Source organism: Schistocerca piceifrons, chromosome 7 (genome assembly GCF_021461385.2).
Source record: "Schistocerca piceifrons isolate TAMUIC-IGC-003096 chromosome 7, iqSchPice1.1, whole genome shotgun sequence".
In the NCBI taxonomy this organism is placed as follows: domain Eukaryota; kingdom Metazoa; phylum Arthropoda; class Insecta; order Orthoptera; family Acrididae; genus Schistocerca; species Schistocerca piceifrons.
This window is the reverse complement of record NC_060144.1, coordinates 514966865-515038953: the sequence shown is the minus strand read 5'-3', so window position 1 is coordinate 515038953 and position 72089 is coordinate 514966865.

Here is a 72089-nt window from a genome sequence, read left to right as displayed (position 1 = left end):
GTAAGCCTTATAGTCGTTCCATAATCGTGCAACTAACAAGCAAGAATGTACACACACAATAACACTGTGACGTCTGTTCACTATAACAATGCATTCGTCATTTCTGTTTAAATAAGTTCTCTTGGTTCTTGATTGGATATTTAACTTCAAACATTGTTGTATGTTAACAGTTTCTTAAGTCTGACAAAGCATACTAGAAATGTGAAGTGAAAAGTTTTATGGCAAAGACTAAGTTAAACAGCAGATTATCATTCAATAAACGGTTTTACATGTGAAATGTGGTGTAAACCTTTACTCTTCATAGTACACAGAGTTTGAACTTGAATGCAATTGTCAGGCGGTATACGTCGGTAAAGAATACTGGAATTTTTCTCAAGGTTAGCGTCTCTGTTATATTTCTCTGAGCCACCTGGCGCACGCGGCTGCCTGCTGTGCGAGTCATTGTCTGTTCCTTTGTTGGCACGCGTCGTTATTGGGATTAGGAGACCTAGCTTCTACATATTCACGTTGTCGAAAGTGCCCTGCTCTGTTTGAATCCCGCCAGTTCTGATAAAATTCAGGTCTGTCGTTATGTCGGTAGTTTAGATAGTTTCTTGTTTGTCGGTCATGTGGTGGAGAATTTCTCCCGGAATCGTAACTGCGCGCTTGACCGTTGCATCTAAAGTTATTCTGTCTCCCTTGATAATAATTGTTTTGGTTCCCATATTGTCCGTTTCCAAGGTAATCTCTGTCATATTCATTACTACGGAAACGCGATCTTTCTATGTAACTAATATTACTCTGCCAGTGGTTGTCATATGGGTGGCGTCTGTTTTGGTCACGATTTGCTTTGTAAGAATAGACTTTTGAAGCTGTTGCTGTGTTTGTCTCTGATTTTGTTCCAGTGTGTCTAACTTTTTAAGATTTTGTTCCACTGTGTCTAACTTTTGAAGATTTTGTTCCATTGTGTCTAACTTTTGAAGCTTTTGTCCCATTTGTTGCATTAATTGTAACAACAATGCACTGGTGTCTGAAACATGTTCCTCAGTGCTTTTCGGCAGTGAATTTGCACCGGCAACATTCACATTTTGACAAGCGGAAAATGTGTCTTGACTCATTTGAGAAAACGGTGAGAACCCAAAACCTGAGTCTGCAGTATTTGCAATATTGTGTTCTGTCATTCCCGATTCCTGAGACGAGCTGTTGCCGACCGATCGATCGATAACGCTTCCCTGTTCACTACCTGTTTCACTGTCTACACCATTATTTGACGCCCGCTCCATTTCCCTATGCACAGTTACCAAATTACTACTTTGAATGTCTGTTACTTCATTACACAGTGGTGCTGATAAACTACGTTCGTTGTCACTATTATTTCTCAGTTTACTTTGGAGCCTAGTGTTACGTTTTTCACACGCCATTATTGTCACAATATTTCACACGATAACACAGAAAAGCACAATTTGAAGAGCAAAATAAGATAACACATTAACATAGAAATGGAAATAATGTCTACTTAAATACTTGGTGCAAATCTACATGCATGTCACAACTGTTTTACTGTACAACAATGAAAGACTGCAACTACAAAGGAGATTCTCTCTACAATTACGTGCTAGCAATAAACAAAATCTACGCTAGTTACACAAACTACATGGAAAAAATCAGAAGATTCCAGTGAGGTATCCTCGGCTAAGGGTCGACATATGAAACGTCCCCTTTTGAACAATTATACATGACTGTGCTTAAACTGACATACAATATTTTTAGCGCAACGCAATCTGACTTTCAAAAATCCTTACAAAAGAATGGCCCTGACTAACATTAACCTATACGTTTCACAAATCACTTACCTCACAAAAATCTTGGTTACTCGAACTACTGCAATACAGCGAGCACCACTACTGCCAGCTAAATAAAAGATTCAAACTACGGAAGGCACTAACTACTGATAGGGATAGTTTGCAAATGAAAGATATTAATAGAGAACAAACAATGTATTTACCTTAATATCATCAAAAGTCATAATATATATAGGAGTTCATAACATCCATTCTTACAAATATCAAAACTCCGCCATTTCTCTCTCCACATCCACCACTGCTGGTGGCTCACCTCCAACTGCGCAACGCTACGCGCTGTTCACATCCAGCTGCCGCTGCCCAACACTACAATGGCAGACAACAATGCAAACCAGCCACAGACTGCACACAGCACAGCCAGTGATTCTCACACAGACCGCTACGTAACGTTGCCAATAAGAAAACATAAACAGCCTACTTACAAGTGTAGTGACAAAAACTACAATCTAACTTGTCTTACCATTGTTATAATAATGGCTTGACAGATAAAGAATGTCCAGAACTTTTATCAGCCTTCGTTTTGCTTCCTCACAAAAAGATCAATGGAAAAATTTAAAATGCAATCTGGAAAAAGTAAAGAAAAAAATTGGCCAACATGCCCCAGTCTCCCCTGCGTCATAAAAATACGGAAAATACAGTACAGGACATGAGCAGGCACTGTTGTGGTTGAAGACGCCTTCGCCGCGCGTCTTCTGGCTAGCGAGAGGTTTTGCAGCTGTCAGTTACAAGTGCGGAAGGAAGTGGCGCCGCATCGCTAGCTGGCTCTCTCTCTATGCTGCTCCGCCCATACCTGTTCCTGGCCGCCCACGGGGCTTTCCCTCTCTTATTATAGACTGGGAGCGGCTGTTCGCCCTGGCCGACGCTCTAGAATCGTGTACCTGTGTAAGCTGTTCTGCTTATAGGTATAAAGAGATCAACCAGTCATCGACTTGCTAACGAACTACGAGTTTTATTGGTTCGAACCATCATCATCACACTTTACACTATAAAGAAGCCTTTGTACTTCTGGTAGAGACGGCAAAGTAATTGGAAAATCAATTGGAGCGAATGGATAGTGTCTATAAATGAGTTTACAAGATGACTGTAGATGCCGGTAAAACAAGGGCAATGGAGTCTATTCAAATTCACTCAGGTGATGCTGAGAGAGTTATATTTGCATATGGAACGCATCAATTACTGACCAGTTTTGCTGTTGGCGAAGCAAAATAACAAATGCTGGCAGGAGAGAAGAGGATATAAAGTACTGAATGACAATAGCATACTCGGGTTTTTTGAAAGGAAGCGTTATCTTGAAATACAAATTTTAATATTGGAAAGCCTTTTGTCAAAGTATTCCTGTAATGTAGTCTTATATGAAAGTGAAACGTGGATGATAAAGAGTATTGAAAGTAAAAGTATATGTTTTTAAAAGTAGAACGTAAGGAGGCTGAAAGTAGAACTGCCAGATCAAGTAACTAACAGAGAGATAAAGGAAGGAATCGTGGAAAAAAGAACGTTATGTCACAAGTTGACTAAAACGAGGCAAAGGCTGACAGCAGACTTACTGAAGCACGAATAAGTAGTTTATGTGGTGATGGAAGGCAGGGCTCAGTAATTACGCCCATACGAAGAGACTTGCGCTAGATGAACTAGCGTACAGGGCTACACCAAAACAGTCTTCGGAGTGAAGACTACAATGACAATACGGCCTGTCGTACCTATCCTGACGATATTCGGTTAAGGTCAAGAATAATTAAGCACTGTGTCTCTCTTCAGCAACTGTTGCTAGAGTAAGTTCCTCTTCCGCGTTTCTCATTACAGCAGCATTTGTATATAATGAAAGAATAAGCAACAAGTTGCGTAAAAGACATTTAATTTCTTGGCCGGTTTCGTGCACTTAGTGCCCTTCTTCAGAGCGCGAAACCAGTAAAGTTATTAAAAGATATTAAATTTCATATACGCAACTGGTTGCTTATAATCCATTATATACGGCTACACTTGCTGAAGACGGACAAAATACTAATCTATATTTGTTCTCCAATTTGTCCAGGTTGTAGCAGCATTCAGCGCCAGCACCAAGTCTCGAATGCCTCTAGTCGCTTCTGATCCTTCTTCAGTGCCTACGTTTCTTACTCATGCGTCGCACACTACAAACAAAAGTTCTCATGATTACTTTCACCTTTAATGTGTTAATGACCTCTCATGCAAATCAGCTATTCAGATGGGAAAAACGTAATTTTACGTAAGATAAATTTAACACCTGTATCTTATTGGTTGGTTGGTTGGTTTGGGGGAGGGGACCAAACAACGAGCTCATCGGTCCCATCGGATTATGGAAGGATGGGGAAGGAAATCTACAGTGCCCTTTCAAAGGAACCATCCCGAGATTTGCCTGAAGCGATTTAGGGAAATCACGGAAAACCTAAATCAGAATGGCCGGACGCGGGTTTGAACCATCTTCCTCCCGAATGTGAATCCAGTGTGTTAACCATTCTGCCACCTCGCTCGGAGTATTTTTATGGTTAACGAAGTGACTAAAAGGTGATTACCATTATTACATGTGTTCAAAAATGGCTCAAATGGCTCTGAGCACTATGGGACATCTGAGGTCATCAGTCCCCTAGAACTTAGAACTACTTAACCTTAACTAACCTAAGGACATCACACACATCCATGCCCGAGGCAGGATTCGGACCTGCGACCGTTGCAGTCGCGCGGTTCCGGACTGAAGCACCTAGACCCACTCGGCCACCGCGGCCGGCTATTACATGTGTCCCTACTCTCTATTCGTCTACGGGAAACCAGATTAGCAATATGATTGATTGATTAATAATTAATTGAAATCGTAATGTTAAGTGCCAAATCCAGTACCAGAGTTACCCAAACTGTGTCCCGCAGAACACCGGTATTCCACGGGAAGTCAATAAGTGCCCCATGAAAAGCTATTCATAACATGGCTTTTTTGACTTTTTGGCGATATGAATTAATTTAAAAAAAATTGATTTCGAATTCTGTGTTAAGAGCTATGTTTTAAAACTGAAGTAATCGCTGAATAAAACCAGTTTTTCTCGTATTTCAAGATTTTATTCACCTTCAAAGCAAACAAGGTGTTCGCTCAAAGTACCATTAATCTCAAAGCGTTCCATCAGAGGAAAAGTTTGGGAACGCCTGCCCTTTATGACAAATAGCAGTGCCAACGAAAGTTGCTGCTTTCTCTTACTCGTTTAATTTTCTTTTTCTCTATTCTCTTCTCTGGTTAGGCCATAGGCTACGTAAACTCCCCAGAATTAGCCAGTATAATGTAATTCTTTCCTTGGACTCAACTTCTGACAGCTGCAGAGTGCCACAAAAATAAATAGTCCTTGAGTATTAAAGTCGATGTATTTTCAGTTAAACAACCAATGTCGTAGCTAATTAAATGATAAAATCATACAGGGCAACTTGATCCAACTACTGGACCAATCTACCCCCTAGGGTGGGATTGGTTGGTCCAGGTGGTGTTACTGTATTACATGCTTTTCTATAAATAGACGGTCTGTGAGACGTCATAATCCCTTAGTTGTAAAGGGTCTAAAAAATGTAAAAATGTGCGTCTGATGGCCGATAGGATCTCCACAGTTTAGAAATTGTTTTCAAATAAGTTCTTCCGCGTAATTTTTAACATGTGTTGGATATGCCTACGGCTTACAACTTATCTGTTGAATACTTTCATCATCTGGATTACTGTGAGGAAGTGATCTGACACACATGAGACATAGAGTATCTTCATCTTCATACTCTTCATCTTGAGGAAACTTCTTAGGAATATCTATTTCCTTACTGCGTTCTATTTGGGGAGTTTTATCAGGCGATTTAGCTTGACCGTGGACAATTTTTTAGAAAATAGGTTTTTGCAGAGGATATACCTTTAAAATGTTGTCTCTCCGTCTGTGGAGGTTTGTTGTTGGCATTGTAAGGCATCTTTCCCAGGAGTCAGTATTGTTAAAGTTCTTAATCTTTCGTTTTCTGTCTCTTTTGATTGGTAGCCGTTTCTCAAAGTCCGAGCTCCCTCAGGCGCTAGGTAGCACATTTGGCCAGCTGAAGTGACTGTGTTCTTGAACAGCTGAAGGGCCAGCCTAAGCAATGAAATGAAATGAGCGTTTGGCGTCATTGGCCGAGAGGCCCCTTGCGGGGCAGGTCCGGCCGCCTTGGTGCAGGTCTTATTACATTCGACGCCACACTGGGCGACCTGCGCGCCAGATGGGGATGCAGTGATGATGAACACAGCACAACACCCGGTCCCTGAGTGGAGAAAGTCCCCGACCCAGCCGGGAATCGAAACCGGGCTCATAGGACGGCAATCCGTCACGCTGACCACTCAGCTTATGGGGACGGACAGCCTAAGCAATAAAAACACAATCTATAGCTTCAGGATCAGGCCTATTTGTTATGTATGAAGGTATCGGAAAAACACAAAAATAAATAGAATATATGATTTAGACTTTTATTAACTGTTAAGTAAGAGTACTTCCTTGCTTAAAGATAGTGGGATAAATGGTCCCTGTGGGCCAACGTGCCGCTATTTAAGTGGCACATTGTCTCCCAACACCATATTGGAATTATTCTACTTCCTTCACGAAAACGTTTTCAACATTTATTGCTCTAAACAGTGTCAAAATAATCCTTAAACTATGGACTTTAATCGTTGTACTTACTTGTTTAGTAAGAGCATTGTCTTCGAGTGCACAACAAAATATTTTTAAGTAAGCAGAATTTACTTTCACTATCAAGAAACCATAAAATGCGTGCCCATCTTCGCTCATCAATTTAACTGCATTGACGGTTTGTGGAAAGACAACGGTATAATTGCCATCTACCTCCTTGGTCGGGGCGTATTCTGACTGCAGTTTAACGAAATAATACCAATTGGCCAACGTACTCCGGTCTTCGCTACTCTGTAATGTCCTTCACACCGTTGTAATTCAAAAAATGGTTCAAATGGCTCTGAGCACTATGGGACTTAACTTCTGAGGTCATCAGTCCCCTAGAACTTAGAACTAATTAAACCTAACTAATCTAAGGACACCACACACATCCATGCCCGAGGCAGGATTCGAACCACTATAATATCCGCACAGAAATTTGCAAAGTACACTGTAAAGGCACAGGTACTGCAATACAGTATAACCATAAGTCTGTTCCTGTGCGAAAATCATAGCAGTTGTGCGAGCACTGGACGTAGACTCACGGTGACTCATAGAAGTTTGGGTCAGTCCTGGCTATTCTCAACTCGAACAATCGTCTGGTCACCTCTAATATATGTTTTCTTTAGTAAGCAGAACCATCTCTGGAGTGGAGATGCTTTGCACTTAAGAAGATGGAGATGTCTATTATAAGGCAACGGCAACTAAAGTAAGGTTTTTGGAAGTGTAATTCTTGCAACGTTCCTGTGTTTTAGCGAAATAAACTACTTATAACAATTTTAATTACTTTTTCCAGAATTCATATCGCTGATTCGCTAAATTCATTCTAAATAGCCAAAATAATTCGTTCCAAGTTTCTCAAATGCATTTTAGTAAACATGAAGTTCGTTTTTCATATTGTGTTAATCTAAAAATTACATGTCTGAAGGAAGAAGCTTTTCTTTCATGCTAAGCCTTCTACGCATAACGTTGCATACCAAGAGAAAATGGGTTTTAATTACCACTGAGCCATATTTTTTCGTATTTCAGTCAATCTTTGCCCTAAATGTAAGAAAGATACATAATGCCAAATGACCTGAAGTCCTTAGCACACCTTGCCACACGCTTGTCAGCCGGTAAGTCTTTATTCTCTTTCAAAATATTTATGGGTGAGGAAACTGCTGGTCAAATTTACAAACATGTCGTAACATACTCGAGGATCCCGTATGAGTGTTTAGTAACTTATTACACAGTTTTCATTACGATGCACCTATCTGATACTACGTCAAAAAGACACGCAAACTTTCCCCATGTTGCACTTGGGCTCTTTCTCTTGAATAGTATATATTTCCAAATTCTTAATTTCTCCTGAGTTTCCTTTACGTTTGGTTTAATCATTCTGCTGCTTCCGCCATTAAGGTAGCTGAACTGCAGTGAAACTACCTACGCAGACGTGTACTTGGCTTTTCTGTAGTCAGTCGCTCTTGTTCGATAGCGCAGCCTGTTGTCATGTGTAGCAGGCGCAACGGGTCCTTGGAAGCTCGCCAGGCTTGAGGAAATCCAAGTTGGCTTGTTTTAGCCAATGTACTTCAGTACACACGTACTCTTGCGTCTCCGTGGCTGCAGGTTGAACTGCTTTAATGGTTGCGACGGAGATAGGGGCAGACAGACTGGAAGGAAAATGTGTACACCTTTCATTTTAATCTGTCAGGACATTTCACGAAAGCATAAAGTCTCATGAAGAGATAAAGATTCATTCTCGGTATAAACATGATCGGTGTGGCCGAGCGTTTCTTGGCGCTTCAGTCTGGAACCGCACGACCGCTACGGTCGCAGGTTCGAATCCTGCCTCGGGCATGGATGTGTGTGATGTCCTTAGGTTAGTTAGGTTTAAGCAGTTCTAAGTTCTAGGGGACTGAAGACCTCAGATGTTAAGTCCCATAGTGCTCAGAGCCATTTGAACCATTTTGAACCACAAACATGATGTTCCGCACTATGTTGATTCCCTCAGTACCGAATAAAATGTCTGAAGTGGCATAACTACAGTTTCTGGGGTTCCAGGCCCAGTATATTAATTGGGCCCTCTTCCATGCAAGTTCCCCTCTCACTAGAAAGTGAGACGCACCATTTCTCATACCGAGCACCGGCAACTCCTTCGCAACGTACAGTGAGCTTACGCCTAAGGCAGTCTCCTTCCACTTGCATCAAAGAATAAAATAAACTAGAAAAACTTGTCCATTTTCTTATTAATTCTCGAGTAAACGAAATATAATCCTAAAAAATATGTACCAGTGCTTGAAATAGCTCTTCCTCCCTACATCACTACCTATAACGATTATTGTACACTCCGTCCGAACAGGCATTGCAAGGCCCAACGGACCGACCGGCCGCCGTGTCATCCTCAGCCCACAGGCGTCGCTGGATGCGGATATGGAGGGGCACGTGGTCAGCACACCGCTCTCTCGGCCGTATGTCAGTTTACGAGACCGGAGCCGCTACTTCTCGATCAAGTAGCTCCTCAGTTTGCCTCACAAGGGCTGAGTGCACCTCGCTTGCCATTAGCGCTCGACAGAACCGATGGTCACCCATCCAAGTGCTAATCCAGCCCGACAGCGCTTAACTTCGGTGATCTGACGGGAACCAGTGTTAACACTGCCGCAAGGCTGTTGGCAATACTGTACACTACTCAGGGTAAATTATAATGAAATAGAAAGACAGGTTTCTTTTAGGAAACTTTGTACACTCAAAATGAAAACACTAAAACTAATTAAACTGTTAACATTACAACAAAAACGAGTCGTCATGTAGTCACTGCTTCAAGACTTAACTGCACCGTCACAACACGTATATTCGCTATTGAAATTCGTCATAAATAATCCATCACGATTTGAGGAGGACAGTGATGTCCGTACCTACAACACCAGAGGAAAAAATTATCTTTATTGCTCATTACTAATGTTGCCAGTGGCTCAAGAAGGAGCTTAAAATGGAACAATAAAAATTTTTGATCATTTACCCAGTAATGTAGAATGTCTGATAGGTAGCAAAGCAAGTTTTAAATTAAACATAAGATTATTTCTCCAATATCTTCCACTCTACAGACGAATTTTTATTTAAAATTTAGTAGTGTGTAACAAAAATCCTAGTTATTAAGTGTGGTTGTATCAGTAAGACTAAAAAATAATGGCCTCAGTAATGTTAACACTTATCATGTACACATATATTCTGTAATCTAAGTCGTTCGATATAATTTTGATAAAAGAATTCTAAAAGTAATCAGTAGAAGTGTAACTATCTAACAATTTGATATCTACAGCATATTAATGTTTTACCCAAATTATTTTTCTCCGTTTATGTGCCTCAAATACGGTCTATTGTTTTAAAAAATCAATCTTTTACATTCTTTCATTTTCTGTTGTTCTGTTGCCAATGTGCCAAATCGCCCACGAAGCGTTGTAGAAAAAAAGTAGTTTTGGTTATTGTTTTCATATCGAGAAATGCTCGCTTTTGCAACTGTCAAAAGTATAGTTCAAAATTTCGTAGTGGCTGTGTATACACGAGGGAAACTGATCCTAGTGGTCTACGTGATGTTATAGTAACAGCTCTGATTTATTGACAACTGACCCTAAATAATAAAAAATGTGAGGTAATCCACATGAGTGCGAAAAGGAATCCCTTAAACTTCAATAAATCAGTCAAATGTAAAGCTCGCAAATTCAACTAAAAACAAATGAATTAGTATTTTGTCCGTCTTCAGCAAGTGTAGCCGTATATAATGATTTATAAGCAACCAGTTGCGTATAAGAAATTTAATATCTTTTAATAACTTTACTGGTTTCGCGCTCTGAAGAAGGGCACTAAGTGCACGAAACCGGCCAAGAAATTAAATGTCTTATACGCAACTTGTTGCTTATTCTTTCATTATATACAAATGCTGCTGTAATGAGAAGCGCGGAAGAGGAACTTACTCTAGCAACAGTTGCTGAAGAGAGACACAGTGCTTAATTATTCTTGACCTTAACTGACTATCGTCAGGATAGGTACGACAGGCCGTATTGTCATTATAGTCTTCACTCCGAAGACTGTTTTGGTGTAGCCCTATACGCTAGTTCATCTAGTGCAAGTCTCTTCGTATGGGCGTAACTACTGAGCCCTGCCTTCCATCACCACATAAACTACTTATTCGTGCTTCAGTAAGTCTGCTGTCAGCCTTTGCCTCGTTTTAGTCAACTTGTGACATAACGTTCTTTTTTCCACGATTCCTTCCTTTATCTCTCTGTTAGTTACTTGATCTGGCAGTTCTACTTTCAGTCTCCTTACGTTCTACTTTTAAAAACTTCTACTTTTATTTTCGATACTCTTTATCATCCACGTTTCACTTTCATATAAGACTACATTACAGGAATACTTTGACAAAAGGCTTTCCAACATTTAAATTTGTATTTCAAGATAATGTTTCCTTTCAAAAAACCCGAGTATGCTATTGTCATTCAGTACTTTATATCCTCTTCTCTCCTGCCAGCATTAGTTATTTTGCTTCGCCAACAGCAAAACTGGTCAGTAATTGATGAATACTAATCTATATTTGTTCTCCAATTTGTCCAGGTTCTAGCAGCATTCAGCGCCAGCACCAAGTCTCGAATGCCTCTAGTCGCTTCTGATCCTTCTTCAGTGCCTACGTTTCTTACTCATGCGTCGCACACTACAAACAAAAGTTCTCATGATTACTTTCACCTTTAATGTGTTAATGATCTGTCATGCAAATCAGCTATTCAGATGGGAAAAACGTAATTTTACGTAAGATAAATTTAACACCTGTATCTTATTGGTTGGTTGGTTGGTTTGGGGGAGGGGACCAAACAACAAGCTCATCGGTCCCATCGGATTATGGAAGGATGGGGAAGGAAATCTACAGTGCCCTTTCAAAGGAACCATCCCGGGATTTGCCTGAAGCGATTTAAGGAAATCACGGAAAACCTAAATCAGAATGGCCGGACGCGGGTTTGAACCGTCTTCCTCCCGAATGTGAATCCAGTGTGTTAACCATTCTGCCACCTCACTCGGAGTATTTTTATGGTTAACGAAGTGACTAAAAGGTGATTACCATTATTACATGTGTTCAAAAATGGCTCAAATGGCTCTGAGCACTATGGGACTTAACATCTGAGGTCATCATTCCCCTAGAACTTAGAACTACTTAAACCTAACTAGCCAAATTTTGTACTATGCAAATATCTTCTCGGAAGCGTTTCGCAATTGGTTTTGACCTTCTGATGAATTTACAAGACGATAAACGACAGCGTCATCTGCGAACAACCTAACACGGCTGATCAGATTGTCTCTACATAGACTTATGTAGATAAGGAACAGCAGAGGGCCCTATAACACTTCATTGGGGAACGCCAGAAATCACTTCTGTTTTACTCGATGACTTTCCATCAGTTACTACGAACTGTGACCTCTCTGGCAGGAAATCACGAATCCAGTCGCATAACTAAGTCGATAGTCGACAAGCACGCAATTTGATTACAAGCCGCTTGTGATATAGTGTCATAAGCCTTCTGCAAATCTATAGATACAGAATCAATTTGAAATCCCTGCTCAATAGCACTCAACATTTCGTGTGAGTAAAGAGTTGTGTATTACAAGAACGATGTTTTTTGTATCCCTGTTGATTGTGTGTCAATAGTCCGTTCTCTTCGTGGTAATTCATAAGGTTGTAACACAATATGTGTTACAAAATCCTCCTACATATCGACATTAATGACATGAGCCTGTAATTTAGTGGGTTATTTGAATATTGGTGTGATCTGTGCAACTTTCCAGTCTTTCGATACGGATCTTTCGTCGAGCGAGTGGTTGTGAATGATTGTTAAGTATGGAGCTATTGCATCAGCATACTCTTAAAGTGACCTAATTGGTGTACAGTGTGGACCCAAATACTTGCTTTTATTAAGTGATTTAAGTTGCTATACCACTCCGAGGATATCTACTTCTAAGTTATTCATGTCGGCAGCAGTTCTTGATTATAATTCTGGAATATTTACTTCTTCTTTGGTGAAGGAATTTCGGAAGGGTATGCTTAGTAATTCTGCTTTAGCAACACTGTCGTCGGTAGAATTTCCATTGCTGCAAGCAAACATACAAAGTTTCATTGTGGAAACTATTATAAATATCTCGCATTGAAGTCCGCACTAAATTGTGTAAAAGATCACTATCTTGGGGATTTTGCGTTCATTTGAATTTGACATGCTTTTACCGTTGTTTCTGCAACAGTGTTATGACCCGTTTTGTGTACCAAGGGGAACCAGCACCTTCGTTTGTTAATTTATTTGGTATAAATCTCTCAATTGCTGTCGATACCATTCTTTGAATTTAATCCATATCTGGTCTACAACATCTGGTTTACACTTACATTGTTAACTTCAAATGAGTGGAGACTGTCTCTAAGGAAGGCGCCAAGAGAATTTTTATCTGCCTTTTCGATATATATATATATATATATATATATATATATATATATATATATATACTTTTTGGAGGGTTTGGAAGCTACGGTATTCAGTCTCGCTACGACAGCATTGTGTTCACTAATCTCTACCTCCGGATTCAAACGTGTATTTTCGCCGTAAGTAGACATATCTGGAATTAAAAAGAAAGTGAAACCGTTTTTTTTGAAGTTCTTTACACTATTATGTTTAAAGTAGCCTTTTAAAAAGATGTTATTGTCATAAGTTAGGATCCAAAACCTTTTTAGTAACGATTATCAAAAATTTCATCAATTACTCAAAGCTTTTCTTTAAAGAGGCTTTAATTTTCAAATGTAACTCACAAGAATAGTCTTGCTTTTTTCTTACGTATCTTTTAAGACAGGATACTAAATTTCAGCCCAATATCTTTAATAGCTTTTAGCCAATGTGTAGCAGAACAGTAAAATAGTCAACTTCCAGCAAATCCAATTCAAAATTAAAACTTGTTTCTCTACTTATCTTGCATAACTCTAATGCATCTCAGGTCCATATTCATATTGTTTTCGATGTTGTTCCACTTCCATTGTCTTTTTCATACTACTGCTTCTTATTCTTGCTTCTTTGGTGGCTTCCAACTCTAATTGCCTGCTGCGAAGAGCCTCCTACAGTCAATGGCTATTAAATTCTTTGCATGTAGTCCACCTGTCACTCCATCAATTCAACAATCTTAAACATTGACACTTCACCACCATTGAAACATAGCAGAGCATCCAGCACACCTACTTTCAAAGTGTTTAGTCCTATCGAACAGTTTTTGGTATCTGTTCCCTTACACAGGTGTTTGAGTCCAACCATATAATTACTTCTCTAAAGGTCTTCGGTTACTAAGACATTAGAGACTAAAAAGTCATAAAAACGAACAAATGCGAATAAAATTCTGTTTTTAAAAGAGCCATCTGCGTGACATGGGGTATCGTCATGCGTGCATACACTTTTAAATTCTTCTATTTTGGGGCTTTCTTAGGTACAATTTCTTAGACCAAACTTTTTCTTGTAAAGCAACGGAGAATTATTTAAGACAAAAATGAGGAAGTCGAATTTTTGACAGTTAACTCACGTACTAGTCCCCTTAGCTGTTAAGCTGTTCAGCTCTTGCAATCTTCGGAGTTGTACAGACCAGCGTGAATAGTCTTTTTGTTGCCACTTTCCCCAATGGTTTTAAAAATTCTGAAGGAATATTAATTATACTTTCTGCTTTATTTGAGCTCAAGTCTTCCAAAGCTCTTTTAAATTCTAAGCCCAGATTTTCTGTAACTACGATCTGGCAACGCTGGTCTCAGTACACTTCCGGCTCGAACGTCGCCCATCTCGCTTCTGACGCTTTCCGAGTGTCTCTGCTGATAAAAATGGAGCTCCGCGCTGTGTGGCATTATGGGAGGGGGGCAGTGATCAGTGGCGGATGGCGGAGGGAGCGGTGGGAAATGGAGGCCGTCACCCGCAGACCACCTCAGCTGCAGTTTATGAACGCCACCGCGCCCGCAACACGCTCGTGTAAATCTCGGCACAAAGCGCGGAAAGTGAAGTGTGCCGCGTTGTGAAGTCCGATGAGTGGTGGCGGGCGGTCAAATGGGCCTCTCTCCGTGCTGTCAGCTGTAGTTAGCCGCAGCAGCATTCTAGTCCAGCTCTTCCGGGAACAAATAAACAGCAAGGGGGCTACCGTGCTCGGAGACCCCACCCAAAGGACGTATCACCACAACAGTTGTAGAATCTTAGAACATATTCCGAGATCAAACATAATGAGGTATCATGAACAAAATGACCTGCTCCAAGCCAACGAGCATGCGTTCCGAAAATATCTATCGTGTGAAACTCAACTCGCACTTTCCTCTCATTACATTCTGAAAGCCTTGGATCAAGGTATAAGCAGTATTTATTGATTTCCGAAAAGCGTTTGACTCAGTAACACACCTATGCTTACTGTCAAAGATTCGATCACATGTGGTATCGAGTGAAATTTATGACTGGATTGAGGACTTTTTGGTATGAAAGACATAGCATGTTATCTTAGATGGAGAGTTATTGTCAGTTATAGAAGTAACTTCGGTTGTGCTCCAGGGAAGTATGCTGGGGTCCTTGCTGCTCATGTTGTATATTAATGACCTTGTAGACAATATTAATAGTATCCTCAGATTTTCTGCAGACTATGCAGTAATTTATAACGAAGTACAGTCAGCAGGAAGCTGGATAAATATTCAGCAGATCTTGATAAGATTTCAAAGTGATGTAAAGATTGGCAACTTGCTTCGAAAATGTAAATCTGAGCACTTTACAACACAAGAAACGTAGTGTCCTATAACTATAATATCAATGAGTCATAGCTGAAATCGGGCAACTCATACAAATACATGAATGTAACACTGTTGTACGGAAATGAAATGGAATAATCACTTAGACTCAGTTGTGGGTAAAGTGGGTAGTAGACTTTGGTTTATTCGTAGAACAATAGGGAAGTGTAATCTGTCTGCAAAGGAGATTGGTTACAAATTACTCGTGTGATCCCTTCTAGAATTTGCTCAAATGTGTGGGACCCATGCCAAATAGGGCTAACAGGGGATGCTGAATGCATATAGAAGAGGGCAGCACGAATGGTTACATGGTTGTTTGACCCATCAGAGAGTGTTACAGTGATGCTGAAGAAATTGAACTGACAGACTCTTGAAGATGTAAACTATAACGAGAAAGTCCACTAACAAAGATTGAATACCGGCTTTAAATGATCACTGTAGGAATATACTGCAACTCCCTACGGATCGCTCACATAAGGATCGTGAGAACAAGATTAGGATAATTACAGCATCCATAGAGGACACGCCCAGTTAGCCGAGGGTGCTAATGTGATGGTTCCTGGACTCGGGTAGGCGCGCCAGCTCCGGACCAAATCCGCCCGGCAAATTAACGACGAGGGCCAGTGTGCCGGTCAGTCTGGACGTGCCTTTTAGGAGGTTTTCCACATCCCATTAGGTGAATACTGGGCTGCGTCCCACGTCCCGCCTCAGTTACACGACATGGAGACATCTGAAAACGTTCGCACTATTTCGTGGCTTACGCTCCAATAGCAACAAGGCTGACCTCGCTTTGAAGTGGGACAAAGGCCCAAAGAAAATGTTGATGATGATGACAGCATGCACAGAAGCGTTCCAGCATCAGTCTTCCTGCGCTCCATATGTGAATGGAATGAGAAAAAACACTAGTAACTGATACAAGGAGACATACCTTGTTCCACGCACTTTACGACGGTTTGAAAGGGTACGGATGTAGAAGTAGGCGTGAACACAGCCGCACACCCGCACTGCATGAGACACTGTTGAGAAGTTCGAAATATAATCTAGAAGACTGGCGCAAAGTCTGGTAATCGGCAACCTGACACCACAAACTCTTTTCCTCTTGTTTGCCAAATATTGGCCATGGAAATGCCGTACAACAATGGGAGGGGAGTATCGTTCTACAATGGTAAAGGCAGAGCAGAAGTATGGTATCTTACTTTTATAGTGCCGGCCGCGGTGGTCTCGCGGTTCTAGGCGCTCAGTCCGGAACCGCGCGACTGCTGCGGTTGCAGGTTCGAATCCTGCCTCGGGCATGGATGTGTGTGATGTCCTTAGGTTAGTTAGGTTTAAGTAGCTCTAAGTTATAGGGGACTGATGACCTCAGATGTTAAGTCCCATAGTGCTCAGAGCCATTTGAACCATTATTGAGCTTAGAGCCATTTGAACCATTTTAACTGCTTGCATAAGAAACGGAGGCTGACGAAAGCGTTATTGACTCTCTCCATTTGCTTTCTCTTAAAAAATCATCTAATCATTCGTTTATCTACCGATTTCAGTCCCGTTCGGACGATTCCTTTGTGTTTCGTTGTCTTTTCTTTTGTCTTAGTTAGCTTTGGTGCAAAGATTGAAAGCTCTCATTAAATTTGGATAAAGCCATGGCAACGGTTACGAGATCACACATTACAAGATTAGTAACGAACACCTAGGGCACCTCACGTCTGTCTAAGGGTAATACTAACAATCAATATGAAATGGGATGAAATATTCCAGAAAATGGAAGTGTGAAAATGAAAACACGCTGACAAAAAGAAAGCAGCATCGAATGAGTGATATACAACTATTTTAGTAGCGGTAACACAGAGTCCATATGTTACTAAGAAGAAGTTTGAATATCCGAGTGGGATCAGCTAAAGGAGTGTTCCGAGGAAATTGGTCTCAACGCATTTCATTTTTACCTCGTTTTGCACCACCATCAGCTTCATCAGAAAACATCCGAAATCGGTTACGGTTCTCCGGATGGTGTCTACACCAAGTGCAAAGTGATAGGCTTTACTGAGCAAGATTTTATTCTCAGCTGAGGAATCCTTAGCAAACGATAGTCAAATAGTGGACATCTCTCTGATCAACGTATCCGTACACCAATGTGCAATGGGAAATTCACCACTAGATGAAACGAGAGACGGAGAGGCATAATGGGAGATGCGGAGTACTGTTTTGTCAGCAGAGAAGGAATAACAGCAGAAGGAGTAGGTCAGGAGATCTCAGCGACTTTGAACGTGGACTAGTCATTTGACATTACCAGAGTAACATATCCGTCAGACATATTTGAACTCTTTTAAAGTTACCCAAGTAAACTGTTAGTAATGTGATTGTAGAGTGGAGACGCGAAGGAAAAGCCATAGCTAAACCAAGACCAGGTGTACCTAATGTACTGGCGGATACGGACCGTCGAGCATTGCGGACGGTGGTTGTACAAAATCGCATTAAAGCAGCAGAAGGAATCACTCTCCGGTCCCACAGTGCTATTAGCAATCCAATTAGCAGAATTATTGTGTGGGGAGTAAAAAAAAAATGGTTTGGAACGGTCGAAGCCACAAAGTTGTGTAAGCAATGCTGAGCCATGCTTGATGAGATGTAAAGAGTGATACCCTTTGACAGTAGATGACTGTAAACAAACGAAGTGGAGTGATGAATCACGCTATACACTATGACAGTCCAATGGAAATGTCTGGACTAGGAAAATGCCTCCAGAAGGTTACCTACACTATATGATCAAAACTATCCGGACACTCCCAAAAACATACGTTTTCCCTATCAGGTGCATTGTGCTGCCACCTACGGCCAGGAACTCCATACCAGAGACCTCAGTAGTCAGTAGAAATCTTGAGAGAGAGGATTGGGGCGTTCCGCGGAGCTCACGGACTTCGAACGAGGTCAGGTGATCGGGTGTCACTTGTGTCATACGTCTGCACGCGAGATTTCCACGCTCCCGAACATCCCTAGGTCCACTGTTTCCCATGTGACGGTGAAGTGGAAACGTGAAGGGACACGTGCAGCACAAAAGCGTACACGCCCACCTCGTCTTTTGAGCGACAGAGGCCGCCCACAAAAATGGCTCTAAACACTATGGGACTTAACATCTGAGGTCATCAGTCCCCTAGACTTAGAACTACATAAACCTAAATAACCTAAGGACATCACACACACCCATGCCCGAGACAGGATTCGAACCTGCGATCGTAGCAGCAGCGCGGTTCCGGACTGAAGCGCCTAGAACTACTCGGCCACAGCGGACAGCTGCAAGCAGTTATTCGGCTTGGCATTTACAGAGTTGTTGAATGTCTCCCTGAAGGACATCGTACCAAATTCTGTCTAATTAACGCGGTAGATCGTCAAAATCCCGAGTCGGTTCTCCAAACATTCTCAGTTTGGCAGAGGTCCGGCGATCTTGTCGGCCAAGATAGTATCTGACAAGCACGAACACAATCGGTAGAACTCTTGTCATTTGGGCATAATCTTGCTGTAATTTTAGCCCAGGACCGCTTGCCATGAAGGCCAACAAAACTGGAAGTGGAATATGGTCGACGTACCACTGTACTGCAAGAGTGCCGCGGATGACAACCGAAGGGGTCCTGCTACCAAAACAAACGGGAACCTCAGATCATCATTCCTCGTTGTCAGGCCGTATGACGGGCGACAGTCGGGTTGGTATCCCACCGCAGTCCAGTACGTCTCTTCACTGGTCATTGGAGCTCAGTTCGAAGCGGGACTCATCACTGACGACAATTCTACTCCACTCAGTCAGATTTCACGTGGAAGACGAGTCTGGAGACCTGTCATTCGTGCCCAAGGCAGGATTCGAACCTGCGACCGTAGCGGTCGCGCGGTTCCAGACTGAAGCGCCTAGAACCGATCGGCCATCTCGGCTGGCGAGAAGCGACAGGACGATAGGACAAGACATGAGGGAATAACTTCCATGGTACTAGAGGGAGATGTAGTGGAAGACAGAGATTGGAATAGATCCAGCAAATAATTGAGGACGTAGTATGCATGTGCTACTCCGGAGTGAGGAAGTTGGCACAGGTGAGGAATCCGAGGCGGGCCGCATTAAACCTATGAGAAGCCTGATGATTCAAAAAGAAAAAAAGAAAGAAAGTTTTACACAGAGGTGAGAACATGCCTTGGGCTGCCGTCGCTACTTGACAGTCTCGTCAGGCTGTAACGCCGGAAATGCATATACTCCTATTTCCATCTATTGTACTATTATTTTTTTTCCTTGTTTTGTTACCTCGAGATATGACATTTCTGTCTCTTTATATATTGTAATTGTTTTACTGTTTGTATATATATATATTTATGCACTCATGTCGATGTATAATTGGTTTGTTTCGTAAATATTATTTGTATTTTTACGCTGGGTCTTGCCTAGGGAAAACTGCTATCGAACGATTACGTCGATAGGTCGTGTGACGAATCAAAGTGTGTAGGATCCTTGGTAGTGTTAACTCTGCCGCGTGGAGCGCGGGCAGAACAGTCGGAGTCTGGCGGGAGTAGCGAGTGGAGCAGGTGTGTTGTGTGACGCTCCCGCGAGTTGCCGCGCTTTCGGGGTTTGGCAGCATGTAATTGCGCTTGACTCGCGATGATAGTTTCTGACATGGTGTCGCGGACGGGAAACATTAGCTGGCGCACATCAAGAGCCCGTTTCGCCTGGTGACCGTGTCGAGAAGAAGGCGCGCCAACATCCAGCTTCTGCAACAGCGACGGCCGACAATGAGTGACTGTCGCCACCTCCTCGATCGACGGCTTCAAACCTTCAATCAACCAACAAGGAAGACTAAAAGCACGTAAAGTTTCAGAACTGTATGGCAGACCTCAGCTTTTCAAATTGTTCCATTTGCCTCGCAATATTACAGCAACTTAGCATGAACCTTTGTTGCTCATTGTCCCAATTGCATGGCCAAGCAGGGTCCCTTCCTTTTCCGAAATGAACCCGAGTGTCGTTGAAATTCAAACGCCAGCATTAAAATAATATAATTAGATTTCACTGCTTTAATTTCAAATTCAGCTGGCTACAATATTTAGATTGCACAAGCACGAATTAAGAGTGCGAGCTTTGTTACCGTATTTTAGCTTACCTGTGACTGCAGCTCAGCTTGGTACGTACTAAATTTTACTATTGTTAATTGTTCAGAATCATTTAATTCAAGTTCAAAGTTAAATCTCTTCTTTCTAAATTGCGTAGATTCAAGTAGCTTTTGAAATGATTGTTGAGGTAGTCCAAGACTAACCGTATTTTACTGGATTTCGATGTGCTTCAGAAAGAAAGTTCACTATTAACTTCAGTCACTAAATTAACTTTCGATTTTCCGGTTTTATTAATTCTTTTGCTAAATTAAGTCAGAGTGTAGCGAAATTTATTACTTCTGACAAACTTTCAGTTTTCACACTACACGTGTCAACCTTCATTTGCCACGCTTCTAGTGTTAATTATATGTGTAATAACCTTTCTTTTTCAGTTACTATAGTAATTGTCCTTAGGACTGGCGACCGTGATTTCCCCCAAATCTCAAATATCTAATTACCGCTAGTTAATTGTTAACGTAACGGCCGCACATTTACTTTCTTTATTAACTTTACCCCTTTTCAAAATCAATTTCCACCAGTTTCATTTGCATTTTTCCTTTCATTTAGATGTAACCCTTTCCTCCCTCTTTACCGATAGATTAACTTCGGTGACGATTGCTTTTCCCAAATTTCCATTAGGTACACGCGGTTTAACTTTTCACTGTCATTAAGGTCGATAAGTGAGGGGGGAGGTTACACGTGGCGACCTGGTGACAGGACAATCTTCAAATTTGAGGTTGTTCTGGACACGAATTTTGCATTGTGCAAATCTCGTAACAAAGTACTGGTTACGAAATGGTCGATACGTCAGCGAGAATATTCGTGTGAGGAATCCTAATTAGAGTTGAGATTTTGCATTTATATTGAAAATTATTAAAATGAGTGAAGGCAACAATTACCAAAATTTGGTAGACTTGGATACGGAACAATCGGTCGAACAGTGGGAAACGCGCACAGCGGTACCCATTGTTCCGGGGCAGGCGGCTAGCATGAAAGATGCGACCGCCGAAACGCAACAAAGAGCAGAAATGGAATTCCAGACTTTAGAAAATGTTTCGGAATCGGAAGTGAAAATCAAATCTGAATCCCTTGATGACGAATACGGGGGGACAATGAAAGAGGAAGCCGCTACGGAAGTAAAACCGGTGGTTTCCGGGAATTTAACTGATTTATTGAATGTTTTGATTAACGAAATTAAGAGTCAATCGGCAGAAATTAAAGATCAGGCTGCCAAGCAAGAAGCTCAGGCTGCCGAGCAAGCAGCTCAGGCTGCCAAGCAAGTAGCTCAGTCTGAAAAAATTGAACGAATGCTACACAATCAGAACAAAGCTATTAATGTTGTTAACAACAATGTTGAAGTTGTTAACACAAAAGTTGATAAAATCAAAGACGATATTGTCGTGATTAATACCGAAATCGGTAACCTTAAACAGGAAATGATAGGCGTTCAGGCGGAAATTGCGAGCATAAATACTCGTTTTGATTCCGAAATTAGCAGAATCGAGAAAAGTGTAGGAGACGCAGTTGCTCCGATCATCGAGAATAAGGTGACGGAACAAATTCAATTAGTGAGAAAAGAGGATCAACAGAAGGTGGAAACTTTAAAGGCTTTAGTATCCGAAGTAGATACCAAAGTGACGAAGCAGGCTAACACCTGCGAAGAGAAAAAGAGGGAAGTGGAAACGCTTGCGACAACCACTTGCCAAGTGATTACGAGGGTGTCGGAATTGGAAAGGAAACTTGACGAAAAACAGAGCTATGTGCCAATCTGTGTACATAGTTCGGAGTTGTTGACGAAAGAGGAGCGGTTCGACCCCTTGAAAAAAGGCGGTATACACCCGACGGATTTCATTAAAAATTGTGAAAGAGTTTTACCCAGATCATGGACAAATGAGAGAAAAATTAATGCGGTTATTGATGTGTTGGCTGGTGATGCCAAGCGTTGGGGCCTAATCCTCAACATTACGAACCTGACTTTTGACGAGTTTAAAAATTTGTTTCTGGCTGAATACTGGTCAGAGCAAAAACAGCAAAGTGTCTGGCGCGAATTTGTCGTATCGAGGCCTTTCGATGCGAATTCGCGCGGCTCGATGAAGGAGTTTTGTGAGGGCTGGATCCGCAAGTTGGAATATTTGCGTGATCGCCGCACGGAATCCGAAATAGTCTGGGAACTCTACAAAAAGCTTCCAGATGATACAAAACGCTACGTAGGAAGCAATTACAGGACAATAAATGATTTCCTGGAAAGAGTGGAGGACGAGGACAATTGGCGCAATAATCGCGACAGTGGTAGAGGCCGTGGTAACAACAACGGGTACCACAGCAACCGCACCAACGATAACCATGGGAATAATGCATACCGCAACCATGGCAGCAATAACAATAATGGTTCGGACCGTAATAACAATCGGTACAATGCAAATAATAACCGGAATGACGGAAACCAGTATCATACTAGCGTGATACGGGCTGCGCAGAATAGTGATAACGCCAGAGGGTGTGACCAGCCGCCTCAGCAGTATCCGGGGAGCGTATCTGCTGGGACGAGACAGGGAAACCATTAGCCGCGCCGGTGAGGGGCCGACCGGGCGTGGAGAAATTTTGGCGGCCCAATAACAGGAGAAAACCCAGGTGTCGTCGTTATGAAAATTCCGTATGGAATAATCAACGGCGGGAGAGTGTGCCAGTGTTAGGAGAAAGGAGTGCGCCCACAAGTAGTAGATCAGCTGTAGACACGGCAGTAGGTAGTACATTCACTGTCAGTGGGAACAATTTAAGTAGTGTTCCGGAAATCGATTATAAAGTGGCAGCTGTAATACCCACAGCGGAACTGGAGATTGAGTTTAAGAATGATTCGCAAGTGTTGAAAGAAGATCAGATGTCGGATAAAACGTCCGTCATCGAGCGAGGAGATGCAGAGAGGGATGAGGTCTGGTTAAGGCAGTTCGGTCGCTTATACGACGAACTAAGAGATTATAGGGGCCTGTACGGGAGAAGTGTTTATGGGGAGCGCGTGCAGTATTTGCCGCGTCTCGTCCCACAGGAAGATAGTATTTGTGAAGTGATTGAAAGTTCTGGCCCTAACCGGCAGACTTTACCAGAAATAGTTGATGTTAATGGGGAGCACGAGCAAAATTCGTCGTGTTTCGTCCCGCAGGAGTTAGATGTTGAAGGAGTAACGGAAAGTTCTGGCCCTAACCGGCAGACTTTACCGAAAGTTATAGTGGTAGAAGTAGCCGACCCATCCGACGCAAACCTCCAGTTTAAACATTGCGAGAGTATTAAGGGGAAAGATTACGAAAATTTTAGTGATAGCCGGACACAATTGGTAGAAAAGCACATAGATTTCAGCGTGTATGAGGTTAGAGCTGACGTTATGCGGTCAGACATTAGCAGTGTGGGTTGCGCAGATCCAGAGGAAGTAATTTCAGATGCGACTGGGCACATTCCTCCAGGTAGCTTGGCAGATGAGATCAATCTGATTAAAGAGGAATCAACGAAGGTGACAATTAGTGAATTGATAGCAAAGCAACACTCACTAGTTGACGAGTTACAGGAAAAGGTTTCGGTATTGGAGGCGAAGCTAGAGACTAAGCCTCAGGACAAACGTGTTGAAATTAAAACTGTATGTGAACAGAGGCTGAAAAAGCCGCCAGATAAGCCGGATTTAGGATCAAAGCCGGATGGTTTTTTCTGGAATGACCTGGATATAGACGAGGATTTACTGTGGGAAAATAAAGAAACAGTCGAGGACAAGTGTAGACAGATAGTAGTGTCTGTTAATATGCACGACCTACAACTAAACGTGTTGATTGACACCGGGGCAGAATTGAGTGCTGTATCTGGGAAAATATTTGAGTTACTGAAAGACAGACCTGGCATCGTAGTTATGCCAGTAACAGGAGTGAAAATTATCGGTGCTACTGGGAAGGCCAGTAAACCGGTCACAAAACAGATTTTTGTCAACTTCGAGATATGTGGGGCACGATTTGAACAAGAGTTTGTCGTCGTGCCAGACTTAACTACGGAAGTAATTATCGGGTTAGATTGGCTATTAAAGTACCGTGGAGTGATTAATTGCGAAAGCAAAACTTTGACATGTACGTCACAAGATAAAACAATAGTAGTTAGTTTTGACGAGGCAGGAGACGGTGTGCATAGGCAATACCAGCCTATACACATTGTTAACTGGCCGGATGGTATTGACGTAGGTATGAATCTGAACTACTGTAATGTGAAGAATCTCGGCATTGACAATAATGTAGAAAGTGAATTGGAAAGTATTGTAGACGGTGTGTCAAACGTAACACACGAACAAAGACGAGGCCGACTTTCCCGTACCTATTGCCATCACAACCATAGGGCATGGGGCAAATATGTAGCAGTATTTGAGAGAATTATGAACACCTTGAGACATGAATCTACGGGATTTTCTCCAGAGGAAATCCTGTTGGGTGACAGAAGTACAAGTTTAGTGGAAGAGATAATCAAATTCCCTCCACGGATTGACATTAGTATTGGTGTGAAAAAGGATCGTTTGCGAGAAGTAATGAAGCTAAAAGCCGATGCTCGCATACGTCGTCATGACACTAAAGCGCGTTTTGATTAATCAATTTAATTTTAATCAATTTAATTTTAATCAATTTAATCATGATCTAATCAACTGAAAAATCCAAGCTGCTAGTTTAAGTTTTCAGCTGAGTCACAGTAGATTAAGGAAGGTAAATATGATTTTGTAAATAGCTGTAAGATTTCATAAATATGTGATTTACTAGTCATTGCCGATGTACTTAGACGCTGTTTTAAGTTTCAGGCTAGTACATGCGTGTGATAATGGACAGTGTTGAGTTATCCACTGTGATAGTGTTTATGGACTCCTTGAGATTACTCGGGAGTGAGTTTTTCCGAAAGAATTCAGTGAAACGGACGTTCTGGAAACGCCGTCACAAGGGCGAGTGAGATCAAGCGTGCTGCACAGGCGGGCGCAACAATACTGGCGAGGCGGTGCCGCTGTCGGCTCTTGTGCCGCTGTCGGCATTCTTTGTACTCGCGAGTACGGAAGGCGGAATTGTTTTTCTTCCTGGACAGCTGATGTGAAAGAATTCTGCTGTCAATATTTATGTTTTGGTCGATCTGCTGTATATTATTTTCTTGTTTAGCGTTAAGTGCACACTCATGACGAGAATATTAATTATGAAAAGTTTATATAAAATACGTATTCTATGTAATTAATTATTAATTTGCGTATTTTGATATACCTGTTTTCTATGACCACGTAATCTGATTAATTTTGTAAATAGTATTCCATTTTTTTATACTGCTAGGAATTTAGATTTTTAGAATAGCTAAACCATTTTCTATGTTTTCTATGAATTTTAATATGTTGTCAACCTGTTTTATTTTGTGCAAGATGACAGAGTGGAATAAGATTAGGAGTGTCTCCACTCAATTATTATGGTCTAAAAATTGATTTATGATTAATTAGACGAATGCTAAATTTTGTTGATGTTTTGAGCATATGCATTTCCGCTGTTTCTTTTTTGGGACATTTTCTGAGTCTGTTTACGTTACACGAACATCCTCAGACAATGTGGGGCACGTGTAACGCCGGAAATGCATATACTCCTATTTCCATCTATTGTACTATTATTTTTTTTCCTTGTTTTGTTACCTCGAGATATGACATTTCTGTCTCTTTATATATTGTAATTGTTTTACTGTTTGTATATATATATTTATGCACTCATGTCGATGTATAATTGGTTTGTTTCGTAAATATTATTTGTATTTTTACGCTGGGTCTTGCCTAGGGAAAACTGCTATCGAACGATTACGTCGATAGGTCGTGTGACGAATCAAAGTGTGTAGGATCCTTGGTAGTGTTAACTCTGCCGCGTGGAGCGCGGGCAGAACAGTCGGAGTCTGGCGGGAGTAGCGAGTGGAGCAGGTGTGTTGTGTGACGCTCCCGCGAGTTGCCGCGCTTTCGGGGTTTGGCAGCATGTAATTGCGCTTGACTCGCGATGATAGTTTCTGACATGGTGTCGCGGACGGGAAACATTAGCTGGCGCACATCAAGAGCCCGTTTCGCCTGGTGACCGTGTCGAGAAGAAGGCGCGCCAACATCCAGCTTCTGCAACAGCGACGGCCGACAATGAGTGACTGTCGCCACCTCCTCGATCGACGGCTTCAAACCTTCAATCAACCAACAAGGAAGACTAAAAGCACGTAAAGTTTCAGAACTGTATGGCAGACCTCAGCTTTTCAAATTGTTCCATTTGCCTCGCAATATTACAGCAACTTAGCATGAACCTTTGTTGCTCATTGTCCCAATTGCATGGCCAAGCAGGGTCCCTTCCTTTTCCGAAATGAACCCGAGTGTCGTTGAAATTCAAACGCCAGCATTAAAATAATATAATTAGATTTCACTGCTTTAATTTCAAATTCAGCTGGCTACAATATTTAGATTGCACAAGCACGAATTAAGAGTGCGAGCTTTGTTACCGTATTTTAGCTTACCTGTGACTGCAGCTCAGCTTGGTACGTACTAAATTTTACTATTGTTAATTGTTCAGAATCATTTAATTCAAGTTCAAAGTTAAATCTCTTCTTTCTAAATTGCGTAGATTCAAGTAGCTTTTGAAATGATTGTTGAGGTAGTCCAAGACTAACCGTATTTTACTGGATTTCGATGTGCTTCAGAAAGAAAGTTCACTATTAACTTCAGTCACTAAATTAACTTTCGATTTTCCGGTTTTATTAATTCTTTTGCTAAATTAAGTCAGAGTGTAGCGAAATTTATTACTTCTGACAAACTTTCAGTTTTCACACTACACGTTTCAACCTTCAGTTGCCACGCTTCTAGTGTTAATTATATGTGTAATAACCTTTCTTTTTCAGTTACTATAGTAATTGTCCTTAGGACTGGCGACCGTGATTTCCCCCAAATCTCAAATATCTAATTACCGCTAGTTAATTGTTAACGTAACGGCCGCACATTTACTTTCTTTATTAACTTTACCCCTTTTCAAAATCAATTTCCACCAGTTTCATTTGCATTTTTCCTTTCATTTAGATGTAACCCTTTCCTCCCTCTTTACCGATAGATTAACTTCGGTGACGATTGCTTTTCCCAAATTTCCATTAGGTACACGCGGTTTAACTTTTCACTGTCATTAAGGTCGATAAGTGAGGGGGGAGGTTACAAGGCAGAAACACCCGATTGCTGCCTAGCGCATCGGCCCGACTTTCTACGTAGTAATCTTCGGTCGTCTTCCCTTGGATCCGTTCCTGAGTCGAGTGCTGAACAATTTCCTAGCAGCGCCTGCGAGTACCAAGTAATATCCGAGGAGTGAGGTGCAGACAGAAGTTGAAGCTGGAGTTGGTTACCGGGCAGCAGCCAGCTGTCGAGTGGCTCCTGGCGCCGAGGTCCCCAGCTTTCGATGTCATCGCCACGGTGGCCTTGACCGCCAGCGCCGGCCGGGATGCGCCGCTGAGGGCGCGGCTGAATGTCACGGGACGGACGAGCGGATTCTGCCCTCTCCTACTCTCCGCTCTGCGAGCCCGCCGCCTCAAGTCTCGCCGTGGAGTTGAAACTTCTTTTTCGGAAACCAAGAGCCAATTCTCGCTTAGCTGGGTGACTACGAAGCTTTCTTCTCTGGTCATGACTCTCGACGGGTCGTAACATGGCTGCAGACGTGCTCCAACATAGGGTACTCACTGTTTACTCAAATGAGATACCAAAAATTTACCGTAACCGTGGTTCAGTTTCTTCAAGTTTTTCAATTTGTCTGCAGAAAAAAAGATGGGGAATACCTTATAATATAGTGTCAGACCCCCTATTGCCGGGCGAAGTAAGGCAACTCGAAGTGGCATGGATTCACCAAGTTGTTGAAAATCCCCTGCAGAGTAATTGGGAAAGTGTTACCAGTGCAGGATGTTGTGCAGGAACAGTAGCATCTACCATTAATAATATGATAAGAAATTGATATTTTCAGGTTTACATTGGTGAAAATAGAAGCTCAATAATCGAACTAAATAAGGCCTGCCCCAGTTCTAGCACCCCTTTTGTTTAGCCTTTATATTTCTGAATTTCAGAAAATGGTTCAAATGGCTCTGAGCACTACGGGATTTAACATCTGAGGTCATTAGTCCCCTAGAACTTGAAACTACTTAAACCTAACTAACTTAAGGACATCACACACAGCCATGCCCGAGGCAGGATTCGAACCTGTGCGACCGTAGCAGTCGCGCGGTTCCAGACTGAAGCGCCTAGAACTGCTCGGCCACAAAGGCCGGCTTTCTGAATTTCCAAAAACATCTTAATGTAAATTCTGCTATGCAGACGATATCGCTCTAGCTTGTCAATCAAAAGAGCTTGGTCAGTCAGAGGAAGCACAGACAAAGGAATTAGCGGCCCTTATTTCAATAAATAGAGACTGAAACACAGTACCAGTAAGAGCGAAGTTTGTGCGTTTCACCTTAACAACAAACAAGCTAACTCTGTACTCAAGTTTCAATGTGATGAGAATATTCTCTGTCAAAGCAAGTACACCAAGTATCTTGAAGTCACGCTCGACTGCACTCTGTCTTATAAAAAACATCTGCAAAACACATCAGCCAAGATAAAAACTAGCAGCAACATCATTCAGAGGCTGTGTGGCACAACCCTGGAGGGGGGGAGGGTGGAGGGGGGGCTACATGGAGACTTTGCGTACATCCTCACTCTTGCACAAGTATTATACTTGTGTGTGATGTAATAGTTATCATATCAGCCATATCGATGTGCAGTATCAACAACATGTTGCACATGATTACTAGTGCAATCAAATGGTTCAAATGGCTCTAAGCACAATGGGATTTAACATCTGAGGTCGTCAGTCCCCTAGACTTAGAACTACTTGAACGTAACTAACCTTAAGAACATCACACACATCCTTGCCCGAGGCAGGATTCGAACCTGCGAGCGTAGCAGCAGCGCGGTTCCGGACTGAAGAGCCTAGGATCGCTCGGTCACAGCGGCCGGCTGCAATCAGAACAACTCCTGTCTACTGGCTTCCCCTGCTAAGCAATATCTATCCACCAAAGATTTGCAGAACTGAGACCCTGCTTACAGATGACCACAATAAGAATACGGAAGTACCCATTCATCACAACATACCTGTTTTATGATGACGCCCTCCACTACTGTACGATGTTGTTATGCTTGTGTGTCCCTCGAGTGCACTGGGACTTGCTTATCAATGTGTGACAGTCCAAGCAGTAGGTCGAGAGTGGGCGACTGGTTTGACTAATGCAGAAAAAGGCCACATGTTCATGATGAATGGAGAATGTAGGAAGAATGCAGTTCGTTCTTATATGCTGTACGCAGCAAGACATCCAATAGGCTTCCACCACCACAGCAATCATTTATCAACTGTAACGTCCCAAGTTGTTCCGAGCGAACGTTTGTTTTAGGATAGTTTCCTGTATGTAACTTCTGGGGCTGACATCTAGCAGCCTACCTGGGAGACACTGCCGGCCTTGGGAAAGCTATCCAATGCCTCTTACTGAAAGCGTACATTCATCACCTCTTCTTCTTCTTCGGTTATCAACCCACAGGTTGGTTGGCAGCAGCACGCCATTCCGTTCTTTTGTCAACTTTCTTCTTCATATCTGCATAGGTCTGGCACCCGATGTCATTTATTACTTGTTGAATGTAGCTTAATCTAGGTCGTCCTCGGCGAGTTCTTCCTTCAATGATTCCTTCTAATATTCTCTTAATGAAATTGTTATGCCGTAAAATGTGACCTATGAAGGTTATTCTTCTTTTCTGTATATTTCGCCAAAGAGATCTGTTTTCTTTCACTCTTCTGAGGACATCTTCGTTTGTAGCCTTGTCTCGCCAGCTGATTTTTTCCATTCTCCGGTAGCACCACATTTCGAATGCCTCTAATCTTCTCTTTTCTTCTTTTCCACAAGTCCAAGTTTCACATCCGTAAAGGGCTGTACTCCACACATAGGTTTTCATGACTCTCTTTCTTACGTCTAAACTAACATTTCTACTCGTCAGTAAGTTTCTTTTTCCATTGAATGCTATTTTGGCAAGTTGTATTCTGTATTTAATGTCACTTTTGCTTCTTCCATCTGCTGTTATTTTGCTACCTAAGTAGTTAAATTCTGTAACCTGCCCTAGTTTCTCTCCCTTTATTGTTATTCGTATGGGTTCATTGTAGTTCAGGGCGCCACTCACCATCACTTTAGTCTTTTTCTTATTTATTTTCATTCCATACTGTTCTTTTAAGGTGTTTTCCATTTCATTGAGTGCGGCTTCTAAATCTTCTTTCCTTTCTGTAATTATGGCGATATCATCTGCATATCGCAACATATCTATTTTCATTCCGTTAAGTTTTATTCCTACTTCAATATTCTCTCTTATTTTGTCTATTGCTTCTTGGATATATGCGTTGAAAATTACTGGAGATAGTGGGCATCCCTGTCTCACTCCTTTCCTTATTCTTGCTGTTTCTTCTTTGTTTTCCTTCTTAACTAAGGCTGTTTCATTTTGGTATATTTTAAAGATTATCCTTCTATCATTATATTTCAGACCAGCCTTCTTCAGAATTCTAAACATTTCTGGCCATACAACATTGTCAAATGCCTTTTCGAGGTCTACGAAGGCTATAAATACTTGTTTGTTTTTGGAAATTTGTTTCTCAATTATTAGTCTTAAAGATAAGATTGCTTCCCTCGTCCCTACACCGCTTCTAAAACCGAATTGGTCTTCACTTAGAGTGCTATTCAATTGGTTTTCAACTCTTTTCAAAATTATTCTTATTAGAATTTTTGATGCGTGTGAAAGAAGACTGAGTGTTCGATGGTTTTCACAGTCCATAGTAGATGCTTTCTTAGGTATGGGGAATATGATGCATTTCTGATAGTCTTCAGGAACTTCACCTGTTTTGTATATTTTCTGTATGAGTTGCAGTAATGTAGCTTTCATTTTGTCTCCTGATTTCTTAATTAGTTCAGAAGGTATATCATCAACACCTGCCGCTTTCTTATCTGGTAGTTCTTTTAGTGCTTTTTCAAATTCATCTTTCAGAATTGTGTCCCCTAGTTCTTCTTTCTCTACTTCTTCGCTTAATTCTATCATATTATCTGTTAGAGGGTCTCCTTGATATAGCTCTTCAATGTATTCTTGCCATCTCTTCAGCGTGTCATATCCAAATAGTACCTTGCCCTCTTTGTTCTTTATAGTTCCTGAAGATTTTACTTTCCGTTTAGCAAAGTTTTGTTTTATTGTTCTGTAGGCCAAGTCAGTTTTTCCTTTAACCATGTTTTCCTCCACCTCTTTACAAATGCTGTTGAGGTAATTTTCTTTTGCTTTCCTAGATTCTCTGTTTATTTGGTTTCTAAGCTTTCTATATTTGTTTTCGCTTTGCTCGTCAGAGGCATTTTTGTATAGTCTTCTTTCTTCCATTAGACAAATTATTTCAGGTGTTATCCACTCTTTCCTGTTTACAGGTTTGGCTTTCCCAATAAATTCTTCTGCTGCTTTATGTATGCCTTCTTTGATTTGTTTCATCACCTATAACACTCTAAATAAAGGATAGTAGTTTTTGTGTAATCGCTTTCAAAATTTGTATACTGCACTTTGTTATTAACAGAAAGGTGGTGTGAAAATCTCAGCTTTCTTACGGGCATATTTTCGGAAATAGAAAAATTTACTTTAAACTTAGAAAAACTACACTTAAGAAAGGAAATTCATCTGGGAACATTTATGACGTGTTTTTGGTTGTCAATTGAAATACCTGAAGTATCAGGGTATAGAATTATTTAAGTGAAATGTAATTTAAAAATTTCAAATACCTTACAATTTTCGTAGTATGAAATCTAGAATAACTTCAGAAAGAACTATTGAAATCAATATTTATTTTATTATGTGTTATGTGAGCCTGTGAGTGAGTGAGAGAGTGTGTGTGTGTGTGTGTGTGTGTGTGGGGGGGGGGGGGGGGGGGACATTCGTCAACTTTCAACATTGCATTACATACCGTCTTCAGTAACGTGCAAGAGTTACACAAGCCTGTAGTGGGAAAATGATCCTAGGGGATTTACCCACTTTGCTGATGACGTATGTCTGGTTGTGATTGCTATTGTAACAGATGAACCAGAAAGTCAGCTGCAGTAAAATCTGTATCTAAAGAATATTTCCAGAATTATTGTCTTTTCGTTTTCGTTTATTAAACATTACTGCAGTATTTGTATGTCAGATTGACGCAAATGTGTCTGTGTATAAGCACTGGTGCAGAACAGTTTTGGCGCGAGTATGATCACGAGCGAGTATTCTGATTGGCAGTCAGTGTGGTCAGCCAATCAGAATTGAGACGGTTCCCGCTTGTTACCTGATAGATAGACTGGGAGTGAGCCTGGAAGAAGGAAGTCGCTCGCTAGCTTTGAATGCGGACGGTCATGTTACTAGTGTCAGTAAAAATCATGTGTAAGATGAAGAATTACTTAGTGTTTGAGTTATTGGTGAGCTAAGTCGATAGAGTTATTGTTGAGGACTGCTTGGTGAAATTTCAGAGGTTCTGACTAAATCTGTTGAACAGGTATTCGCGTGAGAAATATTGGCCTTCATAGAATCCGCATGGCATGTTTCAATATTCAACTACTGAGCGCTTTTGGACGAGAAAGTTGTTTAATTTGAGTCGGGTTTGGACAGATTTATGGCTGCTGTGCATGTGAAACGTGTGTATGAATCTTGAACTGGAAGGAAATAGCCAACAGTTTAAATGTGGATTCAATAGTACCTTTTCTTTCGTTATCAAGGACGTAATAAAAATTATTGTGTGGAAATTTCGGACATTATTTTTCAGAAGCCAATCCATTTTCCTACCGCCCGATAAAATTGGCTTACTGTATTTCTACAGAACTTACTTTCATAACTAGAGTTTCGCGGCCTCAGTAATTGAAGATATTAGGTGGTGTCTTTTACCAACGCTGCTTTTACATCATCTTGTGGGTATCTACGTTGCCGAGTGAAGGGACATTGAACAGACGCCGTTCTGAGGTAGGTGAATTTTAATTTGCAGCCTGCACAGTGACAACGACGAATAGACACGAGAAATTAAACCCCGACCCGCCGCACAACCTCGTCAGCAGGTTACATTAAAGTGCTAATGTAACACCTAGACAACATAACAGAAGGAAAGAAGAGACGACAGTGAAATGAAGTCCCATGCTTCTTGATAGAGCGTAGTTGAACGATGCAGGAGACACGCACCGCCATACTAGGCAATTAGTGTTCTTGCTGCTGTTGCAATTGATCCACATGTTATCTACCACGCAATCGCACGAAAAATGCCATGTGTCAGGCATTCAAGCAAGTGTCCTATACATTCTCCATCGACACAGGTACCATACCTATCACTCCTCTCTCGATCAAGAGCTACATGCAAACCATTATGAGGATCGTACTAGCTTCTGTATATGGGACATTAAGACAGAATACTCCAGAAGTATCACGTATCTTTATTTGCTGATGAAGCCACATTTACCAATCAAGGCCAAGTAAAGCACTGAAACATTCACTACTGATCTGTTGAAAATCCCTTTGGCTTCGAGAGGAACTCCAGCTTCCATGGAGGGTAAACGTGTGGCGTAGGATAGTGAATTATCAGCTCAAAGACCCGTTTTTCAGATGAACATTGAACGCGCACAAGTATTGCAGCCTCCTTCTAATAGACTATCTTCCTCGGAAGCTAGAAGGTGTTCCTCTGCAGACTAGGAGGAACCTGTCGTACCAACATGATATCTTTCCAGCCCGTTGTGCAGGAAGTATAACATGTCTTCAGGAATTGTTTCCAAATCGTTGGAATGGTCGCAGAGGTCCTGTATCTTGGCCGGCCCATTCCCCAGATTTGACACCTGTAAAACGTTTCTATCGGAAAAGCTGTAACACACTATCTACAAGCACATACCAACTACAACCAATGATATACAGTGACGTATTACTGCAGCCGGCTCGGACGTCTCCGCTGAAATTATCATTAGTTTTCTGCTATATTAGTAGGTTCTTTGCCTCTCCATTTTCTGCGATCCATTGCTTCTTTCTTAAGGCTGCTGTATGTTGTACCGTCCATCACGTCTCCCAGTATCTGAAATCTCTTCCCTTCTCGCTTTCTATTCCCTTCTACGTAATCTTCTAAAACTGTTTTTATCAGTCCGTCCCAATCCATACCAAACTGGAACCGTGTATTGCCACTTTGCCACTGCCGGTGGTCATTTTGAACACAGCCTGTGATGGTCAATTGTGTTGCTAAGGTCAGAAGCGGGGGACACTGCAGGAGCCTCACCACACGAACAATAAGCAATCGGGCGTCCCCTGGAAACGACCTAGTCGGCCAATCCTGCGAACACCGGAGCACCAAAATTGGTGCATCCGGATACGGAAGAAGAAGAAGAAGAAGAAGAAGGTCAGAAGCCACATCACTAGTGTATGCACTTGTATTGTTCATTAGTGTGTACTACCGCAAGTATTATGCAGTGTGGGTACTTTTCAAAATACGAAATCTCGTAAACGACTCACACTGGAATCCTGTAACAAACACCACTGACGTCAGAACCAAATAGCTCCAAACGCATCATGTTTCTTTATTGACTGATGAAGCCAGGTTTATCAGTCAAGCCCAAGTAAACCGCTGGAACGTGCGCTATTGGTCTGCTGAAAATCCCCTTTTGCTTTGAGAGGCAGAAGGTCAGCTTCCATGAAGTGTAAACGAGTGGTGTAGGACAGTGAATCATCAGCTCAAAGACCCATTTTTCATATGAACACTCAAAGCGCACACGTATCGTATCTAATGTAATAATCATATCGTTATCAGACATATTGCGCTGCTGGCCCCGAAGAAGAAAAACCACTGACATTCTAATTTACCCCACTTTCCGTCTATCAGTGTCAACAGGCATTGTTCCATTTAAAAAGTTTATGTTGGCACAAAAGATACACTTTCCAAGTATTATTACAATCTGATGATTGGCTAACAATACGAGCCCCTGACTCTCAATTCTGTGGAAACGGCACATTTATAGCACTTTTCCATTTCCGCAACATTTGCGGCATAATTTTAGGTGCTACACACTGTATATTGAATTCAAGATGCAATAATTGTATTAGGAGTGTAATATTTGTGGCAGTTATGAACATCTCACAGAGGCACTGTGATAGAATGTACTCCTTCCATCACGCAGGTCGTCTTGGTTTCATTACGCACTCCGCAGAACGAAGGAAAAATTGCAATGCTATTTTGCACTTTTAAATCGGAGCTTGGTAATTAAAGTTTTTATAAGCTTAACTTTATTTGTTTACACGCTTCACACAGGTAATTATGAAATTTGTGAACTCGCCCTCGAAAGTTTGCATCGGCTGAGTGTTCTCCCATGTTCTGGCATCGATAAGTCACATACATTTCGTGTTGGCCGGCAATATTGTTCGTGAAATATCTCCAGATAATTAACTATATTACCAAACTTCTTGACGATGTTTTCAGACGTTCGATCAATGAGACAGAAATTGTCCCTATACATTTTTGCATATGTTAATTCATAAACTAGACAACACACAACGATATAATCATTCTGATGTTTACAAAATCGAATGCAGTAAATGTAATAAGGCCTACGTTTGACAGAGAAGCAGAACTTTTAAAACAAGACATAGGGAACACATGAACTTGAGCGACAATAACCTCTCTGCCTTCGGCACGTATCTCAGGGAAAGTAAGCACTCTACGGAAAATATCCAGAGAAATCTCATTGCTTTGCATGAGGCCAATTAATGGATGTTTTAGACGAAATAGAAATACTACCAAGCATTCAGAACAATTGTTAAACTAACAAATAGGATTCTGCAACAAAAAATCATAGAAAATATAAGTAGAAGCTTACGCAGTATATAAAACGCACGAGGTCTTGTACTAATCACTAAATATACAATTACGAACGATTCATAGGAATCCTTCTAGAGCACCTTAATGAACACATGAGTTGCACTCCATCCTACGTTACTCACTCACTAAATACGCGATTACAAACTGTTCAGCGAAAATACTATGAGAACAGTGGAACAACATTGTCGTATGTAGTTTCCATTGAAATAGAAATGCAATATTACATAAAGCTAGAAAAAAAATAAAAATTTACTGTACTACTATAATGTGATGGAACACTGTGTTTCACACTAAAGGAATCAGTGATATTAAAAAATTGCAGAGTAAATTAAATACTTCAGTGTACGCCAACGGGAGCAAATTGTCCAATACCATGGTTCTCAGGAGAGCTTCTGTAAAGCTTGGAAGGTAGGAGACGATGTACTGGCAGAAGTAAAGCTATGAGGACGGGTCCTGAGTCGTGCTTGGGTAGCTCTGTGGTAGAGAACTTGCCCGCGAAAGGCAAAGGTCCCGAGTTCGAGTCTCGGTCCGGCACACAGTTTTAATCTGCCAGGAAGTTTCATATCAGCGCACACTCCGCTTCAGGGTGAAAATGTCTTTCCGGAAGCATGAACTATCGTTGTAAGAGAGTCAGCTCATGCTAAACAGTGAATGTACAGCACTTAGGATAAATGGATCTTATGCTCATGTACTGACAAGCTGCAGTAAGGTATAACTACAATTATGAGATACTTTATGTCAGATCTTAGCTACATCTAAAGTGTGACTGTCCACACCAAGTACCTTCCTAATACAAAATACATTACCAGTTACCATGTGGACCACTGATACCTTTATTGTCCACATTCGACGTATCCACACACAAGATTTTGTTTTCTAATATAGGCGGCTTGTGAATATGGACAAAACGCGAAACCGGTCAGCCATGAAATAAATAGCAACTTTGGTGCAAACAGTTAAAAATGCTTATCCTTCAATATTTGAGAGCTGCAAGACGTGGAGTTCTGGAACTGGAAACCTCTTTGCATAACCCGATAACGAGATGCAGTTTGTCACTTGATTGTGGACAGTTGCGCCGTGTAGCTGGCTCATCACTTCGGCTCGGTGCTTCCTCATTACGCTGCAGTGGCATTTGAGCTTGTTAGATCCTCATCATGAGGCTTGGCATTAAACCACATGATGCTAAAGCTGCTTTCATGCCTGCCAAAGTAATTAGCAAGGTCCAGGAACCTACGACTACTGAACCGAGAGTTAATTTCTTATCAGAATTTCATGCGGTTTACGTTTACCTTAAATTTAGTTTATTGGAGATTGTAGTGTAACACTGATAAGATTAATTACAGTATTGCCTAATACAGTAATTTCAGCGTTTCTGTGAAGAAGCCCTTTAATGGATTTGTCCATTCAGTACAAAGTTAAACTCCTCTGCTCAAAAGCCATTTAATACAGTCTGCGAAGCGGTTGAATAGATGTGTATTTAAAGTAAGCGAGTCAAAACGGGTACGGTGTCTAATAGTTTCTCTTGTTCTACAACTAGACAGCTGTGAATTTGTGAAAAACAATTTGAGAGTTATCGGTTGGAGAACAGCGATGAAAATAAATGTAAAAGGCTATCATTTCATGTACGTTGCGTACTAACGCGACTTCGCAGTGTAACGACCATTACCACAGTTTTGAAATGCGAATTTCTGCATGTTCCAGGACAAATCTATAAACCAGTATACCAAGCAAGCGTTTGATGATGAATATATAAATGCAGACCCGGTACCTGAGGTTTTCCAATACGATAAACCAAAATCAAATTGTTACTGGTTGCTGCTGTTCACTATGAACATTATATATCACGTAAAAACCGCAGTTTTTCTGTTCTGTAATTATTTGATAAAATACCATAATGTGTGTAATCTTTATGCAAACAGTGGAGCCCGTTTATATGATCAATCGAAAGACGTAGTAACTAAATTACTAAATTCAATGAACAGTGTCACTGGGGCGGTGGTTCACAAATGAAATGTATGGTTAATAATGCGTTTTTCTGCAGAATATAACATGTCAGTTTTTCCAATCTGTTTAACTTCTTCTGCATCTACATACATACTCCGCTGTCCACTGTACCGGGCGTGGTGGAGGGAATCCAGCACCATTACGTCATTTTCTATTCTGTTCCACTAGCAAACAGAACCAGGGAAAAACGACTGTCTATATACCTCCGTGTGAGCCTTAATTTCTGGTATCTTATCTTCGTGGTCCTTTACGAGTAGTGTATGTTGGAGGCAGCAGGATCGTTCTGCAGTCAGCTTCAAGTGCATGGTTCTCTAAATTTTCTGAGTAGTGTTCCTCGAAAAGAATGTCGCCTTCCTTCCAGCGATTCCTATTTGATTTCCCGAAGCATCTCCGTAGCACTTACGTGTTGTTCGACGCTATCACCTGCAAATCTAGCAGCCCGCCTCTGAATTTCTTCGAAGTCTTCCTTTAATCCGATCAGGTGCGGATCCCAGGCACTCGAACAGTACCTAAGAATCGGTCCCACTAGCTTCCTATATGCGGTGTCCTTTACAAGTGAACCTTACTTTCTCAATAAACCGAAGTCGACCATTTGCCTCCCGTACAACGATCCTCACGCGCCCGTACCAACTCACATCGCTTTGCAACGTTGCACCCGTGTGTTAAAAGACTTGACTGTGTCAAGCAGAGCACTGCTAACGCTGTATCCGAACATTACGCCTTTGTTTTTCCTACCAACCCCATTAACTGACATTTTTTCAACATCTAGAGCCAACTGCCATCCGTCACACCAACTAGAAATTTTGTCCTCCAGCCACTCTACTTCGACGCCTTACTGAAACCACAGCATCATCAGCAAACAACTGCAGATTGCTGCCCACCATGTCCGCCAAATGATTTATGCATAAAGAGAATAATAGCAGTTCTGTCACATTTCCCTGGAGCACTACTGATGACATCCTTGTCTTTGATGAACACTCGCCGTCGAGGACAGCATACTGGGTTCTGTAACTTAAGAGCTCTTCGAGTCATTCACTCAACATATTCCATACGTTCGTACCTTCTTTAATAACCTGCAACGGAGCACCGCGACAAATGCTTTCCGGAGATCTAGAAATATGGGCTCTGCCTGTTGCCCTTCATCCATAATTCGCAATATATCACGTGAGAAAAGGGCAAGATGAGTTTCGTACGATGGCGTTTCCCGAAACCTTGCCGATTTGTGGATAAAAGATTCTCAGTATCAAGAAAATCTATGGTACTCGAACTAAGAATAAGTTCAAGGATTCTGCAGCAAACCGATGTCAGGGATATTGGTCTATTGTTTTGTGGGTCCGTTCTCTCGTCCTTCGTATATACAGGCGTCACCTGCACTTTCTTCCAGTCTCTTGGGAATTTGCGCTGGTCGAGAGATTCACCATAAATGCAAGTCAGGTAAGGAGCCAGTGCCATAGAGTACAGATTGAAAAACCGAACTGGAATTCCATCCGGACTTGGTGACATTTGTTTCCAATTCTTTCAGTTGTTTCTCAACGCCAGTGATGCTTGTTAGTATGTCACATATACGGAAGTCTGTTCGATACTCAAATGACGGTATGTTTGTACGATTCTCCCGTATGAACAAGCCAAAACAGTCAGAAAAATGTAACACAGTGGATAAACTAAAACGTTATATTTTGCAAAGAAATCCACTACTAACAGCTGAGCTGAAGAAGACTGAAAACGGTCGAGTAAAATATCATGCAAGGAAAAGGTCTGGAAATACCTTATGAACGACTGAGTAGTACCTGGTGGACCTAGGAGAGAAGCAGCAGCCATATTCCGCTTGACTACTGGACATGACAGTTAGATCACCCACCTGCTTAAGATCCCTACCCTGACGTCTTCAGAATGTGTTCTGTTTCACAAGATTCTTTCTATCGTAAACAAAAACATTTAAAGGAGTGAAGAAAATGAAATGATGGTAGTTCAAAAATTGTAATGGGAAGGAAGAAGGGGAATAACGACAAGCTAAGACCCAGAATAGTAAAGCAATAATAATAATAATAATAATAATAATAATCCCCGTGGAGGCCCGGGAAAAGAATAAGCCTCTGGTATGTTCTGCCAGTCGTAAAAGGCGACGAAAAGAACAAACCACTAATAGGGCTAACCCCCCTTTTAGTGTGATTAGTTGGTTCAGGACAGAACTAAAGAAGCCTCGGACAAGCGCCGTCATGGTCGGGGACGACGTTTGAACCCTATGCCCGCCCACAATGGTAACGACGCTGCTAGCCAACTGGAAAATGATTTAAATCCAAATAGAGGTGTTTTGCAGGATATGCTTCCTGCAACCACCCTAGAAGGAAAACAAAGACAGAGGATGAGATGGTCAGATGAAGTTAATCGACACCTCATGTTCTGTTATTACCAAGCAACAAACCTAGGAACCAACACAACTGGATATAGATCACAAGTATACACACCATGTATTACCAGATACCCAGAATTAAAATTTTTAACAGAACAACGACTAGCTGATCAGATCCGTGTAATAATAAAAAATAACAGGATACCCCAGTCAGAATTAGAAAACATCAAACAACAAGTACAACAAATACTGGAACAAAATAATGTGCAATCAGAAGAAGAAGAAAATACAGTAATGGACTCAAACATCCCAGAGCAAACAAACAAAGAACAACACGCACCAATTAAACAATCAGAGGAAAACGAAATCTTAAGACAGCCACCAGAACAAGCACAAATAGAACACAAAGTGACACAGATGTTAGATATAGAAGAAAAATTTCAGCTAACATATATAGAATACAAAGACACAAATACAGACATTAGACCATTCTTGCATAGACCACCAAATAACCCACAAGTCGAAACAACAATAAAAACTATCAACACAATCATACACAACAAAATAAATGAAAACACAACTATGGAAGAGTTACAACTACTGGTTTATACAGGAGCACTCACAACACTAAATATACACACTAGGCAGAGATCAGAACCAACCAACACACAGAAGAAACCCACAAAACCAGCATGGCAACACAGGCTACAGATCAAAATAGAAAAACTGAGAAAAGACATCAGACAGCTAACACAATTTATAAGAAATGAAATCTCGGAAAAAAACGAAAAAGGTTAGGTAAAATCTCACAACAAGAAGCGACAGAGCAATTAGACGAAAAGAAGCAGAAATTACAAGCATTAGCCAAACGACTCAGAAGATGCAAAAAAAGTGAAAATAGAATGAAACAAAACCAAACATTCAACACAAACCAAAAGAAATTTTACCAGACAATAGATAACACACACATTAAAATAGACAATCCACCAAACATAACAGACATGGAACACTTCTGGAGCAACATATGGTCAAACCCGGTACAACATAGCAGGCATGCACGATGGATACAAGCAGAAACAGACACATACAAGATGATACCACAAATGCCTGAAGTGATAATTTTGCAACATGAAGTCACCCAAGCAATTAATTCTACTCACAATTGGAAAGCCCCTGGAAATGATAAAATAGCAAATTTCTGGTTAAAGAAGTTCACCTCAACACATTCACATCTAACTAAATTATTTAACAGTTACATTGCAGACCCATACACATTCCCTGATACACTTACACACGGAATAACATATCTGGAACCTAAAGATCAAGCAGGCACAGCGAACCCAGCTAAATATCGCCCCATAACATGCCTACCAACAATATACAAAATATTATCTTCAGTCATTAAACAGAAATTAATGACACATACAACACAGAACAAAATTATAAATGAAGAACAAAAAGGCTGTTGCAAAGGAGCACGAGGATGTAAAGAGCAACTGATAATAGATGCAGAGGTGACATATCAAGCTAAAAATAAACAAAGGTCGCTACACTACGCATACATTGATTACCAAAAAGCTTTTGATAGTGTATCCCACTCATGGTTACTACAAATATTGGAAATATACAAAGTAGATCCTAAATTGATACAGTTCCTAAACATAGTAATGAAAAATTGGAAAACCACACTTAATATCCAAACAAATTCTAATAATATCACATCACAGCCAATACAGATTAAGCGTGGAATGTACTAAGGAGACTCATTAAGTCCTTTCTGGTTCTGCCTTGCTCTGAACCCACTATCCAACATGCTAAATAATACAAATTATAGATACAATATTACTGGAACATACCCACACAAAATCACACATTTGCTATACATGGATGATCTAAAACTACTGGCAGCAACAAATCAACAACTCAACCAATTACTAAAGATAACAGAAGGATTCAGCAATCATATAAGTATGGCTTTTGGAACAGACAAATGTAAGAAAAATAGCATAGTCAAGGGAAAACACACTAAACAAGAAGATTACATATTGGATAACCACAGCGACTGCATAGAAGCGATGGAAAAAACGGATGCCTATAAATATCTAGGATACAGACAAAAAATCGGAATAGATAAAACAAATATTAAAGAAGAACTAAAAGAAAAATATAGACAAAGGCTAACAAAAATACTGAAAACAGAATTGACAGCAAGAAACAAGACAAAAGCTATAAATACTTATGGCATACCAATATTGACCTACTCATTTGGAGTAGTGAAATGGAGTAACACAGACCTAGAAGCACTCAATACACTTACACGATCACAATGCCACAAATATAGAATACATCACATACATTCAGCAACAGAAAGATTCACATTAAGCAGAAAGGAAGGAGGAAGGGGATTTATCGACATAAAAAACCTACATTATGGACAGGTAGACAATTTAAGAAAATTCTGTATAGAACAAGCAGAAACTAGCAAAATACACAAGGCAATCATTCATATAAATACATCAGCTACACCACTGCAATTTCATAACCACTTATACAACCCTTTAGATCACATAACATCAACAGATCCGAAGAAAGTAAATTGGAAAAAGAAAACACTTCATGGCAAGCACCCGTATCATCTAACACAGCCACACATCGATCAAGATGCATCCAACACATGGCTAAGAAAAGGCAATATATACAGTGAGACAGAAGGATTCATGATTGCAATACAGGATCAAACAATAAACACCAGGTATTACAGCAAGCATATTATTAAAGATCCCAATACCACAACGGATAAATGCAGACTTTGTAAACAACAAATAGAAACAGTAGATCACATCACAAGCGGATGTACAATACTAGCAAATACAGAATACCCCTGAAGACATGACAATTTCGCAAAAATAATACATCAACAGCTTGCCTTACAACATAAACTTTTAAAACAACACGTTCCTACATATACTGGAGAATGATGAATACAAATTATACTGGAACAGAACCATTATAACAGATAAAACAACGCCACATAACAAACCTGAGATCATACTCACCAATAAAAAGAAGAAATTAACACAACTAATCGAAATATCCATACCCAATACAACAAATATACAACAGAAAACAGGAGAAAAAATTGAAAAATACATCCAACTGGCTGAGGAAGTCAAAGACATGTGGCATCAGGATAAAGTTGACATCATACCAATTATACTATCAACTACAGGATTGATACCACACAATATCCACCAGTACATCAATGCAATACAGCTGCATCCAAACATATATATACAACTACAGAAATCCGTAATTATTGATACATGTTCAATTACCCAAAAGTTCCTAAACGCAATATAACACATACCGTACAGTTAAAAGGAAGTGACGCTTGATCAAGGTCCGCGTCACTCCATTTTTAACCGGACTTAACGTCTGAGAAAGTGAAGACAATAATAATAATTAGGACAGGTAGACAATTTAAGAAAATTCTTTTTAGTACGAGGAGAAACTAGCAAAATACACAAAGCAATCACTCATATAAATACATCGGCTACACCATTGCAATTTCATAACCACTTATACAATCCTTTAGATCACATAACATCAACAGATACGAAGAAAGTAAATTGGAAAAAGAAAACACTACATGGCAAGCACCCGTATCATCTAACACAGCCACACATCGATCAAGACGCATCCAACACATGGCTAAGAAAAGGCAATATATACAGTGAGACAGAAGGATTCATGATTGCAGTACAGGATCAAACAATAAACAACAAATATTACAGCAAGCACAACAGATAGATGCAGACTTTGCAAACAACAAATAGAAACAGTAGATCACATCACAAGCGGATGTACAATACTAGCGAATACAGAATACCCCTGAAGACATGACAATGTAGCAAAAATAATACTTCAACAACTTGCCATACAACATAAACTAATAAAACAACACGTTTCCACATACAAGTATGCACCACAAAATGTACTGAGAATGATGAATAGAAATTATACTGGAACAGAACCATTATAACAGATAAAACAACACCACACAACAAACCTGACATCATACTCACCAATAAAAAGAAGAAATTAACACAACTAATCGAAATATCCATACCCAATACAACAAATATACAAAAGAAAACAGGAGAAAAAATTGAAAAATACATCCAACTGGCTGAGGAAGTCAAAGACATGTGGCATCAGGATAAAGTTGACATCATACCAATTATACTATCAACTACAGGATTGATACCACACAATATCCACCAGTACATCAATGCAATACAGCTGCATCCAAACATATATATACAACTACAGAAATCCGTAATTATTGATACATGTTCAATTACCCAAAAGTTCCTAAACGCAATATAACACATACCGTACAGTTAAAAGGAAGTGACGCTTGATCAAGGTCCGCGTCACTCCATTTTTAACCGGACTTAACGTCTGAGAAATTGAAGACAATAATAATAATTAGCACAGGTAGACAATTTAAGAAAATTCTTTTTAGTACGAGGAGAAACTAGCAAAATACACAAAGCAATCACTCATATAAATACATCGGCTACACCATTGCAATTTCATAACCACTTATACAATCCTTTAGATCACATAACATCAACAGATACGAAGAAAGTAAATTGGAAAAAGAAAACACTACATGGCAAGCACCCGTATCATCTAACACAGCCACACATCGATCAAGACGCATCCAACACATGGCTAAGAAAAGGCAATATATACAGTGAGACAGAAGGATTCATGATTGCAGTACAGGATCAAACAATAAACAACAAATATTACAGCAAGCACAACAGATAAATGCAGACTTTGCAAACAACAAATAGAAACAGTAGATCACATCACAAGCGGATGTACAATACTAGCGAATACAGAATACCCCTGAAGACATGACAATGTAGCAAAAATAATACTTCAACAACTTGCCATACAACATAAACTAATAAAACAACACGTTTCCACATACAAGTATGCACCACAAAATGTACTGAGAATGATGAATACAAATTATACTGGAACAGAACCATTATAACAGATAAAACAACACCACACAACAAACCTGACATCATACTCACCAATAAAAAGAAGAAATTAACACAACTAATCGAAATATCCATACCCAACACAACAAATATACAGAAGAAAACAGGAGAAAAAATTGAAAAATACATCCAACTGGCTGAGGAAGTCAAAGACACGTGGCATCAGGATAAAGTTGACATCATGCCAATTATACTATCAACTACAGGAGACATACCACACAATATCCACCAGTACATCAACGCAGTACAGCTACATCCTAACGTATATATACAACTACAGAAATCTGTAATTATTGATACATGTTCAATTACCCGAAAGTTCCTAAATGCAATGTAACATATACCGTACAGTTAAAAGGAAGTCACGCTTGATCAACGTCCGTGTCACTTTCCATTTTTAACCAGACATAACGTCTGAGAGAGGAAAGAATAACAATAATAATAATAACAACCAGACATAACGTCTAAGACAGAAATAATAATAATGGATTTATAAATTATAGAGCGCAGCAATCAGTCGTCCTTTTTCGCAGGTTTTATTACGCAAGTCCAGATTTCGACTAGTGCCTAGGCATTATCAATGCACTATTTTCTAATCTCAATGCATGTTAGTTCCCTGTTGTTTTGGCGTCAGTCACAGTTCTTTGAATTCAAAGAACTGTGCCTGACGCGCCCTCCCATCGGCGTGACGGAGAAGGTATCGGGATCCAGCAGACCGTGCAACGCTCTGCCTCTGCGCCAAGGTCCAATGCCGGTGGTCAAGTGCCCGTTTCGGTCGTAGTTGTCGATGTCGTGGTGTCAACATTGGCTCAAGCATGGGTCGCTGGCTGCGGAGGCACATCGTTAGGAGTGTTTGGTGCACTGTGTATTCCGACACACTTGTACTCTGCCCAGCATTAAAGTCTGATTCCGCCACAGTTCGCCACTTGTACTGTTTTACCAGTCTGGCCAGCCTACGACGTCCGAAATCAGTAAGGAGGAGCGGCCGCCGAACGACATCTGGACGTGCTTTCAACTTGGTTTCGCCATGTGTTGAGGAGTACTCACCGGAGTAGCCCTCGGACAACCGACAAGTCGTGCAGTTCCCGAAACGCGCGTGTCGAGCCTCCGGTTCATCACAATCTGTCCTCGGTCAAACTCAAACGGACCGCACGTCTTCCCCATTCTTCACACAGATAGCACACTCATTGATACTACATGCACTGTAAGTGTGTTGGAATAGCAGTCACTCTTCACCAGGTGACGCCTGGAAGGGTTTATCTCAATCGTAGACCGGTAGTCATAATGTTCTGGCTGATCAGTGTAAGAAACCTTTGCACTTCGCAATCTTACTACGTAATTAATCTGAAACATCTGTTAAATTTTATTATATCCTTCAACTTAAAAAAAGTCCAGGTATGTGGTGAATTTCTTTAACGGCTGCTCTTTCCATAATTTCTGAGTCAATCTATAACTGATGATCACGTTGTAGGGAGATCGAACATGAACGAAGTGTCCTGTTTTCGTGACAGGCACTGAAATACTGAGGTTGCGACCCACGTGTTTCCTCATTCTAATGCATTACAATAGTGTATCCGCGTTTCCTTAATGACAGCCGCGAAGGCTCTTTCGTTGCACTGTTGTGTTTGTGTTGTTATGGAGGAACACACAAATGGATGGTGGGAAAAGCTGTTCCGGCACACAGCCCAGCCCTTTCGATTGTCACCAGTACCGGCCGGCGTGGTCGAGCGGTTCTAGGCGCTTCAGTCTGGAACCGCACTACCGCTACGATCGCAGGTTCGAATCCTGCCTCGGGCATGGATGCGTGTGATGTCCTTAGGTTAGTTAGGTTTAAGTAGTTCTAAGTCTAGGGGACTGATGACCTCAGATGTTAAGTCCCATAGTGCTCAGAGCCGTTCGAACCATTCGAATGTCACCAGTGAGTGACTCCTTCACCAGAGAGATGGATCAATATCATCAGTACCACGTGTCCTCATTCCACGGAACACTGCGGAGAGGTTGAGAATTGAACCATGGACAATGGCAAAGAGTGCGATCATCACAAAACATACGCCACCAACTCACACAGATAAGGCCATTGGTGATCTGCGTTTTTTTAGGAGATTGCCACAAATGTGACGCTGTTCATAATAGGTGTGGGAAATTAGATCATGATAACTGAAAATGCAGTTAGCACAGGGCAGTTAGCCTCATTTTACATGCGTCCGAAGTTTTATTAAAAATCGTTAATAAAATACTGGAAAAAGGAATAGAAGAATCTGGCCAAGGAGCTCTTGGCTTTATACGGAGTACAGACAAAAGACACGCAGTAGGACCCTTGTGAACGTTGGGAAAGAGGTTTATTGAAAAAATAAAGTGGCCTGTATGCCGCTTTTGTAGATCTAGACAAGGCATTCTATAATGTAGCTTGAGATAATGAGGGAGAAGGGAGTGGATTGGAAAACCAGATGAAGACGTTGGCATGGTCCTTCTAGCAACTGATGAAAAGTGATTGAAGTATGCAATGGATACCACTGAAGATAAAGTATGCAGTAAGATTACAGTATGCAGCGGATACCACTGAAGATAAAGGAAAGATTTATGGAATAAAAATCAATATAAACGAAACAAGGGAAATGAAAGGGTAAAGATAATGCTGAATGGGGGAAGTATTAGAAAATGTGTAATGTTTTGAAATGCTAAGAATCAGGACAGAACCACACTGACAGAGCAGGACAGAAATTAAAACAGGATAGCAACGTCGAAACAACCATTTTATAAGAATTGGAGAATATTCTGTAGCATGATGAACAAACATTTGAGGAAAAGTCTAATAAAATGTTTTGTAAGGAGTGCCTCCCTGTGACCACGCTGAAACGTGGGAAAAAAAGAGAGTAAGGCTGTATGCTTTTGATATGTGGTCTTGATGGTAGACTGAAATAATAAGCTGGATGAATTCATTGAAAAATGAAGAGGTACTGTGGAGAGGGAAAGGAAAGACACTTACTAAATGTAATAACAATAAGAAATAGAAACTGGAGTGAACAGATATTTAGAAAGAAGGTGTGGCTTATAAAAACAAAAACAAAATGGTTCAAATGGCTCTGAGCACTATGGGACATAACATCTGTAGTCATCAGTCCCCTAGAACTTAGAACTACTTAAACCTAACTAACCTAAGGGCATTACACACATCCATGCCCGAGGCAGGATTCGAACCTGCGACCGTAGCGGTCACGCGGTTCCAGACTGAAGCGCCTAGAACCGCACGGCCACACCGGCCGGCCTATATAAAAACAAGTTTGAGGAGTATTTGTAGGAGAAGAGGCGGCGAAGGAGGAACTACAGATCCTGGATGATGAGTTGGACGGCAGCACATACAGCAACATGAAGAAGGAAGCAATGGTTCCTAGGATATGGAGATGCAAAGTGTAGTGCCGGACGAAAAAACGCTTCGTGTCGGCACTTTAGTGAGATTTGTTTCTGGCGGAGGTCGAGCGGATGCTATAACACACAAAAAAGATTAGATCACTTGTCAAAACTTGAACAACTTGAAATACTTCACGTGGAAACGATTATTGCCCACAGGTAAGCCACTATGTGTTTGTTACTGTCGCGGCACATTTTAACTTATTACTTGATACAATGCGCAGTGATAGTCGTCTCTCAATGCACAATTGACTATACAGTTCGGCCTTTCGATACAACTCGTGCTGCTGTATCTGAATTATTACAATGCTGTCATCGTCAGTGATGACCGCAGAGTGCGGAAAAGCGGTGCTGCGGTCTGACGTAACTAATCCTCCGTCAGCGGAGGCTATGGTTCGAATGGCTATGAGCACTATGGGACTTAACATCTAAGGTCATCAGTCCCCTAGAACTTAGAACTACGTAAACCTAACTAACCTAAGGACATCACACACATCCATGCCCGAGGCATTCCTTTTAGCACTTACGTGGATGACCTCACACTTTTCGTTATTTAGTGTCAACCGCCAATTTTCGCACCATTCAGATGTTGTTGTGGTCTTCAGTCCTGAGACTGGTTTGATGCAGCTCTCCATGCCACTCTATCCTGTGCAAGCTGCTTCATCTCCCAGTACGTACTGCAGCCTACATCCTTCTGAACCTGCTTAGTGTGTTCATCTCTTGGTCTCCCTCTACGATTTTTAACCTCCACGCTCCCCTCCGATACTAAATTGGTGATCCCTAATTGCCTCAGAACATGTCCTACCAACGGATCCCTTCTTCTAGTTAAGTTGTGCCACAAACTCCTCTTCTCCCCAATTCTATTCAATACCTCATCATTAGTTATGTGATCTACCGATCTAATCTTCAGCATTCTTCTGTAGCACTACATTTCGAAAGCTTCTATTCTCTTCTTGTCCGAAATATTTATCGTCCATGTTTCACTTCCATACATGGCTACACTCCATACAAATACTCTCAGATATCTTTTCTAAATCATTTTCCAATTTGTTTAGGTCTTCTGATGACTTTATTAGTCGACAAACGACAGCGGCATCTGCAAACAACCTAAGACGGCTGCTCAGATTGTCTCTCAAATCGTTTATATGGATAAGGAACAGCAAAGGGCCTATAACACTACCTTGGGGAACTCGATCACTTTGCGTCAATTACTACGAACTGTGACCTCTCTGACATGAAATCACAAATCCAGTTACATAACAGACGATATTCCATAAGCACGCAATTTGACTACAAGCCGCATGTGTGGTACAGTGTCAAAAGCCTTCCGGAAATCCAGAAATACGGAGTCGATCTGAAATCCCATGTCAATAGCACTCAAGGCCGGCCGTGGTGGCCGAGCCGTTCTAGGAGCTTCAGTCCGGAACCCCCCGACTGCTGCGGTCGCAGATTCGAATCCAGCCTCGGGCATGGCTGTGTGTGATATCCTTAGGTTAGTTAGGTTTAAGTAGTTCTAGAGGACTGATGACCTCAGATGTTGAGTCCCATAGTGCTCAGAGTCATTTGAACCAATAGCACTCAACACGTCATGTGAATAAAGAGCTAGTTGTGTTTCACAGGAATGATGTTTTCTAAACCCATGTTGACTGTGGGTCAATAGACAGTTTTCTTCGAGGTAATTCATAATTCATAATGTTTGAACACAAGAACAGCGAAGGACCATCTGTGTGGAACTACTTACGCATTTCGAGGCTGATCGTGGCACGTATTTGTCGAACATCGTCACAGGCGATGCAACGTGGGTCCATCACTTGGAACAGAAAAAAAGCGGTAATCCATGGAGTGGAGCCTCATCACCTCTCCTCCGAAGAAAAAGTTCAAAGTCGCACCCTCAGCCGATAAGTTAATGGCGACGGTCTTCTGAGACTCTGGAGGGGTTTCCTGATTGATGTCCTCCCTCATGGTGCTATAATCAACAAGTCTATTACGCTACAGTTCGGAAACTGAAGAAACGAAATCAGCGCGTTTGTCGCCATAAAAGTGTAAATGAACTTTTCCTTCTCCACAACGAAAAAGCCTCACACAAGTCTGCACACCCGAGAGGAGCCCACAAAACTTCATTGCACTGTTCCACCTCATCCACCCTAAGGCCCGGATATCGCCCCTTCCGACTTTCATCTGTTGGGCCCAATGAAGATTGCACTCCGCTGGAATCAGTGCGTGGGTGATGGTTGGGGGAGGGGGGGGGGGGTTATTGATGCAGTAAGACATTGGCCAAAGACCAAAAATTTCTTTGGATTTTCTGACAAGTCAGTACATAGAACTCTACTTTCGAATTCATTGAACGCCTCTCGCATAGCCCTCCTCACACTACATTTCGCTTCGCGTAATTTTTGTTTGTCTGCAAGGCTTTGGCTATGTTTATGTTTGCTGTGAAGTTCCCTTTGCTTCCGCAGCAGTTTTCTAACTCGGTTGTTGTACCACGGTGGGTCTTTTCCATCTCTTACGATCTTGCTTGGCACATACTCATCTAACGCATATTGTACTATGCTTTTGAACTTTGTCCACTGATCCTCAACACTATCTGTACTTAAGACAAAACTTTTGTGTTGAGCCGTCAGATACTCTGTAATCTGCTTTTTGTCACTTTTGCTAAACAGAAACCTACGTTTTTTAATATTTCTATTTACGGCTGAAATCATCGATGCAGTAACTGCTTTACGATCGCTGATTCCCTGTTCTGCGTTAACTGTTTCAAATAGTTCGGGTCTGTTTGTCACCAGAAGGTCTAATATGTTATCGCCACGAGTCGGTTCTCTGTTTAATTGCTCAAGGTAGTTTTCAGATGAAGCACTTAAAAAAATTTCACTGGATTCTTTGTCCCTGCCACTCGTTATGAACGTTTGAGTCTCCCAATCTATATCCGGCAAATTAAAATCTCCATCCAGAACTATAACATGGTGGGGAAATCTACTGGAAATATTTTCCAAATTATCCTTCAGGTGCTCAGCCACAACAGCTGCTGAGCCAGGGGGCCTATAGAGACATCCAATTACCATGTATGAGCCTGCTTTAACCGTGACCTTCACCCAAATTATTACCAACAGTTGCTCTATCTCTCTACAGACATTGTTTTTACGCCCAACGAAAGACACTTAAACTCTGTAGTTGCGACTCTTGATAACTGTGATCTGTAGGGTAAACAGGTGCTCTCGAAGAGTCAGAGACTATAATCGTTTAGTGGTATAGATAAACTGAGGATTTCGCTGTAAATGCTTCATAACCTGTGTGCCTTCAGAAGGTTTCGAATTGGTTGCGTAGAATAACACAAAACTTAAGGAAGTATTGAGTGACTTTTGATAATACTCCAATATTCTTGTAGTTAGGCGTTTCATATTCTATCATCCACATGTAGTACTTTGAGTAAGATATTAAATAAACGTTTGTAATGTGTATTGCATATTACCATGATGAGTACATCCTATTGGCTACTTCCAATTCCGATGTTTCCGGCACTGAAACCTATAACGATCAAATCCCTGGAACGATGATTCTTATACTGTGGAATCTTCGTAGAGCGGTCCTTTCTTGAGTACTGCCCGTGTGTTTGGGATACCCACAAGGTCGGATTAAAGGTATACATTGAAGCAATTCAGAGGCGTTCTGTTAGATTTGTTACCAGTAGGTTCGATCAGCATGAGAGTATCACAAAAACGCTCTGTGAACTCAAGTGGGTTTCGCGGTAGAGAAGAAGACTTTCTTTTCGAGAAACAGTACTGAGATAATTTAGACGAGTGGCATTTGTGGCTGATTGTGGAACTAGTCTATTGCAGTCCCCGTACACTTCGCATAAGCCAAAGTCAAAGACAATACAAGAGAGATTGAAGCTAGTTGCGAGGCATATAGACAGCCGCTTTTCCCTCCCTTCTCTGCATGTGGAACAGGAATGGGAATTCTGGTATCGTCCAGAGATCATGGAGGCACACTTAAGTCGGCAACGTGAAAAAAACCGGGGGATCAAGAAATTCGCAACAACCAATGGGAGACAATCCAGGAAACACGCCTCCCCTCTTAGAAATGCAGTGTCCTCGCGCTGGGTTCAACATAGAGCTGAGCTTGGAAGTGCTCTGCATCAACTCGAGGCCTCAGTTGTAGCAGTGAGCATCATACTGCACGAGCAACGATTTGTTATAATCTCAGATAAAATGTACTTTCGTAAAGGTTGCATTTTGTGCTGCAAGAGAACAGTTTGCTACTTCATGGATCAAGTGCTGCATTCACAGTCAATGACAAGTGTACATTATCCATTACACCTATGGCAAAGAAGCATGTCAAAGTTAAGAACATTTTTTATTCATTGAGTAATAACGTGAACAAATATTTCATATGTTCTAGTTTTATGAGCCTTCTCTTGGTGTATTCATGGAACTCACAGTTATGGCCAGATGAAAGTAGTTTTGCCTGGTCACGACAGAAATGACTAGTAATAATACAAGGTACCCTTAGCCACACACCGTATGGTGGTTTCTGGAGTATGTATGTGGATGTAGATCTATTGAGTAACAAAAGAGATAGAGACAGGGACAACATCATCCTTAGAACGAAAGAGATTTTTCGTTTCTTCTGTCCCACAAGATACTATGGGTAACTGCAAATCATCAGCGCAGATCCAACTACTCTTTGCAGCAAACCATTCAGAGATTACATGTAAGCAATGAAAATAAGCTCTCGAAGTAGAAAGCATAATAAATATAGCATCACATGAATCGTTACATGAAAGTGTACCTAATAAAATACACTGAAGAGCCAAAGAAACAGGTATACACATGCGTATCCAAAACAGAGATGTGTTAACAGGCAGAACTCGGCACAGCGGTCGGCGACGCCTATATAAGACAAGTGTGTGGCGCAGTTGTCAGATTGCTTACTACTGCTACAGGGGTAGGTTATCAAGATTTAAGTGAGTTTGAACATGGTGCTACAGTCGATGCACGAGCGATGGGACACAGCAGCAGTAGAGCAAAGTTTGTACCACCCCACGTTGCATTTTTGCCAGATTAATTCAAGATGGCGGATCCAAGATGGCGGCGACAGATATGGCAGCATTGCAATGACGACATGGTGGGAAGTTAAAATTTTGGCTGTAAAATAGGCCAATTGGGCTACCTCCACTAACCTAGTCCCCTCCCCTCCCTCCTCCCCACCTCTCGCCCAGAAAATGGCGGGAAGTTCAGATTCTATCAGGACATTGCAACACATCATGGCTATCCCCCTTAACCCAAGAAAATGGAGGAAGAAAGGGCGCTTGGACTACCTCCACTAATCTAAGTCATCTGACCGCCACCTCTTCCTAGGAATTGGTGGAAAAAGGACTCAGCCTGTGCTGGATAGGATGAATGTAAGTCTTTATTTTAACAGTATTTATTTAAACTATTAGAGACAGTACCTTCATCCAGTGTGTTCACCATGAGGCCTGGAGTCCAACTGACCTAGTACACAGTACTATCACCAGAGGACACTGTCATCCCTCCCATAATATAATCCAAGATGGCGGTGTGGAACTGGAAAAGTGGTGGGAAAAGGATTCAGCGTGTTCTGGGCTGCTGGAGAGAGGAAGGAGTGTACTTTATTTCTTTTTCGAACAATTTATTTAGGGATGGATTTGACATAGTATATTTATTACACTGATAGAAAAGACTCACTCTAACTTGCTTGGGGTCACAATACACAATTTATTACATGGACTTCGAATAGCTGTGTTCTAATGCTGGCCACATTCAAGTTATTTGTTTCAGCCATCACATCTGAAGTGCCCAAACAAAATCAAGTGGTTCTCTTGGACGTATCTTAATGTACATCTATGTTTCTAACGTTGAACTAACATTCGTATCGATCAAAGTTGTGCAGTGGTTAGCAACATCTAGATCTTCTGTACTTCCCTTGAGTTGTTTCCATCAAATGCTGAGGTGGTTACTCAGATAGGGGTGCGGTCAGTTTCTGTCAAAGCTGTTTGTTTCAAATGGCCTTGTTGTGAATGGAATGTCAAAGTCTAGTCTTCTTTTCGAATACCGGCAAAAATTGCGTGAGATGTCTAGAAGGAAGTTCTCCTATCCAATTGAAAGAGTCTCAGATTATTTTAAACTAAGCATCATATTACTAACACGTCCTCTGCTTCTCCAGAAACGCCGTTTATGTTGAGACACTTGTCATAACGAGACAACATAATGAGGAAAGGAGTGTTTATGGCTGCAAGATTAGCGCCTTCTAGCTCTCTCTCTTACTATAAACCAGACAATTTTCAATTACAGACTTATATATTTTCATGTAGGAATTAACAAGAATTCATGGTATATTGAAATCGGTAGTTTTAATAGTTATTACCAAAGGAAAACAAACGACGAGAAAAAAAGAAAAAAAGGGGAAATGGGAAAAAATATGATAAAAAAGGAAGGAAGGATCTTGAAAGCTGTCAAGACCTTTGGTAACAATCACAAGAAGATAGTCATCGGGAAAAAGACATAGAAGTGCTAATGTTCCAATAGATAAGGGCTTAGATTATTTTTGAAACTGAAAAATATATGTTGTAATTGGCGACGCACTGCCCACTACGAGTTCCGGACTGTCACGGGGTTTTGATTTATGATGTTACTGCCAGTATTGAGTATACTCTGTCACAGAGTAAGAGAATTCATTCTCAAGGACGGAGTTAGAAATACAAACTGTAGCACATCACATACTCCATTAGAGTACAAAACAGAAAAGCACTGAGGTAGAACGGCCCACAATAACATTGGCCAAAGCTTGTATACGTCTCTGACAAAGAAAAGAAGGTCGTTGGGCCTAGGAGCAAAAAGTGTGAAAGATCAAAACATCCGTAAGCACTCAGTAATAGTATGAACCTAGTGAGGAATGAAAGAAGAGGTATAAGAGTATGCGGCCGTTGATCAGCCGACACATTGAATTCATAATATTGACTATAGTACGATATATGCAACCGTTAGTAACTGTCTAGTTTGTTGTGGATAACATCCTGCTGTGCATACGAAACTGAGTGTGCTGGTGACTATGATGTGGCGGCTCATTTCGTATGAAATTATTGATGCATCGAAAACAACACTACTTTCATTTGTAGAATTACCCATTCTACAGGGACAGCATACTTTTTATTTCTTTGTAACTCTTCTTGTTTCATAACAGGCAAGCGAAGTTACTGCGTTTCATAATTATGACGGATGAAGAGCTACTCCGACCAGTTTTTCCATGGATGTTATAAACTGAAGCCTTGAACAGTACATGTTTTTCACTTAATGCAGCTTGAATTGCTGTTTATAAGACACGGTAACAATGATCGTGAGAAAGACGTCGCATCATTTAGGAATCCTGTATTCTGAAGCAAAAATTGTGCGACGAAACTTATACTTTGTACAACAGTTAAAAAGAATAATAGGAGGTAAAGAGCATTTATCACATTGATACTCTTGTATTGGTATGCATTGTAAGAACGTGTACTCTGCAGAATTAACATTTTATGAAACACTGTTGTGGCTCTGGTTTCTGTTTTAAACGCAATGCTATGACGCTCTCTAATTTAATAAAATATGGATTTCAAATTAAATTTACTTCAAGACAGCCTTCTTGCAAGCCTCGGTTACTTTTTATTTTCCATTTTTAATGTTTTCCGAGGAGACTGTCGTTAACTGTTTATTTTTTTACTGTCCTGCGAGAAAGAGAAAACAGAACGACGTAAGGTTTTGAACTTTTTCAGCAATATAAGATTTAGTATTCGCATCCAGCAGATGATTTTACACTTAGTCGGTGTTAGTTTATTGTATTCGCTGAATAAGCTTGATTTCTTTATGTTATTTTCAAGTGTAGTCTGCATCAGTGTCATTACAGATGCAGTGTCAGTTGCGCTTTTGTGCAATATACGGATATAAATACCTATTCCAGCTGCGCTTTTGTGCAATATACGGAGATAAATATGGTCCCAATGAAGAGATGCACCATCTCGTGCAGTAACACAGGGAACTGCGGTTGACCTAGGTCAAAGCAACTTGGAACGTTATTTTCATGCAGGCTCCTTTGGATACTAGACCACTGTCGTAATACCTTCCTATCTGTCTTGGATTGCTACGTTGTACTTCAGAATTCGATCGCGGGCCTTCGATTCCTTTTAAGAAATAAAAATTCCCTACTAGATATGAACCGAACTCAGATTTCTACTCTACCCTTTTAACTATGTGGCCACAATGCTACGAGTGCGGGTTTTGGTTTAACGTAGGTCAGCCACCCGTAACATTCACTGGCAAAAATTTCTTTTTCATTTGACAAGTAGTAGCATAATTCCTGTCTTGCGTGTATTTTAAAAAACAGTATTGTCTCCAGGTTTATCTGCTCGCGAAAACGATGAATGATGCTCAGCTGTTCGCTGGCGGCGTGAGAAGCAACGTGGCATCAGACTCTGCGATGAGACGTCACACTTACTTGCCTCCAGTCTGTGGGCTGAAAACGGTTGAAGAGATGGCGAGTGTGGGGTTTTCAGTAACACCCTAGCAGGCACACAATTCTTATATACTTTTCAAATGACAGAGCACAGCAATCAGACGTCCTTTTCTTGCAGGCTTTATTCGGCAAATCTAGCCGAGATCTACATTTACCGAATAAAATATGCATGAAAAGGGCGACTGATTGCTGTGCTCTATCTTTTGAAAGTCGTATCACAGTCGTTGAGTGCACACACGTTGCTAATGGAAGGTAACGTGATCTTATACTTTTGTTTATTAATTACAGCCATACCTATGAGTAGGCAATTATGAAGCTCCTGTTTGTGGTCAGATGAATCATTTGAATAATTTCACGAGTATCTACTTTTTTTATAAACTAAGTAAAGAGATACTATAAGATGGATCGGAATCGGCTGGAAACCCTTGAACCTCCAGAAAAACTCACTAGGAACAGTCTCACCATTCCAAGTTCTGAATCAGACATGTAGAGATTATTGCATAATCGGGCTGTTCGCGAATCTGTGCGCAATTCAGACGTTATCTTAGAACAGGTGTCTGCATTATCCTTTGTGAGTTTATAAACAGTAACTTATGATTGTAAATCACCTATGGTGCGCCAGTGACCATTCGGAATGGCTATTATTATTGTTATGTGAAGCACTTCGTCACGCTTTCAGAACGTGTATTCACAGAGGCTTCTAAACTTCGTGTGCACTGCCGCGGCGAATAAAGATGTGTTGCCATTTAAAGTTCTTTCTCGAATGTATTGCCAAGTGCCATTAAGCCAGTTGTTTTCTTCTTCTGTAGTGATTCCGGTTGCTTTAGTGATGAGCCATAAATAAATCTGCAATCAGTTCGCACGAAGACGTCTTTAGAAGATACAAAGTGACACACTTTAGAACTAATGCAACGCTGAGAGGCCACCACTTTATTTTTAAACCATAAATTCCAAAATTATTACTGAAATTTGCTGAAAACCTAAAAAAAATATCTTTATAATGTTATAAAAAAAGTCAAAGTCACAAAAAATGGTTCAAATGGCTCTGAGCACTATGGGACTTAACATCTGTGGTCATCAGTTCCCTAGAACTTAGAACTACTTAAACCTAACTAACCTAAGGACATCACACACATCCATGCCCGAGGCAGGATTCGAACCAGCGACCGTAGCAGTCGTGCGGTTCCGGACTGAGCGCCTGAACCGCTAGACCACCGCGTCCGGCGTTAAAGTCACATTTTTTTAGTTCAAAACAATATGCATCTTTAATATGAAAACATTTATACAAAATTGACGTGTGAGAAAATGAAAATGTGCTTGTAATATGGACTATCCTATAAAAACAAAACCAGACAATATTATTTCCTGTAAATTTTATAGAGTAACTAGAAAGTAGCAAACCCTTTATTGTACACCATGCTTATCATAAGTTGTTCATTTAAAGTCGGCAGAAATCACAAATACAGTGTTCTGTTTCGCTGCCAACACACTCGTTGTGCGCCCTAACCTCACACATCAGGTACTGGATCCGTAGCCCTCACAAAAAAGGCAGGTATCATCTTCATCTCCAGGCTTTTAAAAAGCAATAGATGGCTCTATAACTGACTCCTCAGAGCTCTCGGATGATGATTGTAGATCGATGATCAATTTTCGCTTCACTGATGGAGTTTTGCTTTTTATTCCTTGTTTCTTTCTTTTGTCAACACCTGGTCCACGTTTCACGTTCTTCGTATTCTCTTTTATAGCATCACTTTCGATCTTCCTTTTTTTGTCCACTTCTTTTTCCTCCTTTATTTTCATTTTCCTTTTTTTATCAGATTTCTTTTCTTCATGATTTTTTTGAGTTTTTTCCAAACATATTCTGCAGGGTAATACTGTACTTCCAGCTCCCTTTCCTGCTTTAGGTCCTTTGTTTGTTGTTTTTTCCTTGTGTTTTGGAACAGGCAAAATGTCCTTGGGTGACATCTTAACGTTTCATATTGGAAAATGGGACGCACTGCTAGGGCCAGTTCCTGGTAGGTCTCTGGCACGTGGTATGCCGTGGCTCTGGTCGCTGGCGTGAGCCTTGTGTGGAGCACTAGGGGGCTGGCAGCCTGGCATGTGTTCTGGAGCGAGCCTTCTGTGTTATCAGGCCACCCCCGGTAGCTGAGTGGTCAGCGCGACAGAATGTCAATCCTAAGGGCCCGGGTTCGACTCCCAGCTGGGTCGCAGATTTTCTCCGCTCATCATCATCATTTCATCCCCATCGACACGCAGGTCGCCTAAGTGGCGTCAAATCGAAAGACTTGCACCCAGCGAACGGTCTACCCGACGGGAGGCCCTAGTCACACGACATTATTATTATTTATCAGGCCGATTTTCTTGAAGCAGAAAGACTGGTTTTGTTTTAGAACGCTTCCTTCCTTTATATGTCCGGAGGGCGTTAATGTCCAACTCTTCCACGTTTGAGTGCCAAAAGCCGACATCTGTGAAAATGTTTTGATGGTAAGAAAAAATCCCGCGAACTTCAGACCCATGCACAGCTATTTGACCACTCTGGCACCTGAAGAGCCAACACCGTGTTACTAGTGCAGGCCGAAATGCACGAATTTTAGCTCACGCAGGCTGGCGTGAGGAGGGAAGAATTATACTGACGTGAGGTCTGGAACATGACAAGGAATTAGAATTCAGAAAGCGGACGTAATTAGTTTGATACTTAACTTTAATCCATTAATGATGAACGTCGCTCTTGACGGTGCATGATTCACAATATTATCAGTTCAGAATACATTCTTGAAGAAAATGGCGCCTTGCTAGATCGTAGCAAATGACGTAGCTGAAGGCTATGCTAAAGTGTCGTCTCTGCAAATGAGAGCGTATGTAGTCAGTGAACCATCGCTAGCAAAGTCGGCTGTACAACTGGGGCGAGTGCTAGGGAGCCTCTCTAGACTAGACCTGCCGTGTGGCGGCGCTCGGTCTGCAATCACTGATAGTGGCGACACGCGGGTCCGACTTATACTAACGGACCGCGGCCGATTTAAAGGCTACCTCCTAGCAAGTGTGGTGTCTACAGGTGACACCACATTTATCATTATGGAGAATCCACTGCCTAACATCCTCAGTATAGTGAAGCTTGAGAGGGGACGTGAAGGACTTGTCCAATGGTTACATTTTGTGACATGTGGGGCGGTAGACTTACAATTGCGACATGGTTGCTTCTTGCCAGATCCACAGCATTAATATTCCTGGCATGTGTGTTACGCCCATCCAAGATAAGAAGAACTGGGCTTTCTTCCATAGGCTTGTCATAGTTGATAAGTGAGCCATCCATTCCGTAAACACATACCTTTGTATCCAACCAGATGGGTGGCATCGTCCTATGGAGCCTGGCGGAAAACCTTTCATCAAAATATCAGACATATTTTTCTTGGGAAAATTAGCACTGGCGGAACAAACGTCCCACCAGCGCTCATGCAACAGACAATTGTAAACAAGAATCTCCTTTCTGCAGCACTCAAAGCACCAACCTGCCGCGTACCTTTGAGGTCCATGACTTTAAGACACTTTACTCTGGACGACGGATAAACCTGTCTCGCCCAGGCTGAAAATTCGGTCAGGAGCATACTACTGTTTTACCGAGCGAGGTGGCGCAGTGGTTAGCACACTGGACTCGCATTCGGGAGGACGACGGTTCAATCCCGTCTCCAGCCATCCTGATTTAGGTTTTCCGTGATTTCCCTAAATCGTTTCAGGCAAATGCCGGGATGGTTCCTTTGAAAGGGCACGGCCGATTTCCTTCCCAATCCTTCCCTAACCCGAGCTTGCGCTCCGTCTCTAATGACCTCGTTGTCGACGGGACGTTAAACACTAACCACCACCACCACCATACTACTGTTTTTGGTATTCAGCTTCAAGAATATCAAAAATATCGTCTACTACATCTTTATGGAAACCATTAGCTCTGGAGAGTGATATAGTTGTGGGTTTTAGAACTGACAACAAATCTCTATGACGATTTATAAATTGGTCAAACCATGCTCTCCCGGCAACTCCACCACAAGTGAAAGGATGATCTACTCCGTTTATGTCGCACAACTGATAAGCCAAACGTCTGACATCGTTTCTTGCCAGGACATAAAACTTTAGTTCCATTATTAGGAAAGTTCGGCTTCCATTTCCTAGACATAAATTGACTTCCTCCCCAACTTCCTAGACATTGCTTCATCAGCTGGTATGCCAACACGAACTAGCCTTTGCAAAGTCGTTCGTGGTAAAGAAAACTGTTTTGAAGCTTTTAAAAACCCCATTGTCTTTTCTGAAATTGCTTTAATCGTAGATATCATGTCATCCCGATTCTAACATTGCCTGGATTTATTTTTCTTTCGCGGATTTAGAGCACTTTTCGAGGCATATGGAACAGAAAACCACACAGTATTTGCAGGGTTGTAATATGGGCTAGTTCAGTTGGTAGGCCATGTAAACACCACAGCGATTGTCGATATTGCCATATTCGAAAGTGAAGCGCCACTATACATTATAAACAACCTTTAATTAACAAACTTCAGGAGCTAAAAACTTATGTAATATGTAGTTAATAAGTTAACAGCTAACTACGCATTAGGAGTACGTCTAATATAACTGTAAATTCTTACCTTTCAAAGTTTTGAAATGAGAAAAATCACAAAGTACCTTACCACTAACGTTCAACGTAAACGACTGTGTAAGCGCATTCTATGGCGCTTGTCTCAACTAGCTACTAATATTTATCAAGGTTGCTGCGAGATTGCGCGGGCTTGTTAGTCATATATTAAGGTAGTCCATATTGCAACCACTAGCCCATAAATTCACCTTTGCCTCTAGTTGATGTGTTCACGTCCATCTGCGGCGCCCCGCCTGAAAATCCGTATTATAACCCCACCAATCGCACACTTACGCTTTTGGCAGCAGTGTCTCATTTGTTAATCAGGTTACTGTAGATATCAGCACAATTCTTAGACGTGTCCTTGGGTTTTGATGAGATCACAATGTAAATTTTATTTTTCGAGGGTTTCATGAATTGTCAATTTCTATAACTTATGTAGTGAGATTATAGTTATTGAATATATGATGTATGTAATTTATACCGTCCATTTTCGACCAATTATTTATCGAAATGTGTAAGATATTGTATCTGTAGACACAAACCACCTACGCATTCGTGAGGTACAGTTTTTGCCTGCAAAATTTTCACTTTCCAGAGGATGAAAATGTATCTATACTCCACAAAGCACGTTACTGTCTCTGGCTAAGGGTACTTCTGGTGTCATCATAATTTCTTCCACTCTCAGTTCTATTTACGAATGGTGCATAGGAGAAAAGCGTCTGTCGACAAATTTCCGTAAGGACTCCAATTTCCTCGTTTTCTTCGACGTGGTGGATTCGCGAGATACATGTGGGAGGATATGAGTTGCCCTGTTCATGGAACGTACGCTCTTGGTATTTCAACAGGAAAAGTCTCCGCACAACGCCGCTATTGTAACGTCTGCGACTGCAGTTTCATGAACAGTTCCAACGGCTACGAGAGGACCCAGTGACGATACGTGGCGTTGCTCTTTCGATCTTTTCTGTCTCTCTTACTAATCCAACCTGTTAATATTTGATGACCAACGTCCAAGAACAGGTCAAAGAACTGCTTTGTACACCGTTTACGTATATTTAATACTTTTACAATAAATCTCAGCCTGGCTTTTCCTATCATTAGCATCATGTGGTCACTGCACTGTAGGTCGCTCCGGATGGTTTCTGCTAGGTATCTTAGGTTACTGTTTCCAGTAACATATAACGTATAGCATAATCGAACAATAGTAGCCCCCTTAACCTATTTTTGAATAATACGTTGCATTTGTGTACGTCCAGGAGTAACTACCAGTCCCTGCTACAACCGTCGATGTTTCGAATGTGTTACCCCATGTCTTTACAGTGATGTGGCATTACGACCGTCCTGTTGACAACAGCATCATCAGCGAACTGTCTCATAGATTTTGCGACGCAGACCACCAAATCATACAGAGGGTGGTCAGAAAGAGTTTGAGAAGTTTGTAACGGTGTTGCAGGGTAGATTGTGCTGAGAAGTAACAGGTAAGAAGAAAATTCAATACACTGCTTCGTTTCCGAGTTAATAAGCATTGAAGTTAGCCAATCAGGCAGCTGCACTCACAAATTCAACTGGATCGCCACACATGTTGTCGCCAAACATATCCTCCGTTTGGCTTCCTAAAGCCGAGCAAGGCAGCGATACAAAAACTGGACATGGGACGGTAGTAAGGATCGAACACGAGCCAAAATCTGAGCAGTTTTGTGCGCTATCGTCTGCGCTAGGAGAACAACAGACACTAACTACATCTGGCGGGCCGCTTGAATCTGTACGCACAACGGGGTGATTGGGTAACTAGAATGATAATTAACCTGGAAACGGCGGAACGTATCGAATTTTTTTCTTAAGCGTTAATTCTCTGCATAATCTATCTTGCGTCACCCTTACAAGGCCTTCAGACTGTTTCTGATGACCCTGAGAAGCGGGCGTCCTTTTCAGCCACTGTTTTAATGTTATATCACCTATCGTTTGCGAGAGACTGCAACAACAGCTGCGAAAAACTGGTACACTGTACGTTGGCAACTAGGAGGGTTCACTGTGGTGCTCCACGGTGTTTCACGACTCTGAAGAGGATGTCCTCGGTCACGTAGAAGAGATCGCAGTGACAAGTACTCGAAACATTGGCCCATTGCCTGAGCTGCCGTAGTCCACACATCCCCCTCCTACTACACCTCCCTCTCCCATGCTCCCCTTCAGTGTCTCTGCACTCTTTCGTACCTTGTCTTCCCTCTTCCTCTCCCACCCTGCATGTCTCCTGGGCGCCCCCTGCCCCCCCCCCCATTTTCCTCTTCCTCCCGCCGTCCCTCCCCCATCCCGTTCTTTTCCCTCCTCTTCAACCTCCAGTCCCTCGGCAGGTCCGTACCAGTGGTCTTTTTCATTCTTTGTGAGTGTTTCGTCATTTCCATTTTAAGTGTCTCGCTCTGTGTGAATTTTATGTTGTGGCCGACTTTTACCTTGTGTTTGGTTCCAGTGATTTTATGTACGCAATGAATTGCCAGCTGTGTTCTTTTAACTTTATGTCGACTTTTTAATTGTCCCCCGATGTCCCTGTATTAGCATTTAGTTTTACTCCTATCATCTCAGTTTACTGTATTTTTATGTCCCCCATTTTTCCTCTGTTTTTTATGCAAGAGTTCCCCTTGTATTTTTGTTAAAACCATTTGGCTGAAGAGTGGTGGACTGTGCCACTGACAGCCCTCTCCTGCCCATATGGGGCAGGGGAATGAAATTACAACAAAGGAAAAAAGTAAAGCACACAGCTCCTGAGATCATTGTCTCCTCTGTGTGCCTACAGTGAAGGGAGAGATCAGCAAGTGAACCGATCCTCAATCCGATTTTGCATACAAACGGTGCATTTCCAGATGTGGGTTCCTCATCAAAATTTTATCTGCTACCTCCCTTATATGACCACTAGATGTTTGTAACAGGAATTGTGAATCACCCTGTACATAGTTTAAAAAGTATCTGCCCTTTACCACTCCCTTGGTGACCTCACGAAATTATTTTCACATCTGTCGATTTCATCGCGATAAGAACAGCGTGGTGACTTTTATCTGCTGAGAAGTCCTTAATCCATCCATAAATCTTGTCTAATACTAGGGGATATCATTTTTGTTTGTAATAATCAGATTGTGCAACCTATCAGTGTACTGGACCTACCCCGACTCCGTCACACTTCCGTTAAGAATCCCTGTTAACAGTAAATTACGGGACGAAATCGCTATCCTGAAATGGCCTAACATAAAATGATAAGATGGGAAATTGCAGTAATCCTACTATACGACAATCTGTTCAATCAGTAGAATAAATCAGTGAAATGAAGGGAAATACGTGCTCCTTCAAATAAAAATGGAAATAGAACATAAACAGATTACTTATTATGTTAACCAATTACGAAGTACTGGCATCAACATTCTTCAAAAAAACGAAGTTAATTGCTAATGACAAGTAACAAGATAGGCAAGTGGAGGCATGGTTACCTTATACTAGCTACACAGTAAATTATCGATCAGATAGAACCCCACAATTAATTTAGAAACGCCAGTGGTCGACTGAATACTACATCAAACTATAAGGCATGAATCAGGTTTAGTGGAGCTGTGGCAGTGATACGCTTCCTATCTAAACACTAACCCCCGTCTAGTGAGTCATGCTGCTTTATACTCTTTCCAATCTGTTGTGGCAGTGAGTAGGATTGTTGTCATAGTGGAGAATCAGAAACTCGCTCTTCAGGACTCGGACACCTCCTAGCGCCACGACGTCTCTAACCAGGAAACTCGTCAGCCGTGGGTCAATCAGAACGCATCTTAGTTTCTAGTTTGTCATCGAAATTCCCGTCTAACGTCATCCGGCGATGGTCGAAACAAAGCGAAGTTTCTGAATGTCTTGAGTCCAAACCATATGACAAAGCTTATAATTTTCCGCCACAAAATGTGGTGTTCCAGAAAGCCCTCGGCTGTCTCAACAGGGAAATCGCGCCACAGGCCGCTAACTCCGACTCAGTTCAAATGGTTCAAATGGCTCTGAGCACTATGGGACTCAACTGCTGAGGTCATAAGTCCCCTAGAACTTAGAACTACTTAAACCTAACTAACCTAAGGACAACACACACATGCATGCCCGAGGCAGGATTCGAATCTGCGACCGTAGCGGTAGCGCGGTTCCAGACTGTAGCGGCAGAACCGCTCGGCCTCCGACTTAGTAAAAAGGCTGGTAGGTTCCCTTAACCTCCATCGGTGGCCACATGACACGCACAAACCAGCAGGAAGCTTTGAGTGTCCACAACACACCAACTGAGAGCGGACTGTGCGTTTCTCACATATTCATAGACCGGAACTATTAGCTCCTTTACTGATGACCACTAAAATTTTATAACATACATTTTCTGTAATAAATCAACGTAATGAGAGCTTAAGTAGATGCAACTAATGTGTCCTGCCTGCTGCCAGTCGTGTAAGGGGCTTATAAATTTAGTATAAATGGAAGGAGGCAAGCCAGATAGCTTGTAACCTTTCATGTTTACTAAAAGACGGTGCATAGCAGCATCGAAAGCCTTCCGGGAGTTAAGGAATACGGCATCAAGCCGGGCGCCACTGTCTATCGCGCTCTGTACTTCACCCACGAAAACCGTCACCTGAGTCTTGCAAGATCTCTGCTTACGAACTCCATGTTGATTTTTGCGGAGGAGAAAACTATTATAATGCACCAGGACAAAATATGTTCTGTGATTCTGTTACAGAATATATCAGCGATACCGTTATGAACATCTGTAGCGGAATGGTGGATGGGTGTGTAAAATACAGTGAGGTGACGAAAGTCATGGGATAACTCCTAATGTCGTGTGGGATTGCCTTTTACCCGGCCTAGTACCGGTCGAAGTGGCGTGAACTCGACAAGCCGTTGGAAATCCCCTGCAGAAATACTGAGTAGTGCAATAACTCGACCGAGCGAGGTGGCGCAGTGGTTAGACACTGGACTCGCATTCGGGAGGACGACGGTTCAATCCCGCGTCCGGCCATCCTGATTTAGGTTTTCCGTGATTTCCCTAAATCGCTCCAGGCAAATGCCGGGATGGTTCCTTTCAAAGGGCACGGCCGACTTTTTTCCCCGTCCTTCCCTAATCCGATGAGACCGATGACCTCGCTGTCTGGTCTCCTTACCCAAAGAACCAACCAACCAACCAATAACTCGAAGTGGCTTGAACTCAACAAGTCGTTGGAAATCCCCTGCATAAATTTTCCGTTGTTCTGGAAGAGTATTGGGTCTGGCGTGATCGGCAGACACGGTTCTCTTATCAAGACGTGGAACCATGGTGATAGTTCATAAAAATGGGGAACTTGGTAAAACGTTGCTTAAATATCTTTGCATGTAAGGGTGACATACGTATAGCACGCCATTATGTCCTAAATCACTTACTCTCAATTCAACAAGCATCGTGAATTATGTTTGGTACATATAGGTGCCAGAACCGGTCTGCTGCATGACCCAAACTGTTTCACTGATCTGTCAATAAATATCGGGTTTCCCTGTTAATGGATCAGTTCAAATCATCGCATGGGGCAAACAAGGATCTGCATTTTTGAAACACAATGCTTATACGAGAGCAATTATGCTTTTTTCAAGGATCGATCGGTCGCTAAATGGAAACAATTGTGAAAATCAAAACTGTTTTATTTCCAACATTTAGATACACCTTCCAGCTACTTGCCTATAGTCACATTTGTCTACATCTACAAACACGCTCAGTAAGCCACGGTACGGTGCGTGGCCGAGGGTACCCTGTACCACAATTAGTCGTTTTGCTTCCTGCACCTATAGCATATAGAAAGAGAGAAAAACGACTATCTATATGCCTCCGAATCAGTCTTATAACTGTTTTTTCTCAACACGAAATCCTCTCTTGTGCCAACCTCTTCATTTCAGAGTAGCAAAGTAGCAATTGCAATCTACGTCCTTACTTATTTGGATGTATTCCGATCTGTGTCTTCCTCACCAGTTTTTATCCTCTACAGCTCCCTCTAATATCATAGAAGTTATTCCCTGATGTCCTACCATCCTGTCAGTTCTTCTTGTCAGTGTTTTACATGTATGCCTTTCTTCGCCGATTGTGCGGAGGACCTCCTCATTCCTTACCTTATCAGTCAACCTGATTTTCGACGACATCTTAAATTCTTCGATTCTCTTCTATTCTGGTTTTCCTGTAGCCCATATCTCACTGCCATACAATGATGTGTTCCAAACGAACATTCTCAGAAATTTCCTCCTCAAAGTAGGGTTTACATCACTAGGACTTACCTCGGCCAGTGCTAGTTTGTTCTTTATGTCCTCCTTGTTCCCTCCGTAGAATTTCTTAACTTCGTCTTCTTCGAGATCACCAATCCTGATGTTAATTTTCTCGCTGTTCTCATATCTGCTACTTCCCATTACTTTCGTCTTTCTTATATTTACTCTCAATCCATATTCTGTACGCATTAGACTGTTCATCCCATTCAACATACCCTGTAATTCCTCCTCACTTTGCCGGCCAGAGTGGCCGAGCGGTTCTAGGCGCTACAGTCTGGAAGCGCGCAACCGCTACGGTCGCAGGTTCGCATCCTGCCTCGGGCATGTATGTGTGTGATGTCCTTAGGTTAGTTAGGTTTAAGTAGTTCTAAGTTCTAGTGGACTGATGGCCACAGCAGTTAAGTCCCATAGTGCTCAGAGCCATTTGAACCATTTGAACCATCCTCCATCCTTTCATTCAGGATAGCGACGTCGTCAGCGAATCTTATCATTGATATCCTTTCATGTTGAATTTTTATTCCACTGTTCAACCTTCTTTTACTTCCGTCATTACTTCTTCGAAGTACAGATTGAACAGTAGTGGCGAAAGACTACATCCCGCTCTTGTACCATTCTTAATCTGAACACTTCATTCTTGGGCTTCCAATCTTATTGTTCCATCTTGGCTCTTGTCCATATTGTATATTACCCGTCTTTCCTTATAGTGTACTCCTATTTTTCGTAGAATTTTGAACAACTTGCCTCCGTATGAGCCCTGATTTCTCGCATCTTGTCTTCGTGGTCCTTAATCGATATGTATGTTCGTGGCAGGCAATGAGATAGTTCTGCATCCAGCTTTAAGAGCTGGTTCTCTAAATTTTCTCAACAGTGTTACTGGAAAAGAAGTCACCTTCCCTCCAGGGATACCCATTTTAGCTCTCGAAGCATCTCGGTAACATCTGAACGTTGCTCGTATCTACCGGTAACAAATCTCAGAGTGGAACCAACTTACCAGTATCCTCGTCATAGAAGGCGTCCGCCTGTGCTTTCCAGCAATTCTGTATGCTGGCCTGTAACTCTTTGTCTATGCCAAAATGCACAGACCCAAGAGATGAAAATCAGAGGGAGACAAGTCAGGCCTATATAGTGGGTTATCAAACAACTCCCATCGAAAACTCTGCACGAGCGTCATTGTTGCAGCTGCAGTACGTGGCTTAGCATTGTCATGAAGAAAGATAATGCCTGATGATAATATTCTTCTTCGCTTGTTCTGAGCTGCCCTTCGTAGACGATTTTCTCGAATCGCCTGATCCATTCGCTGAACATGTTAATCGGTGGACAATCACATCCTTCCCTGACCGCCTGCATCATTAATGTCTGTACGTCCCGCCTCAAAGTTTCTGCACCTTTGCCGGCACTTTGCAGTCATGCATCAGAGTTCAGTTATGGGGCTGCGTGGGAATCAGGCGGAGCCCCTCAGCGTAAAGAAATAGAATGACAGCACGCACTTCACAGTTCGCGGGAGGCGTCTTTACCTGCTCACTGTGCACTCATAATTGGAAAGTAGGACATGACGTGGTCGGCGGGCATACTACAGATTCTGAGCAACTCATGTATGTAAAACTTCATTTAATTTTCACTGTATTTATAATTTCGCAACTGCCTAACAAAAAAAAGTAGCTCTATTATTTATGGTCCCAATCGGATGACCATGCGCGGTAGGACTGCGTTTCTGGGATTCTGAGAAGCCATGAACCGAATCCGCCCAGAGGATTAACGATAAGGAGCGGTGGGCTGGTCAGCATGTATGCGGCTTTCAGACGGTTTCCCACATTCGACTAGATGAATACCCGGTAGATATCCACATCTTGTGTCAGTTATACGATTCTCAAACATTTCGAAAACATCCCAGTACTTTCACATGGGATAACATCAGACAAAGACACATGGGTTGTACACATTCCATTCCGTGGGAGGAGTGGTGGCTACAGGAAAGGCACTCGCTCTTCCTTTACCAGTAACATTGCAAAATCCAGTATTTAACGTGCCGACCCGATGAAGGTACGGCATACAGTTCAGGAAAAAGAAGAAAACTATGTCAGTATGTATGCTGCTGGCCTTTAAAATTGCACTATCACGAAGGAGGCATGAAACAGATTTGAAACTGGCATGGAGTGTAATACATTCACGGATATGCAAATGATAAGCGTTTCAGTCAAGCCAGACAAAGTGGGAATAACGCCTTGTAGGTTCAGTACACAAAGCAGCATGAAACAGCGAGTGTTTCATTAATATATGGCCTTTGAATGTTCGGAGAAGATCCTGAGAAGGTACTGTAACGCTTAGCATAATAACGAGAAACATGCGTCAAAATTCCGTAATAGCAGTATCATGGCTTATCCAGACGGTTGATTATCATTTCGTAATATTGGTGCTGGCGCTAGTCGTGATTGTACGACTGCCATGCGAATATCAAATGATGGGTCAATAGCTGCATTTCTATGTTTCCATTTTCGTAATATGTAAGGTGCTTTGCTCGAGTTTTGCAAGTACTACAGTTATTATTCTTCTAATTTAGATTTGAATTTTGTGATTCTAGTTATATTTGTGTCTCATGGTCCAATTGCGATGCTACAGGTAGGAGATGTTTTGTAACTGCAACCAGTAGTACTAGAAAAGAACCAAATTCAAATTTGTGTCATGAATTTTGTGAAACATAATCAGTTTGCAGAAGGTGTTGACTTCCACCAAGCTACGAGTTGCTGACATACCTACACTACTGGGCATTAAAATTGCTACACCACGAAGATAACGTGCTAAAGACGCGAAATTTAACCAACAGGAAGAAGACGCTGTGATATGCAAATGATTAGCTTTTCAGAGCATTCACACAAGGTTGGCGCCGGTGGCCTCACCTAAAACGTGCTGACATGAGGAAAGTTTCCAACCGATTTCTCATACAAAAACAGCAGTTGACCGGCGTTGCTTGGTGAAACGTTGTTGTGATGCCTCGTGTAAGGAGGAGAAATGCGTACCATCACGTTTCAGACTTTGATGAAAGTCGGATTGTAGCCTATCGCGATTGCGGTTTATTGTATCGCGACATTGTTGCTCGCGTTGGTCGAGATCCAATGACTGATAGCAGAATATGGAATCGGTGGGTTCAGGAGGGTAATACGGAACACCCTGCTGGATCCCAACGGCCTTGTATATCTAGCAGTCGAGATGACAGGCATTTTATCCACATGGCTGTAACGGATCGTGCAGCCACGTCTCGATCCCTGAGTCATTAGATGGGAACGTTTGCAAGTCAACAACCATCCGCACGAACAGTTCGACGACGTTTGCAGCAGCATGGACTATCAGCTCGGAGACCATGGCTGTGGTTACCCTTGACGCTGCATCACAGATAGGAGCGCCTGCGATGGTGCACTCAAAGACGAACCTGGGTGCACGAATGGCAAAACGTCATTTTTACGGATAAATCCAGGTTCTGTTTACAGCATCATGATGGTCGCATCCGTGTTTGGCGACATCGCGGTGAAC